The sequence below is a fragment of the Rhinoraja longicauda genome, chromosome 29 (assembly GCF_053455715.1).
Source record: "Rhinoraja longicauda isolate Sanriku21f chromosome 29, sRhiLon1.1, whole genome shotgun sequence".
In the NCBI taxonomy this organism is placed as follows: domain Eukaryota; kingdom Metazoa; phylum Chordata; class Chondrichthyes; order Rajiformes; family Arhynchobatidae; genus Rhinoraja; species Rhinoraja longicauda.
Genome location: NC_135981.1, coordinates 5,903,741 through 5,973,879, shown reverse-complemented (window position 1 = coordinate 5,973,879; position 70,139 = coordinate 5,903,741). Strand labels below are relative to the sequence as shown.

The window sequence follows — 70,139 nt, the reverse complement described above, 5'->3', positions numbered from 1 at the left end:
GGAGAGGAGAGGAGAGGATGTTGCAAATGTTTGAAATTCAAGGTAGAATCCAGCTGTGAATGCACATCAGTCTGGGTGTCTGAGATGGGAACTCGGGAAACGAGAGCGGCAAAGAACCATTTTAGCCGTCGGGTTTATTCACTGATATTTGGATGGGATGGAGGTCAGCTAAAGCCAGTTCCTGCCTTGGGCAGTCAGTATCCAAAACACAGCTAGTCGCTTCGATCCAGGATCAATCGCTGTGGATGACGTAAATTGGTCTGGAAAAATCGATATGAGACCGCCTCATATATCGCTTGGGTGGCCTTCGACCCAATGGCATGACCATCGAAGTCTCCAATTTCTAGTAAAAGTCCCCAAAGCCGCTCTCTTCACCTCTCTCCCCCCCCCCCTCTCCTCCCCACCCCACCCATCCCATCCCATCCCCATCTGTTTGCAGACAGTAAATGAAATGCTTTAACTCCCCCTCCCATTCCCACACTGACCTTCCTGTCCTGGGTCTCTTCCATTGTCAGACTGAGGCCAAATGCAAATTGGAGGAACAACACCCTGGTATTTCGCTTGGGCAGCTTACAACCCAGTGGTATGAATATTGATTTCTCCAACTTCAAGTAACCCTTACATCCCCTCTCCCTCCGTCCCTCCCCCACCCTAGCCATTCATACTAGTTTCACTTTTGAGTTTCATTGTCTGTACAGCTCGTTGTCACCTAGCCCACAGCCAACAATGGACCATTGTGGGCTCCACCTTTCCTTGATCATCGTTACTTTTTGCAGATCTGTCATTCATTTGTTCTATGTACCATCTATATCTCTCGATTCCCTTTCCCTGACTCTCAGTCTGAAGAAAGGTCTCGACCCGAAATATCACCTGTTCCTTTGCTCCAGAGATGCTGCCTGACCAGCTGAGTAGCTCCAGTGCCTATCTTGGGTTTAATCCAGCATCTGCTGTTCCTTCCTACACATTTATCCTATCAAAGTACATTAGGAGACTGCAAGGAAAATTAAAAAAACAGTGGATTTAGAGAAAGAGAGAAGAAACTGAAAAGAAATGTCAAAAAGGAACATTTTTAACTTACTGTTTACATCTTTATCATCTCCAACAATATTTAAAATCTTAAGAGATGCCGCTGAAGTGATGTAACAGATAGTTTTAATGCTTGAGGACTGACAGGCGGTATTTAAATAGATATGTAGACTGAAATAAGCCAGACTTATTTTTCTAGACATTCTAATTTCTTCCTATTCAATGAATTTTGATGTTGAGAGTTGGGATTACAAAGAGTGAGAAAGAGAAAGGAAATGTAGAAGGAAATTTGTCATATAAAATTAAAAGGGAGGCAAGGATCTGTTTATACGTGCGTGGTCGGTGTCACAGTTTGGACAGCAAATGGGCGATGCGGTGGCGTGGTGTTAGAGTTGCTGTCTCACAGCGCCAGGGACCCGGGTTCGATCCTGACCATGGGTGCTGTCTGTAAGGAGTTTGTACGTTCTCCCTGTGACCCTGGATTTCTCCGGGTGCTCCCGTTTCCTCCCAAACTCCAAAGACATACAGGTTCGATAAAAATTGTAAATTTTCCCTCATCTTGCGTAGGACAGTGCTGGTGTACGGGGTGATCGCTGGTCGGCGCGGACTCGGTGGGCCGAAGGGCCTGTTTCTGCACTGTATTGCTAATCTTATCTAAGATCTAAAGCAGTGTTTTGATCATTAAGGTTACCCGTCCATTTGTCCTCACTTGAACATGCTGTTATATTTCTACATAGGCAAGTTGTTTAGGTGGAACTACACTTCCGCTAACTCTGCCAGTGATGCCATTCTAATCTCCCAATTCCACCATGATCATCATATCTACTGTGATAGTCATCGAGTCTTACAGCTTGGAAACCCCCCTTCAGCCCAACCTGCCCACACCGGTCAACATGTTCCATCTATATTAATCCCATCTGCCTGCGTTTGGCCCATATCCCCCTAAACCTGTCTAAATGTTTCTTAAACGTTGCGCTAGTACCCACATCAACTACCTCCTCTGGCAGCTCTTTCTACATACCCACCACCCTTTGTATAAAAAAACATTACCCTTCAGGTTTATATTAATGTATAAACAACAAATGCTGGAATTTATCTATCAGCTTCTGTGGAAAGAGAAACCTGCTACCATTTTGGGTCCCGATACATTAACCCTTCACGTGAAAAAGTTACCCATCAGGTTCCTATTAAATCTTCCCCCTCACGTGAAGAGACTTAGCACATCTGTGCCTACGAGAGATCTTCCTTCTTGCTGGATCCCATGGCTTCCACTACGATAAGGGTGTTACAGAATGGAATCAAGGGATATGGGGAGAAAGCAGGAACGGAGTACTGATTTTGGATGATCAGCCATGATCATATTGAATGGCAGAGCTGGCTCGAAGGGCCGAATGGACTACTCCTGCACCTATTTTCTATTTTTCAATGTCACAGTTGTGGAGCCGTCCATGCCTCTAAAGACAGGTTCTGACCCAATACGTCACCCTTCATTTTTCTCCAGAGATGCTGCCTGACCCGCTGTGTTACTCCAGCTCTTTGTGTGTGTCTATATTTGGTATAAACCAGCATCTGTAGTTCTGACTAAGACGCCATTTCCAACATTTGTTGTTTGTAGACACAAAATGCTGGAGTAATTCAGCGGGTCAGGCAACATCTCGGGAGAGAAGAAATCGGGTCGAGACTGTTGTTTGTTTTCAGTTCATGCAACGGATTTGGCCTGAATTTCACAGCTTTTACATCACCGCTAAACCAGACTGACTCTCAATTTGCATATCACCATGGTGTCTTTTTGTGTATCAACTAGTATCAGCAGGAAAATAACTGCAGATGCTGGTACAAATCGAAGGTATCACAAAATGCTGGAGTAACTCAGCGGGTCAGGCAGCATCTCAGGAGAGAAGGGAATGGGTGACGTTTTGGGTCGAGACCCTTCTTCAGACTAGTCGGGGAAAGGGAAACGAGGGATATAGACAGTGTTGCCTATTTCCTTTATCATCGTTACTTTTTTGACATCTTTCATTCTTTTGTTCTATATTTCTCTACATCACTGTCTATATCTCTCGTTTCCTTTTCCCTTTCCCCCAACTAGTCTGAAGAAGGGTCTCGACTCGAAAAGTCACCCGTTCCTTCTCTCCTGAGATGCTGCCTGACCCGCTGAGTTACTCCAGCACTTTGTGATACCGTCCACTAGTATCTGCAGATTTTGTTTCTACATTTTGACTGCTCCACTGCAAAATCTCCGCAAGCTTTGCCTACTTTGAGGAAGTCTTCCTCTCTCTGGCGGGGGGTTTGTGAGACCCTCTCTCACTGCTCGCCCTTTGAGATTCATGCTGCCCTCTGGCTCCACATCCATGTTTTGAGTTCAGTTTACTGTCACGTGTACCGAGGTACAGTGAAAAGCTTTTGTTGCGTGCTAACCAGTCAGCGGAAAGACAACACATGATTACAATCGAGTCATTCACAGTGTACAGATACATGATAAAGGGAATTACATAAGTAACGTTTAGTGCAAAATAAAGCCAGTAACGTTTAGTCAAAGATAGTCTGGGGATCTCCAATGAGGTAGATAGTAGTTCAGGACTGCTCTCTGGTTGTGGTAGAATGGTTCAGCTGCCTGATAACAGCTGGGAAGACACTGCCCCCGAATGTGGGACACAGGTAGCTTCCACAGCCACATGTGTTTCCTCAACTCTTGCCTACGCCGCCATCTTGTGCCTCGTGGCATCCAACAAAAGAGTCTGAAGAGGGGTCCCGACCCAAAACGTCACCTATTCACGTTCTCCAGGGATGCTGCCTGACTCACTGTGTTCTTGCATATCACCATGGTGACTCTGGCCTCAGCCTGCCAGAGATGTTCCCCAAGTTCCTTTCATCCCTCCCCATCCTCTTTACAACTTTGGTCTAACTTGTTTACTCCCTAGAAGGCAGACACAAAAGGCTGGAGTAACTCAGTGGGACGCTGCCCGAAGCGTCACCTATTTCTTTTCCCTAGGAATGCTGCCTGACCCGTTGAGTTGAGTTTAGAGATACAGTGCAGAAACAAGCCCTTTTTGGCCAACTAAGTCCATGCCAATCAGCGATCCCTGCACACTAACACATCTTACACCTGGGACAATTTACAATTAAACCAAGCCAATTAACCTACAAACCTGTGTGTCGTTGGAGTGTGGGAGGAAACCAGTGCACTTGGAGAAAACCCACGCAGGTCACGGGGAGAACGTACAAACTCCGTGCAGACAGCGCCCGTAGTCAGCATTGAACCCGGGTCTCTGGCGCTCAGCCACTCTACCACTGTGCCACCGGGCAGCCCTAGAAAGAGCCTAGAGTTATTCCAGCCTTTGGTTTAAACCAGCATCTGCAGTTCCTCCAAACACATTTTCATTTCTCACTATTCACGTTCAGATGAAAGGTCTTTGGCCTGACATGATGACTGTTTCTCTGAGTGTTTCCAGTATTTCCTGTTTCGATTTCAGATTTCCAGCAGCTGTAGGTTTTGATTTTCACGGAATGGTATCTGACGTGTTTAACAACCTGCTGGCAAATTATGATCAGTAAGAATGATCTTTTTTTCTAACAAGCAGTTAATCTATAATTGAAACAATTTTAATCAGCAGATAAAGCTTCAGAAATAACTTTGATTGTTCTCACCACATTTTGTTGCTATGTGTTTCGCGGCATTGGAGATAGTTATTTTAAGTAACTTTTCTGCTGCTTTCTAGATTTGGCACAATTATTCATTGAGTCTGACAGTCAAACAGCACAGAAACAGAAAGTTAAGATCATTACCAGGTAGCAGGGTGGCACAGCGATGGAGTTGCTGCCTTACAGGGCTTACAGTGCCAGAGACCCGGGTTCGATCCTGACTCTGCTTGCTGTCTGTAAGGAGTTGGCACATTCGCCCCGAGACCACGTGGGTTTTCCCCGAGATCTTTGGTTTCGCCCCACAATCCAAAGACATACAGGTTTGTAGAAACATAGAAACATAGAAACATAGAAAATAGGTGCAGGAGTAGGCCATTCGGCCCTTCGAGCCTGCACCGCCATTCAATATGATCATGGCTGATCATCCAACTCAGTATCCCGTACCTGCCTTCTCTCCATACCCCCTGATCCCTTTAACCACAAGGGCCACATCTAACTCCCTCTTAAATATAGCCAATGAACTGGCCTCAACTACCTTCTGTGGCAGAGAATTCCACAGATTCACCACTCTCTGTGTGAAAAGAAACTTTCTCATCTCGGTCCTAAAAGACTTCCTCCTTATTCTTAAACTGTGACCCCTTGTTCTGGACTTCCCCAACATCGGGAACAATCTTCCTGCATCTAGCCTGTCCAACCCCTTAAGAATTTTGTAAGTTTCTATAAGATCCCCCCTCAATCTTCTAAATTCCAGCAAGTACAAGCCGAGTCTATCCAGTCTTTCTTCATATGAAAGTCCTATGACTTTCATATGGTTAATTGGCTTGGTATAAATGTAAATTGTCCCTAGTGTGTGTAGGATAGTGTTAATATACGGGGATTGCTGGTCGGTGCGGACTCGGTGGGCCAAATGGACCCTGTATCTTAACTAAACTAAAGTAAAATAAACCATTCGTCACAGGAGCAGAATTAGGCCATCAAGTAGCGCAGCGGTAGAGTTGCTGCTTTACAGCGAATGCAGCGCCGGAGACTCAGGTTCGATCCTGACTACTGGGTGCTGCACTGTAAGGAGTTTTGTACGTTCTCCCCGTGACCTGCGTGGGTTTTCTCCGAGATCTTCGGTTTCCTCCCACACTCCAAAGACGTACAGGTATGTAGGTTAATTGGCTGGGTAAATGTAAAAATTGTCCCTAGTGGGTGTAGGATAGTGTTAATGTACGGGGATCGCTGGGCGGCGCGGACTTGGTGGGCCGAAAAGGCCTGTTTCCGCGCTGTATATATATGATATGATATGATAAGTCTGCCCTACCATTCAATCATGGCCGATCTGTTTTTCCCTCTCAACTCCATTTTCTTGCCTTCTCCCCATAACTTTTGACACCCTTAATAACCAAGAACCTATTAATCTCCACCTTAAAAATCCCCAATAACTTGGCCTGCAAATGGCAATGAATTCCAGATTCATCAGTCATCACCTTCTGGCTAGAGAAATTCCTCATCTCCGTTCTGAAAGTACAGTATGTCCTTTTATTCTGAGGCTGTGCCCTCTGGTCCCAGGCTCTCCCACGAGTAGAAACATCCTCTCCACATCCACTCTATCTAGGCCTCTCACTCTTCGGTAGGTTTTAATGAGATTCCCCCTCATTCTTCTTAACTCCAGCGAGTACAGGCCCAGAGCCATCAAATGTTCATCGTAAGTTGATCATTTGGATGGTTCTGGGCCAACAGACCATCCCCGGGATCATTCTCGTAAACCTCCTCTGGGCCTCTCCAATGCCAGGACATCCTTCCTCAGATATAGGGCCCTGCAAGTTAAGTCCAGTAGATTTCCACTGATTACCAAGCATGGACATACTCTGATCCTGCACGTAATCCTTTTTATTCTCCCCACATTCCCATTAACCCCGTCAAATCCATCATGTAACTACACACGAGGGGCAATTTGCAACAGCCAATTAACATACAAACCTGCACATTTTGGGAGCAGCATAATCAAGGACGAGTCGCACCCAGGCCACTCCCTCGTGCCCCTCTCCCATCAGGCAAAAGGTACAGAAGTGTGAAAACGCACACCTCCAGATTTAGGGACAGTTTCTTCCCAGCTGTTATCAGGCAACTGAACCATCCCACCACAACCAGAGAGCAGTGCTGAACTACTATCTACCTCTTTGATGAACCCTCAGACTATCCTTGACCGGACTTTGCTGGCTTTACCTTGCACTAAACGCTATTCCCTTATCATGTATCTCTACACTGTAAATAGATTGATTGTAATCACGTATGGTCTTTCTGCTGGCTGGTTCGCACACAACTAAAGGCTTTTCACTGTTGTCTGTTTTAAGAACCGAACTTTAACACTAAACTGAAATGGAAACTGGAGACCCAGAGAGAATCTACTTCTCCCAGCGAGAACATGCAAAGCCCATGCAGGCAACACCGGAAGTCAGGATTGAACTTGGCTCTCTGGTGATACGAGGCTGCAGCTTAACACTGCATCACGGTGCTTCCCCCCGGAACACCTCTCGATCTGCCGCTCCGCTGTTCTACCCCTCCTCTCAGTCCGTTTTTCTTGTTCTCTGATCTATTTTTACATTTTCCTTTCTATTTAAATCCTGCCGGAACAATAAACAGGAAAATAAAATCATAAATGGAGGCAGCGGAGAGGAACACTGTGGAAAAACCAAACGCAGAAAAAATAACTTGAAAGGGCTGAGGGACCTAAACTGGTCTCAGTTGAAATAGGCAGCTCCTTGGCAACCAGTCAACAAGACAGTCGGCATTCCAGGGGTGCGTAACAAAGGATGTGTTTGTGGGCTGAAAGTATGGTTTTTAGTTTAGTTTAGAGAAACAGGCCCTCTGCCCACTGAGTCCGCACCGACCAGCGATCCCCGCTCACTAACACAAGCCAGCACACACTAGAGACAATTTACACTTATACCAAATATGCAGACCCAAGCCAATTAATCTACAGACCTGCACGTCTTTGGAGTGTGGGAGGAAACCGAAGATCTCGGAGAAAACCCACGCAGGTCACGGGGAGAACGTACAAACTCCGTACAGACAGCACCCGTGGACGGGATCGAACCCGGGTCTCCAGCACTGCATTCGCTGAAATGCAGCAACTCTACCGCTGCGCCACCGTGCTGCAACACTTCATTTTGTATTTCATATTCCCATTTGACATAGAAGAAGACCATTCAGCCCATTGAGTTTATGGCTGTTCTCAGTGTAATCCCATCATAAATTAATGTGATAGGAGCAGAATTAGGCCATTCGTCCCATCAAGTCTACTCCGCCATTCAATCATGGCTGATCTGTCTCTCCCTCTCAACCCCATTCTCCTGCCTTCTCCGCGTCACCCCTGACACACTTACTAATCAAGAATCTATCAATCTCTGCCTTAAAAATATCCATTGATGGCCTCCACAGCCTTCTGTGGGAATGAATTCCACAAATTCACCACCCTCTGATTAAAGAAATTCCTCCTCATCTCCTTTCCAAAGGAACATCCTTTTATTCTGAGGCTGTGCCCTCTGGTCCTAGGTTCTATTCTTTCACTTACGACTGCACTGACCTCCTTTTACCCCTGGTGGAGGGGTAGACCTCACAGCCCTTGACAATAGCACATTGCACTGGCTACAGCGCCTGGAGGGTGTTACATAATTTCTGCTGCCTCAAACGCAAGAAGAAGAGGAAGACTTACCTCCTGGTAATTTATTTGCAAACACTCATTAAATCAGGCAGCAACTCTACTACTGGCTGCAGTGCTGCCCCTAATTTTTAGGTTCATAATTCATAAGTTATAGGAGCAGAATAAGGCCATTCGGCCCATCAAGTCTACTCCGCCATTCAATCATGGCTGAGCTGTCTTTCCCTCTCAACCCCATTCTCCTGCCTTCTTCCCATAACCCCTGACACCCGCACTAATCAAAGTTTAGGTTTATCATTGCCACATGTACCAAGGTACATGAAAAGTTTTATTTTACACCCTGGACATCAAATCAGATAATACTACACATAAATACAATCAAGCCATACTCAAGTACGATAGGTGGAACGAAGGAGAAGGTTACAAGTGCAGAATATAGTTCTCAGCATTGTAGCGCATCAGTTCCACAGACCAAGTCCAGTGTCCACATTGGAGTAGATGTGAATGGGACAGTTACCCTAGCTTATGGAAGGACAGTTCCGAAGCCGGATAACAGTGCAGAAAAGGTTGTGTGGTGAAATAAGACTAACTGCTCCTAACCATATTGAGATTGGTTGTATCATTGATCCCAAGTGAGATGAAATAGTACAATCTTCCTCTGATAAATTCTCATTTACTTTGTATTTTCTTTTTTAACTGCACCTCTGGTTCACCATGTACGTACTTTCAGCGCCTGATTTCAGCCACGCTATTTTGGGTGAGCACCCACCCAGAAACCAAGTCTTATAACCACAGGAAAGGAAAGAGTGAGAGAGAGAGAGACAATGAGAGAGTCAACTAGGCAGTTCCCTTCATCTCAAGGCAGTCAAGCAAGTCATGCATCCAGCTATTTGACTAAAAGAGGCGCATAGCATAAGAAACAAAGGAACTCAACAGAAAAATAACCGATCAAAGTGGGTTAATAACCACTCAGTGAAAATACTTAAGTGAATAAGAAATTATTCACCACATCAAAACCCACATCCCTTTAGTAGTTTCTCAGCATAATATCCAATTAGAATTAAATGCTTTCAAATTCTCCACCCTTTCTTACTCATTTTGTTGGATAGAGTCATAGAGTGATACTGTGTGGAAACAGGCCCTTCGGCCCAACTTGCCCAAACCAACCAACAATGTCCCAGCTACACTAGTCCCACCTGCCCTTGTTTGGTCCATATCCCTCCAAACCTGTCCTATCCATGTAACTGTCTAACTGTTTCTTAAACGATGGGATAGTCCCAGCCTCAACTACCTCATCTGGCAGCTTGTTCCATTCAACCACCACCCATTGTGTGAAAATGTTACCCCTCAGATTCCTATTATTTTTGTTCCCCTTCACCTTGAACCTATGTCACCTGGTCCTCGATTCCCCTACTCTGGGCAAGAGACTCTGTGCATCTACCCGATCTATTCCTCTCATGACTTTGTACACCTCTATAAGATCACCCCTCATTCTCCTACGCTCCAAGGAATAGAGACCCAGCCTACTCAACCTCTCCCTGTAGCTCACACCCTCTAGTCCTGGCAACATCCTCGTAAATCTTTTCTGAACCCTTTCAAGCTTAATAATATCTTTCCTATAACATGGTGCCCAAAACTGAACACAATATTCTGAATGCGGACACCAACGTCTTATACAACTGCAACATGACCTCTCAACTTCTATACTCAATACTCTGACTGATGAAGGCCAATGTTCCAAAAGCCTCTTTGACCACCTTATTTACCTGCGACTCAACGTTCAAGGTACCATGCACCTGCACTCCTAGATCCCTCTGTTTGCCAAAACTCCCCAGAGGCCTATCATTCACTTTGTAGGTCCTGCCCTTGTTAGACATCGCAAAATGCAACACCTCACACTTCTCTGTATCACATTCCATGAACCATTCCTCAGCCCACCTGGCCAATCGATCCAGATCCTGCTGCAATCTTTCACAACCATCTTCGCTATATGCAAAACCACTCACATTTGATGATACCAAATATGTACTATGTTCAAGAAGGATTAAGGGATTCCTTTCAATATCTGGTTTTAATTTACTGGTCGTTGTTTGACATTTATGGTTCTGCCATCTATTATATTAATGCAATATCGAGGATTTACCGCTGGTAGCCCCCTGGCATTTTATTTACCTCAGCAATATTCCCTTTCTGGCCTGCTGAGGATGGATGTATTTTCTTTTAATCTATATACTAAAACTCTCGTTTGTTATCTTGTTTGTGACTGAACTTCAGCCAAAACGGTACACGATTGCGCAACAATTTTAGACCCACCTTACTCACTGTCATCACTTTAATGGTAAAAATTGTAGTTTTATTGAAATTGGTGTTATATTTTTTAAGTTATTCACATTTTTAAGTTTAAATATATCTCCTACGGAGGGAGGGAAGGGGAGGAGGGAGGATAATGGGGGTTGCGGGGAATGGAGTGGGGGGGAAAGGGGAGGGGGAGAGGGGAGGGGGAGAGGGGAGGGGGAGAGTGGAGGGGGGAGAGGGGAGGGGGAGAGGGGAGGGGGAGAGTGGAGGGGGGAGAGGGGAGGGGGGGAGAGGGGAGGAGAGGGGAGGGGGGAGGGGGAGGAGAGGGTGCTGCACCAATGTAGGAGAGGTTTGGGCCCAACGGGTCCACTTGGTCTAGTCCTAGCTAAATGCTCAAATACCAAAATGCTCCTCGCTAAATGCTCAAACTACCCCCCAACAATTTGGCATCACCCTTGTTGCTTATATTTAGCCATTTACCTCGTTCGACATGATTTGATATGTCAACGAATACCCTTGTGTACCGCTACAGTTCTTCTGTTGAAAGACTGGAGCGACTAGGCTTGTATACACTGGAATTTAGAAGGATGAGAGGGGATCTTATCAAAACGTATAAGATTATTAAGGGGTTGGACACGTTAGAGGCAGGAAACATGTTCCCAATGTTGGGGGAGTCCAGAACCAGGGGCCACAGTTTAAGAATAAGGGATAGGCCATTTAGAACGGAGATGAGGAAAAACTTTTTCAGTCAGAGAGTTGTGAATCTGTGGAATTCTCTGCCTCAGAAGGCAGTGGAGGCCAATTCTCTGAATGCATTCAAGAGAGAGCTAGATAGAGCTCTTAAGGATAGTGGAGTCAGGGGGTATGGGGAGAAGGCAGGAACGGGGGTACTGATTGAGAATGATCAGCCATGATCACATTGAATGGCGGTGCTGGCTTGAAGGGCCGAATGGCCTCCTCCTGCACCTATTACAGTATAGCAAAGGGGATTACAGAGGCATGAGGCAGGAGTTGGCCAAAATTGACTGGAAGGAGGCCCTAGCAGGGAAGACTGTGGAACAGCAATGGCAGGTATTCCTGGGAATAATGCAGAAGTTGCAGGATCAATTTATCCCAAAGAGGAGGAAAGATTCTAAGGGGAGTAAGAGGCACCCGTGGCTGACAAGGGAAGTCAAGGACAACATAAAAATAAAAGGGAAGAAGTATAACATAGCAAAGAAGAGTGGGAAGCCAGAGGATTGGGACTCTTTTAAAGAGCAACAGAAGATAACGAAAAAGGCAATACGGGGAGAAAAGATGAGGTACGAGGGTAAACTAGCCAATAATATAAAGGAGGATAGTAAAAGCTTTTTTAGGTATGTGAAGAGGAAAAAAACAGTCATGGCAAATGTGGGTCCCTTGAAGACAGAAGCAGGGGAATTTATTATGGGGAACAAGGAAATGGCAGACGAGTTGAACCGGTACTTTGGATCTGTCTTCACTGAGGAGGATACAAACAATCTCCCAGATGTTCTAGTGGCCAGAGATCCTAGGGTGACAGAGGAACTGGAGGAAATCCACATTAGGCAGGAAAAAGTTTTGGGTAGACTAATGGAACTCAAGGCTGATAAATCCCCAGGGCCTGATGGTCTGCATCCCAGGGTGCTTAAGGAGGTGGCTCTAGAAATTGTGGACGCATTAGTGATTATTTTCCAATGTTCTATAGATTCCGGGTCAGTTCCTGTGGATTGGAGGGTAGCTAATGTTATCCCACTTTTCAAGAAAGGAGGGAGAGAGAAAACGGGAAATTATAGACCAGTTAGTCTGACATTAGTGGTGGGGAAGATGCTGGAGTCAATTATACAAGATGAAATTGCGGAGCATTTGGATCGCAGTAACAGGATCGTTCCGAGTCAGCATGGATTTACGATGGGGAAATCGTGCTTGACTAATCTACTGGAATTTTTTGAGGATGTAACTAGGAAAATTGACAGGGGAGAGCCAGTGGATGTGGTGTACCTCGACTTTCAGAAAGCCTTCGACAAGGTCCCACATAGGAGATTGGTGGGCAAAATTAGAGCACATGGTATTGGAGGTAGGGTACTGACATGGATAGAAAGTTGGTTGACAGACAGAAAGCAAAGAGTGGGGATAAATGGGTCCCTTTCAGAATGGCAGGCAGTGACTAGTGGGGTACCGCAAGGCTCGGTGTTGGGACCGCAGCTATTTACAATATACATCAATGACTTGGATGAAGGGATTAAAAGTACCATTAGCAAATTTACCGATGATACAAAGCTAGGTGGCAGTGTGAACTGTGAGGAAGATGCTATGAGGTTGCAGGGTGACTTGGACAGGTTGTGTGAGTGGGCGGATGCATGGCAGATGCAGTTTAATGTGGATAAGTGTGAGGTTATCCACTTTGGTGGTAAGAATAGGAAGGTAGATTATTATTTGAATGGTGTCAAGTTAGGAAAAGGGGACGTACAACGTGATCTGGGTGTCTTAGTGCATCAGTCACTGAAAGGAAGCATGCAGGTACAGCAGGCAGTGAAGAAAGCCAATGGAATGTTGGCCTTCATAACAAGAGGAGTTGAGTATAGGAGCAAAGAGGTCCTTCTGCAGTTGTACAGGGCCCTAGTGAGACCGCACCTGGAGTACTGTGTGCAGTTTTGGTCTCCAAATTTGAGGAAGGATATTCTTGCCATTGAGGGCGTGCAGCGTAGGTTTACTAGGTTAATTCCCGGAATGGCGGGACTGGCATATGTTGAAAGACTGGAGCGACTAGGTTTGTATACACTGGAATTTAGAAGGATGAGAGGGGATCTTATCGAAACGTATAAGATTATTAAGAGGTTGGATATGTTAGAGGCAGGAAACATGTTCCCAATGTTGGGGGAGTCCAGAACCAGGGGCCACAGTTTAAGAATAAGGGGTAGGCCATTTAGAACAGAGATGAGGAAAAACTTTTTTAGTCAGAGAGTTGTGAATCTGTGGAATTCTCTGCCTCAGAGGGCAGTGGAGACCAATTCTCTGAATACATTCAAGAGAGAGCTAGATAGAGCTCTTAAGGATAGCGGAGTCAGGGGGTATGGGGAGAAAGCAGGAACGGGGTACTGATTGAGAATGATCAGCCATGATCACATAGAATGGCGGTGCTGGCTCGAAGGGCCGAATGGCCTACTCCTGCACCTATTGTCTATTGTCTATTGTCTATTGTCTACTGTCTACAGGTGTACGGTAGAGAGCACATTGACCACTTGTAGCATGGACTGGTTGTCAACTTGAATGTCCAGAATTCAAGGAGATTACAGAGAGAGGTAGACACTACCTGGTCCCTCATGGATACTGACCTTCCCACCATCAAAGGGATCGACAGGAGGTGCTACCTCAAAAAGGCAGCCAGCATCAGAAACCCACGCCACCCTGCCCACGCACTTATTTCACTCCTGCCATCAAGCAGAAATTACAGGAGTCTGAAAACAGTGACCACCAGTTCAAGAAGAGCTTCCACCCAACAACAACCATTCTCCCTCTCTTCGCTGTGCAGCACCTGGATTCACACCCATTTCTCCCCCTTCTCCCTCTGCTTCCACCTATGTTTCTTTACCTGGCTTCACGATTCATGCCTCTTCTATCCTTGTCTTTTCACCTCTGCCTTTGTCGGCCTTCTGCCTATCACAAACTTCCCTCACCTGTCTCCGCCCATCACCCCGCAGGTTTGTCCTGCTGCTTCTCCTCTCTTCCAGCTATCTGCCCCTTACGACAATCAGTCTGAACAAAAGGTCCCGACCCTGAAATGTCACCTATCCATGTTCTCAAGAGATGCTGTCTGAAACACTGAGTTTATCCAGCACTTTGTATCTTTTTGTAAACCAGGGTCTACAATTCCGTGTATCTGCTCTTGAACACTATGCAACATTAACCTCACCTATGAACAATGGACTTCTTGGTTTCAACTAAGGACTTTGGGCTCTTTTCTGTGAGCATAGAAACATAGAAAATAGGTGCAGGAGTAGGCCATTCGGCCCTTCGAGCCTGCACCGCCATTCAATATGATCATTGCTGATCATCCAGCTCAGTAACCTGTACCTGCCTTCTCATAATGAATTTTTATTAAATATTATCATATCATATCATATATATACAGCCGGAAACAGGCCTTTTCGGCCCACCAAGTCCGTGCCGCCCAGCGATCCCCGTACATTAACACTATCCTACACCCACTAGGGACAATTTTTACATTTACCCAGCCAATTAACCTACATACCTGTACGTCTTTGGAGTACAGGTATCTACGTGTATTATGTTTACAGGGCTGTTAGGCTGCGAGAAGTAAGAGTTTCATTATTCAGTGTATATGACAATTAAAAGCATTTGCACTTCGCACATGTGGCAATAATATACGGTATGGTGGCACGGCGGTAGAGTTGCTGCTTACAACGCTAGAAACCTGGGTTCAATCCTGGCTACGACTGCTGTCTTTACGGAGTTTGTACGTTTGCCCCATGACCTGCGTGGGATTTTTCCGGGTAGTCCAGTTTCTTCCCACACGCCAAAGATGTACAGGTTTGTAGGCCATCTGGCTTGGTATAATTGTAAAATGTCCCTCGTGTGTGCATGATAGTGTTAGTGTGCGGGGATCGCTGGTCGGTGCGGACTCGGTGGGCCGAAGGGCCTGTTTCCACGCTGTATCTCTAAACTAAACTAAACTAAACTAAACTAAAATAAAAGCACAATTGAACCATTGAACCATGAGAAGCAGTTAAATGCAACTAGTGGGAAAGAATCAAGCAAGCCTTCAGGTGCAGGGAACTGCGGATGTTCTGAAACTAGAATGGAACCGCAAAGGCTGGTTCTGTCCCACAAAACCCACAACTCTAGAAATCAACCGATACATCCTTTTAGTTTAGGAAAAGCATAGGGTATGCTTCAAACTACCATCTTTTTTAGTTTAGGTATACAGCGCGGAAACAGGCCCTTCAGCCCACCGAGCCCACTATCCTACACACCAGGGACAATTTACAATTTTACCGAAGCCAATTAACTTACAAACCTGTATGCTTTTGGAGTGTGAGGGGAATCCAAAGATCTTGGAGAAAACCCACGCAGGTCACAGGGAGAACGTACAAACTCCGTACAGACAGCACCCGTAGCCAGGATCGAACGTGGGTCTCTGGGTACTCTACTGCTACAACACCATGGTAGAGGCAACAACTGGTCTTGGTCACATGGTCAACCGCCCACATGGTCTTGTGAGACTCTATTATGAAGACATTTTTTATTTAATAAAATAAAACTTTAATAAACCTGCTTTGAATCCGTAATGCCACGCAGCAAATATTTTGAGGAAAAAATGCTCTTCACAGAAAGGTGATCTAAGACTCACATTTATATAACAATAACTTGCAGCAGAGGCTGCTTACATCAGCTTGCAGGATGATTTCTTAACATTGCTATTTCTGAAAGAATTGTTCATGGCTTTGCTGTGAATCGTGACCAAGAGAGGTGTTTTTTTTCTCTCCTCCATCATTATGTAACAGTCAGCAGGTTGCCATTCCTTCAGTTGGCAGACGCTGGATCACTGCCTGTGTCCGACAGTAACGAGGAGGATTGGAAAAAAAAAGAAGAGGGGATTGAACAAGAGAGTTTGGGTTTTAACAAGCTGCAGACTAACAGGAGTCAAACAGGTAAGAAATCCTAATTAGATGTCCGTAAGCAAGAAAGAGTGTGTGTAGGATATTGTTAATGTGCGGGGATCGCTGGGCGGTGCAGACTCGGTGGGCCGAAGGGCCTGTTTCCGTGCTGTATCTCTAAATCTAAATCTAAAGTCTCTTGCCTTGGTCTCTGGTATCACAAAATGCTGGAGTAACTCAGCAGGTCAGGCAGCATCTCAGGAGAGAAGGAATGGGTGATGTTTCGGGTCGAGACCCTTCTTCAGACTTCAGACTTGCCTTGGTCTCTCGTCTCTAAAGTCTCTACCTTGAAGGAAATGAGAATTGAGTGATTTAAAGATTCTGGGTCAAATGGCATCAAGCTTAGACTTTCAGTGCGTGCAGATTGTAGAAATTGAGCGGAGATTGAAGAGGCAATACTCGGTTTCCGTCCTCACGAGTTGTCATTTGGAGGGAAAAGCCGGAGGAGGCAAAGAATTGGGATTTGATGGCCCCAACTATGGATACTTAAATCCTCAGAATGGAAAGGGCGACTGATGGAATTATGGTTTGGAGGTTCGGATAAACAATGTACACAAGTGTGAGACAAGAGGTCACAATTACAATATCTGGCTACAAACACGATGATATGGTTTGGCGTAAGGCATTATTTATAAATTAGAGCAATTAGGCAGTGATCAATCCAATATTTCTGATGTGGCATGTGTGATGTAGACTCTTTGCGATTCTTATTTGGACGATAACTGAGCTTCAGAGCCTGGGTTATAGCTGTTTGTGTAGGAGGGAACCGCAGATGCTGGTTTACACCAAAGATTGACACAAAATGCTGGAGTAACTCAGCGGCATCTCTGGAGAGAAGGAATGGGTGATGTTTTTGTGTCGAGACCTTCTCCAGTTTGCTTGCAATAAATAAGATCAACAAATTAAGATGCCCACCGCAGTGAGAGGTTGGGTAGGCTCGGACCCCACTTCTTGGAGCACAGGAGGTTGAGGGGCAATGTCACAGACGCGTATAAAAGCACGAGGGGAATAGATAGGATGAATGCACAGTCTTTTTCCCAGGGTAGGGAAATCAAGAACTAACAGGTATAGGTTTAAGATGGGGGGGGGTGGGGTTTAAGAGGTACCAAAGGAGCAACATTTTCACAGTGACGTTGGTGGTTATATGGAACAAGTTGCCCGAGGAAGTCGTTGAGGCTGGTACAATAACATCATTTACAAGACATGGATGGAAATGGTTTTGAGAGATTTGGGCCAAACATTGGTAAATGGGATAACTTAATTAAAAGGAACTGCAAATGTGGATTTATTCCACAGATAGACACAAAGTGCTGGAGTAACTCAGTAGATCAGGCAGCATCTCTGGAGAAAAGGAATAGGTCTCGTTTCGTGTTGGGACCCTTCTTCAGACTGAAGAAGGGTTCCGATTTGAAATGTCTCCAGAGATGCTGCCTGATGTATTGAGTTGGTAATTGGGACTCACTTAGATAGTGTATCAAGGTCAGCATGGATGAGTTGGGCCGAAGGGCCTGCTTCCTTGCAGCATGACACTATGATTCTAACAACCTGCATTGACAGAGTAACTTTAATGTACTTTGTCCTGAGATGCTTTAAACAGAATCTAACAATAAAATGCAAATTAAATTATATAATACATCAGGTGAACAATAGTTTATTCTAAACTCATGTTCCTTGAGTGAGATATTAAACCTGCAAAGGGGAATATTAAAGATTTTATGGCACCATTCACAGAGGTGACCGGAGATTGGCACATTACATTCTTCTCTTAATCATCATTAAAATCAGATATAAATGTTCATTGTTACATAAATGGTATGTAGACTGTTTGCTGCATCGAGCAAAGAGGCGAAATAATTTGGGGATGTTTCTGAGAGATCACAATACATTTATATAAATGCAAATTATTTCTACAAATTGAGCTTCATCTCAACAAATATCAGGCGCTTGAACACTCCAAACACCAACTAAACTATGAAATATGAACTGTCTTGGTTGCACTTGGAACTTTGGGCTTTCGTTTTGCACTAATATTGTTTAAAAAAAAATTATATAACAATTGTTTGTTTACCATGTTATGCATGTACAGACCTGTTATGCTGTTACGAGTGAGAAGTTCATTATACTGTTTTTGATGCATATGACAATTGAACATTCTTGACTTTTGACAGTGAGATCACAGTCCATCTAATTCCTCATCCTACTCTCACTCTGACCTCTCGGTTTTTTGGCCTCTGGTGCAGTCACAGTAACACCCCATACCAGCTTGAAGAACAGCACCTCACCTCCCACCTGGGCACCTGCAGCCTTTTGGACTCTGTATAGAATTCTACAATGAAAGGCACAAAGTGCTGGGCCAACTCAGAGGGTCAGGCAACATCCCTGGAAAACATGGATAGGTGACGTTTCAGGTCGGGAGCCTTCTTCAGATTGGAGAAGTTGTCCCAATCCGAAATGTCACCTATCCATGTTCTCCAGGGATGCTGCTTGACCCACTGAGTTACTCCAGCATTTTATACCTTTCCTTGGTAAGCCAGCACCTGCGTTTCCTTGGTTCCACATTAACTTCTACCATTTCAGATAGCTTGATTTCTGTTCCGGTACCAGTCAAACATTTACATTATTATTCCAGCTTGTTCTTTTTTTCTTTAATTCACTCTAAGAGTAGAAGACATACCCAGCCTGACCTACTGGTCTTGTCTTTAAACTTTAGAGTTTGGACTTCACTTCAGACTTCAAAGATACAGCATGTAAACAGGCCCTTCAGCCAACCGAGTCTGCCCGTAGTCAGGATCGAACCCGGGTCTCCGGCGCTGTAAGGGAGAAACTCTACCGCTGCGCCACCCTGCCGCCACTTGTCCTCCTGCACTGCATTCGCAACTCCCACTTTTATTTTGTCTCGGTTCTTAAGTCTATATTCTTATTCTCTGACTGCTCCCGTTCACTCAATGGGCAGCTAATGTTGTTTGCAGCTTATTCCCATGGTCACCTATCAAATACGTCCCAGAATCCTCCCTGCAATGTTGTAAGAGTCTTTTGTTTCCTTTTCTGACCTGAAAGATTAACTCTATTGCTCATCCCACTGAGCATTTTACCATTCTCTGTTTTAGGTTTAGATTTTTTTTTTGATTTTCACTCACCTGTTCCTTTGGTATACCTGGCACCCTCAATCATATGTTAATAAATCAACAATGCTACTATATGTCATAGATAAACATAAAGTGCTGGCGCAACTCAGTGGGTCAGGCAGCATCTCTGGAGGAAAAGAATGGGTGACATCACCAATCCTTTTCCTCCAAAGATGCTGCCTGACCCGTTGGTAGACCCACTTTGCGTCTATCTTTGTTTAGTTGTCGTTTAGTTTAGAGACATAGCACGGAAACAGGCCCTTCGGCCCACCGAGTCCACACCGACCAGCGATCCCCGCACATTAACACTATCCTACACGAGGGGCAATTTACATTTATACCAAGCCAATTAACCTACAAGCCTGCACGTCTTTGGAGTGTGGGAGGAAACCAAAGATCTCGGAGAAAACCCACTCGGTCACGGGGAGAACGTACAAACTCCGTACAGACAGCACCCGTAGTCAGGATAGAACCCGGGTCTCTGGCACAGCAAGTGCTGTAAGGCAGCAACTCGTCCGCTGCCCCACCATGTCACCCATTTGGTATAAACCAGCATCTGCAGTTCCTTGTTTCTACTCTATCTCATGTTACATTGTGCTGTTCAACTATATTGGATACTCTACACATGCAAGGAGAAGGGGAGGCGGGCGTGCTTATTAATTGGCATCTTGGTCTGCAGGAAGAATATGAGGTATGCGTGAAGCAAGGCAACAGCAGCGATCATGGAAGAAGAGGAACAGGCTTTTGAGGTGGGATTCGTATTTCTGATATTGCATTCCTCCTCAGGGTCTCTAACAACATACCCATGTGCTTGCATTCTTTTCTCTCGGTCCCTGAGGCATCAGAAACCTGCACAATGGCTACCTCCACCCTTCAATGAAACTAGCTGCAACACCACGAAAATTGCACCAAAAGGCATTTTGCACGGAATCAGGTGAATTTGTCCCTGCTGATCAAAGTGCCTACCTGAACTAGTCCCACCTGTCAGCATTCAGCCCATATCGAAGATAGACACACAATACTGGAGTAACTCAGCTGGTCAGGCAGCATCTCCGGAGAAAAGACATAAGTAATGTTTCAGGTCGAGTCCCTTCTTCAGACAGGTCTAAAGAAGGGTTTCGTCCCGAAACGTCACCTATTCTTTTTCTCCAAAGATGCTGCCTGACCCGCTGAGTTACTCCAGCATTTTGAATCTATCTTTGGTGTAAACCAGCATCTGCTGTTCCTTGTTTCAACGTAAACTTTAGTTGCAAGATGTAACATTGAAGTCCAATAGAGTCCGATTGAGGATAGTTCATAGGTCTCCATTGAGGTAGATGGGAGATCAGGACTGCACTCCAGGTGATGAGAAGATGGTTCAGTTGTTGATAACAGCTGGGAAGAAATTCTCCCTGAATCTGGATGTATGTGTTTTCAAACTTCTGTGCCAATTGGCCGATGGGAAAACGGAGAAGAGGGAGTGACTGGGGTGAGACTGGTCCTTGATAATACTGAATTTGTATAGCACATTTAAAAACAACCACTTTGTACCATTTCATACCTCGAGCTTCTCTCTTCCCTGGCCCTCTGAGGGGGCGCTGTGAACTGTTTATGTATGTGCTGTTATGTTTGTGTGCCATTGCATGTTCGTTCTTAGTACCTGAACTGATGTACAGCACTTTGGTCAACGTGGGTTGTTTTTAAATGTGCTATACAAATAAAATTGACTTGACTTGTATAAGAAAATAACTGCGAGACCCGAAACGTCACCCATTCCTTCTCTCCTGAGATGCTGCCTGACTTGACTTGACTCTGTCTGAAGAAGGGTCTCGACCCTAAAATTCCCCAGAGATGCTGCCTGACCCGCTGAGTTACTCCAGCATCTTGTGTCTTTCCTTGGTAAACCAGCATCTGCAGTTCCTTGTTTCCCCCCCCCCCCCACCTGTAGTCACCCTAATGCAGGAGAGGTTTGAGCCCAACTTGGTCTAGTTTTCTGTTTCTGTGGTGGTGGTGGTGCTGAGGCGGAGCGGCAGCGCTTTCCTCCGGCCACTGGGGTGCGGTGTCGAGCGGTGTTTGCTGCCGCGCTCCCCCACACCACACCAACCGCCGTGCGCGTGCACGAGGGCGGGCCGCGGGAGCGCGCAGCCGCCGCCGCCGCCGCCGCCATTTTGTCGGCGGCTTTGCGAGGAGGGAGGGAGGGAGTGAGCGTGTGTGAGGGAGAGAGAGAGAGAGAGAGAGTGAGTGAGTGAAAGAAAATATAATTTCCGGGTTGTTGGATGAGGAAAAAGTTGGAAGCGGCCTCGGAGAAGGAGAAGCGGCGGCTGGGATCGAGGAGTTAGAGGGAAGGCGGGCGAGGTAACCTGCTGGTGGGTCCGGGGGCCGCGGTATCGAACCCCCGCCCACCCACCTCCCGGCCCCCTTACCTCCCCCGGGGCTGGAGTATGTGACCAGGGCAGCAAGGTAAGGAGCCGCAGTCTGAGGCAGGGCCTCGGCCCCGAGAGAGGAGGAAGGGGAGGGGAGAGAATGATATGGTGGAGAGAGAGAGAGGGGGAAGAGATGGGAGATGAGGAGGGAAGGGGTAGGGGGTTGAGAGGAGGCAGGAAGTAGGGAGGGAGGAAGGAGGGAGGGGAAGAGGAGGGAGGTGGAAAGGAGGAAGGAAGGTGGTGGAGAGGAGGAAGGAAGGTGGTGGAGAGGAGGAAGGAAGGAGGGAGGGGAAGAGGAGGGAGGTGGAAAGGAGGAAGGAAGGTGGTGGAGAGGAGGAAGGAAGGTGGTGGAGAGGAGGAAGGAAGGAGGGGGAGGTGGAGAGGATGAAGGAAGGAGGGGGAGGTGGAGAGGAGGAAGGAAGGAGGGAGGTGGAGAGGAGGGAGGTGGAGAGGAGGAAGGAAGGAGGGAGGTGGAGAGGAGGAAGGAGGGAGGTGGAGAGGAGGAAGGAAGGAGGGGGGTGGAGAGGAGGAGGAGGGAGGGAGGTGGAGAGGAGGAAGGAGGGGGGTGGAGAGGAGGAGGGAGGGAGGTGGAGAGGAGGGAGGTGGAGAGGAGGGAGGTGGAGAGGAGGGAGGTGGAGAGGAGGAAGGAAGGAGGGAGGTGGAGAGGAGGAAGGGAGGAGGGGGGTGGAGAGGAGGAGGAGGGAGGGAGGTGGAGAGGAGGAGGATAGGGAAGGGGGGGTGGACAGGAGGAGGAGGGCGGGAAGGGGGGTGAGGAGGATGGGGAGTAGGAGCAAGGGACGAAGCAGAGGGGAGTGAGGAGGGATATATACAACGGTTTCCCGAATTTAGAGAAATCAATATTTATACCTCTGTTGTAAGCTGTCCGAGTGAAATGTGAGGTGTTATTCCTCCAATTTGCATTTGGCCTCACTCTGACAGTGGAGGAGGCCCAGGACAGAAAGGTCAGTGTGGGAACTCGAAAGGGAATTAAAGTATTTGGCAACTGGTAGATCAGGTCGCACAGGTGGACTGAGCAAAGATGTTCAGAGAAACCATAGCCCAGTCAATATATAGGGGTCTGCACCTGGAACAGCGGATACACACAGTAAGATGAGGTTGGAGGAGGTGCAAGGGAGCCTCGCCTGAAAGGACTGTCGGGGTCTCTTGAGTTACTCCAACATTTTGTGTCTATTTTTGGTATAAACCAACACCTGCAGTTTCTTCCTTCACAAAGACCAGGCGATTGTGACTAACCCAAGTGCTGACAGTTCTCCGGGGAGGGTAACACGGAGAGCAAATCCTCCTGGATTCCAGGTGGATTAATCAAGAGGAGGTGGTGCTGTGTACCTGACTGTTCGGGACCCAGCTCCAAGCAAGGCAGTCAGGCATTTTGACACGGGTCAGGGATGGACCAGGAACTGGTGAGAGAGGGGGAAGATTATCTATAGATACAGGTGGACAACCTTTGAAACTAAACCCGCAGTCAATTCCCCATTCAGTTGCTGGCAAGGAGGAAGAATTGCCCAATTTTATTTTCTTGGATGCTGCTTGTCTCGCTGAATTACTCCAGCATTTTGTGCCTTATATCTTCTGTGTAAACCAGCAGCTGCAGTTCCTTCCTAAACATCCTGCCCATTTTTAAATATCTGATCTTTGCAGTTTTTAGTTTGATGGTGTTTTTTAAAGGCAATCTAGGATGAAGGGATGAGGAGGAAGAAATGCAGAATCTAAAATCTCAAACAGTCACTGAATGCCTTTATTTGGACTGACATACTTTCTTGTTTTCTAATTGGTTTGAAATGTTGTTTATGTTTGCCTGATTGGAATTTGATAGATGATGGTGACATTGTTGGGGAGGTGGGAGGAGGTGTTGGAGGCTGGAACTGCATTTTATTGGAAAAGAAAGAAAAAGGTTTTTTTTTGTGCTTAATAATAACTTTTTAGCTTTGACAATACTGGATATTTATCTCTGTTCATTAGTTATGTCATTCTAAACGTGCTTTGTCATTGATGGTCTAGTCACTGCCTCAGAAGGCAGTGGAGGCCAGTTCGTTGGATGCTTTCAAGAGAGAGCTGGATAGAGCTCTTAAGGATAGCGGAGTGAGGGGGTATGGGGAGAAGGCAGGAACGGGGTACTGATTGAGAGTGATCAGCCATGATCATCGCGCTGGCTCGAAGGGCTGAATGGCCTACTCCTGCACCCATTGTCTATTGTCTAGACTTCGCTGAAATCTGAATGATACTCATAAACTGTACAAAACTTATGTGATACTTTTTGTTGAATTTTGAGTGTGAATGGAGACTTGCTTTCCTCTTCTTTTTGCTTTGAATATTAAAAAGTACCGATACTGACTTGAAATATTCTAATCATAATTTTGTCTTTGATTAAGATGTTAATTAATTGATATGAACATCAAAAGAACTGCAGTGCTGGAAATATGAAATAAAACCAACATACTGCAAGTCAGTCAGATGTAGTTTAAAACAGAGGTTCTCATTTAAAAAAAAAGAAACAATGGAGATGTCTCTACCTTGAATTGATGGAAGAAATCTTAAGTAATCCTGGAAAAATTACTTGTAAAAATGTGTGCTAAGTTAGGGGAAAGACTTGTGCTGCATATTCTTGTTTTATGTGAAACATTTGCAAACAAAATCTAAAGTCTTTCTGGAATTATATAATACACCGATTAAACCAGTTATCCTTTTGGGAAAAAAATAATTGAAAACTTGAGTCTGGGGTGTAAGGCACAATTCTCAATATAGCAATCTAGGTGACCAATTGGTTAATAGATTTTAATATCTATTACAGTAATTACATGTACTCTGATAGTAAGTTTTAATTGCTTATGGACTTGAATTAATAACTAGAAGCGAGAGGGATTTGCTTTGCAGTAATAAGGCAAAGCAAACACTTGAAATTTGTTTGAAATATTGATTGAATGTGAAAATGCCCCAAGGAATATTAGGAGGATAAACTTGAACTAAGAAAAAAATGAACCAGGTAGTGTTTCTATTTGACAACCATGCCAATTCTCTGCCAATTGGGGCACATTGGACCTACTCAAACCAGAGAGTTCTGCTGTAGACTGGAATCATCTTAGTGCTGATCCCAGGAAAGTGTAGTAATAGTTTTCATGAATTTAGTCTGCAATTAGTCTACTTTCGCTTAGTCAGTGGAACAAGCAAACCCGAGAAGCGTTAAGTTGCAAGTTTATCTGGAGCTGAAAGGGTGGATTCTCCATTTGTGTTTGCAGCCCCCCCATTCCATTACTTACAGAGGCTCACTGCTTAAATATCAGTAGCATTTTAGAGTACTGCAGCACAGCTTGGCTCAGGTGTTTGATGAGTGTCTGTCGGTGAGAATTGACTTATTTCCAATCTTACATCAAACATTCACATTTTTGGTCCAAAAGAAATCTTGTTCCCCGTGCTTCCAGCTCTTGCTTACAGATGGATAGAAATTAGAAATAATTAGTAAACAGCAAAGTGCAGATTTGAGCATTTGCAGGCAGTCGACCAATATCAGAAGACCTTAGTCACCATCAATGTGAGCACATTGTTCTCATAATTCTTACCAGAATCATCACTAATTGGAGACATTGATCTTCAGGAGCATCTGCTTTCCATTGTCTTGTGCCCACTGGATCTTGGATATTTCTCAAAACCGGTTTTAAATGTAATTTGTTTTGTCAGGCTGGAGGTCTGGTCATGTCAGCTATGTCATTTCCCCAGAGTCGCTCTTGTATTTCAAATATTTTGCATACCAGTCTTGTGTGCGATGGGAAGACGTGCACCCCTTTTCAGTTTCCATCCTGAACTCAAATTTACTTGGACCATCTCCGACATCTCCGTCGCCTTTCTTGATCTCAGTATCCATCGCAGGAAATAGACTATGGACTGACGTCTATTACAGACCCACTGACTCCCACAACTATCTCGACTACACTTCTTCCCACCCAGCTTCCAGCAAAGACTCTATCCCCTACTCCCAATTCCTCCATCTATGTCGCATCTGCGCTGAAGATGAGGTGTCCCATACCAGGACATCCACGATTTCCTCATTTATTTTGGGAACGGGGGTTCATCTCTCCCATCATAGATGAGGCCCTCGCTCATGTCTCCTCGATACCCCATGGCTCTGCCCTTGCTCCCCCTCCCCATAGTCGCAACAGAGACAGAGTCCCTCTAGTCCTTACCTTTCACCCCATCAGCCGTCACATTCAATACATCATCCTCAAATTTTCACCACCTCCAACGGGATCCCAACACTAGTCACATCTACCCATCTCCACCCCTTTCCGCCTTCCGCAGAGACTGTTTCCTCCGCAACTCCCTGGTTAAATCATCCCTTCCCGCCCGTACCACCCCCATCCCAGGTACCTTCCCTAGCAACCGCAGAAGATGCAATACCAGTCCCTATACCTCCTCCCTCGATTCTGCCATCTCCAGAGATGCTGCCTGTCCTGCTGCGTTACTTCAGCTTTTTGTGTCTATCTTCGGTTTAAACCAGCATCTGCAGTTCCTTCCTACACATGCCCCTGTTCAGTTTGTCAGCTGCTTTGATCTCGACTTGCATGCACACCAAACTCATCAACAGTTAAATCCATACTCTTGCATTGAACTTGGGTTTCAAAAGACCTGATGAAGGCAACTGATTGTGGTCCTTGCACTCAGTTTCAGTTTTTCCTTTCTGTCACCGCTCCTTTAAAGCTGGATCACAGAGCTAAGAACAGATGCTTGATTTTTCCAATTACTTGAGCAAGATACAGTGAAACAAAGACTAAAAAAAACAGTTTTGATTGTTAGTCTGTGATTAAAGCACACTTGTTTTGAGAAGCTAATAAGAATATTGCACTCAGGCTAGTAACAGAAAATTTAAACAGAGTTCCTACCCCTGATATCACTTAAGTGCTCTCTATGGGGATTTTAATGGCTTGACTCCCACGTGAAATATAGCCATTAAAGTGAAGCACCAAGACGACAAATGGCATCTGTGGGCAATGAATTAGAGCTTTCAGGAGATGGGGAGAGAGAATTAACATGACCAGAAGTAGGAGAGCAGTAAATAATGACCGAATCAGAGGAACCATGTGAAATAATGATTGAGAACTGAAGGCAAATAAATAATCTCTCGGATTTTTGAAGCAGAAAGAACCGAACGTGATATCACGTGTCGCATTGCATGCAGCAGTGGGAGAGCAAAGGACAGGGGAAACAGAATTGCACAATATCCCTGCCCTGTCAATGCAGTATTGATTCAGTCCAGTGTTTACATTCTGTTGGATAGAATAATTTTAATGCACTGTTGATTCACTTTGTTGTGGTAGTCTTCTGCAGTGAGTTTGGCATTGCAGCACCATTCCATCACTTTGAATTCTGGGAATTCGAGCTGATTTTAAAAAAAATGGCTATATAAAAAACGACTGGAACAGTCAGTGTATATATATATATATATATATAAGAAAATAACTGCAGATGCTGGTACAAATTGATTTATTCACAAAATGCTGGAGTAACTCAGCAGGTCAGGCAGCATCTCGGGAGAGAAGGAATGGGTGACGTTTCGGGTCGAGACCCTTCTTCAGAAGGGTCATATATATATATATATATATATATATATATGTGTGTGTGTAGGAACGAACTGCAGGTGTTGCTTTACACTGAAGGTAGACACAAAATGCCGGAGTAACTCAGTGGGACAGACAGCATCTCTGAAGAGAAGGAATGGGTCGAGACCCTTCTTCAGACTGAGGGGAGAGGGAAACAAGAGATATGGAAGAGTAAGGCATGAAAGCAACAGATCAAAGCAGGCGATGATCAAGGAAATGTGGAATGGTTTAATGTTGGCTGAGGGGAAGGTGACAACGAGACATACAAACAGTGAAATTAATCTGGAGCACAGTGAAACTAGTTGGAGATCTAGGGGGGGATGGGGACGGTGAAAGAGGGAAAGTAAGGGTTACTTGAAGTTGGAGAAATCAAATTTCATATTTCTCTACCTACCTCGACTCCATCCTATCCCCCCTGGTTAAGTCCCTCCCCACCTACGTCCAAGACACCTCACACGCTCTCCATCTCCTTGATAACTTCCGGTTCCCAGGCCCCCACTCCCTCATCTTCACCATGGATGTCCAGTCATTCTACACTTCCATCCCCCACAAGGATGGTCTCGAAGCCCTCTGTTTTTTCCTCGACCGTAGAACCAGCCAATCCCCATCGACCAACACTCTCCTCCGCCTAGCAGAGCTGGTTCTTACCCTCAACAACTTCTCCTTTGACTCCTCCCACTTCCTCCAAACCAGAGGCGTAGCTATGGGCACTCGCATGGGCCCTAGCTACGCCTGCCTCTTTGTCGGGTACGCCGAACAATCCCTGTTCCAGACGTACACTGGCCCCATCCCCGAACTCTACCTCCGCTACATCGACGACTGCATTGGTGTTACCTCTTGCACCCATGCAGAACTCACTGACTTCATACACTTCACCTCCAATTTCCATCCTGCCCTTAAATATACCTGGACTATCTCTGACATCTCCCTCCCGTTTCTGGACCTCACCATCTCCATCACAGGAGACAGACTAGTGACGGACATTTACTATAAACCCACTGACTCGCACAGCTATCTGGACTACACTTCTTCCCACCCGGTCCCCTGCAAAAAGTTTATCCCCTACTCCCAATTCCTCTGTCTACGCCGCATCTGCGCCCGGGATGAGGTGTTTCACACTAGGGCTTCCGAGATGTCCTCGTTCTTCAGAAAACGGGGCTTCCCCTCCTCCATTATAGATGAGGCTCTCACTAGGGTCTCTTCTACATCCCGCAGCTCCGCTCTTGCTCCCCCTCCCCCCACTCGCAACAAGGACAGAATCCCCCTCGTTCTCACCTTCCACCCCACCAGCCAGCGGATCCAACATATCATCCACCAACATTTCCTTCACCTACAACGGGACCCCACCACTGGCCATATCTTCCCATCCCCTCCCCTCTCTGCGTTCCGCAGAGACCGTTCCCTCCGTAACTCCCTGGTTCACTCGTCCCTTCCTACCCAAACCACCCCAACCCCGGGCACTTTCCCCTGCAACCGCACGAGATGCAACACCTGTCCCTTTACCTCCCCCCTCAACTCCATCCAAGGACCCAAACAGTCTTTCCAGGTGAGACAAAGGTTCACCTGCACCTCCTCCAACCTCATCTATTGCATCCTCTGCTCTAGATGCCAACTTATTTACATCGGCGAAACCAAGCGCTGGCTCGGCGATCGCTTCGCTGAACACCTGCGCTCGGTCCGCATTAACAAAACTGATCTCCCGGTGGCCGAGCACTTTAACTCCCCCTCCCATTCCCAGTCTGACCTTTCTGTCATGAGCCTCCTCCAGTGCCATAGTGAGGCCCACCGGAAATTGGAGGAACAGCACCTCATATTTCGCCTGGGCAGTTTGCAGCCCGGTGGTATGAACGTCGACTTCTCCAACTTTAGATAGCTACTCTGTCCCTCCCTTCACCACCTCCTTCCCAGATCTCCCTCTATCTTCCTGTCTCCACCTATATCCTTCCTTTGTCCCGCCCCCCTGACATAAGTCTGAAGAAGGGTCTCGACCCGAAACGTCACCCATTCCTTCTCTCCCGAGATGCTGCCTGACCTGCTGAGTTACTCCAGCATTTTGTGAATAAATCAAATTTCATATTGCTGGATTTTAAACTGCCCAAGTGAAATGAGGTGCTGTTCCTCCAATTTGCGTTTGGCCTCACTCTGTCAGTGGGGGAGGCTCAGGACAGAAAGGTTAGTATGGTATTTTCTTAATATTCCAAATACTATTTGAGAAACCATTCTCATTATTTGTTGAATGGGCTAAAGATCAGAGCATTACTGGGATATACATGACAGTACATATATGGTTCATTGCCCAAATGGACATATTCTTCACCGAACCTTCTTAGTGAATATTAGTAGTATTTTTACATTGCAGAGCATATTGACTAAGACCAATCTTATTCTTTGGAATTTGTACATGCTGGTTTCAATGAGTTTCATCGATAATTGACAGGTGTTAAAATCTCACCCTCCTTCAGCCTGGGGTACCAAGTAAGATATCAACATCAGTCAGTGACTGCCTATTGCAGGCTAGGAATTGCATCTGGAGGTGGTTGGTCTGCATTAATTCACTATATTTTCTCGCAAGTGACGGATAGTGAAACATTCTATTTCTTTTTGATTTTTTTGAAAAAAGTTTCAAAAATGGAACATTTAGTAAAGTCTCTCTTTGTTTTGTCAAGCTGAACTTGTATAATTGTACTTTGAGGTTTTGCTTTCGCAAGTGACAATTTTGTATCCCAACTAAGGTTATGGAGCTTTTAATCCTGGAGTGTTTGTGCACATTGTAGCAATTACTGCTCTTATGAAATTTAGGAAATGAGTCCAGATTACGAAGTTTCTGTCGAAGAAAGTTGTGGATTTCGATGCAAAATGCTGCGCTTCTCCATGTATTACCATGTAAGTTCATTTTGTCAGTGAAAGTTTATTACGTTGAATTGGACAGTTGTCACAGGGTATTGGATTGAATATGTCTGCATTTGGGGACGCCTAGCTGGATAAAATGGATTTATCTTGTTTAACAGTCACCATGTTGGTATGCTCAGCTTTAACCAGGTAGCAGCCTGGCAATCATTAATTAACTACCTAGATCCAGCCTGACCACTCCATGGTTTTGGTTGCTTGGATTGCATTGAACATAATTAGTCATATTGGACATGGAGTATTTTAATAGTAAGGTCACTGCTGCTCAAGAACTTCAGGAAACTTGATTGAATGCAACATTATTGCAGGTAATATAAGTTACAAGTACTTTTAATTTAAATATATTAAATCCCAGTGCAAATAAATATGTCATTGGTACCCTGAGCTGTCTTGGGGAAATAGCTGCAAAATGTTTTAAACTGTTGTATAAAATAGAAATGGATCAATTCTCAGGTTGGACTTCTGGTCAGTTTTGGGAAGGAAATTCTATGGAAGGCAAGGTTTTGGTGTAAAACTGTAGATTGGGAGAGATGATTTTTTTACAAATTTCACCTTTTCACAGTCCAGAGTTTTCCTCAATGTGCACCTTGTGTGCAGGATTGACCATGACTATAATGACACCTGTAGATGAATAACACACTCTTAATCAGTGTGCAAGTCTGCCCATATAAAAATGGCAATTCTCATTAGATTCACACCCCATGCCATTCCAGAAATGTTGAAATAAAATGGGTCAATAAAGGGCACAAAGAGAAAGGCTAATGTCCTTGGTTTGTACCCTTTCCAAATCTGGGGTAATGAGAAGTCAATTCCTCATGTTTCAAAGTTAGCCATATGGATTTTTAATATTTTGTTTGCTTCCATATTACCATGTTTTTTTCACTCCATGTTAAAAAAACAGCATCTGTTAAAATATTTACACTGGCCACTGCTTTCATGCATGAACCCAGGAATACGTATAATCTGTGGCGAGCACCCACAGGATGTACACAAACCAAATACAAATTCTTATGGTTTGTGTGCATAACTTAATGATTGTTGCAGTAGCACTACGCGTGAAACCACACAGATGGATCCTTAGACTATTATTTAACACTTTCTATGTAGCTACTTTTCTATTAGCTCCACTAATAAAATCAATTAATCACTGGACCCAGGCAGGTTCATGACATTCGTTTGCTACTTTTTCCTTTACGAGACGCGTGGTAAAAATATTTTGTAGACGAGAGTCTCCAGGCAGCCTGGACTCGGTGTCAAATTGCTTTTCTTTGTTGGTCAGGCTAACTAAAAAATGCTTCTACATCTGCTCGATGGATTAGTTGATGATTTGTTGAGCCAAAGAAACTGGAAGGGTTCTCTGGTAGAATTACTGCACCATGGTAACTTTTTCATCCTGGGAAGAGTCAGCTTCAACAATAAGGTCCTTGCTGATAGCTTCGAGTCCAGTAACTTGCACCGGCAGAAATAAATGTGCAATAATTTTGACCAAAGGAAGCTTATTCTGGGTTGCTATGCCTCTTCTGTCAAATAAATCGGCAACACACATTACCTAAATTTGTGTGTGTGGGTATCTTAGCATGGTTTTAAAGATTGCACGTACCTTTGGGAATGAATTAAAAAATAATACTATGAAGAATATAAGGTGGAGTAAAATATAGCATTTTTTTAATATTGTCGCAATATCTAGTTTACCAGAGTTTGATACCTTTGATAATGTTTCTTTGTAAACTGGTTAGACGATATGGTTACATTTGGGGAAATTTTAAGTTTCACTTTGACTATAAAAGTTAGAATTTTGAAAATTCTCATTGGACATAGATGCAGAAACTAATCTTAAAACATTTGTCTGTTATTTTATACTTGTACGTCATTGTACTTTATATTCTAAAATAATTCTCAGATGTGCTAATAAAATACTCGTGTCAACACAGATTTGCATTTGTTTTGAATAGTATAGATTCATTGTCACTAGTGTAAGGAATTGATAGATATATCTATAATGCGATAGGCACACTCCTAAGAAACCTTGCATTGTGGAAAATCGCTTTAAAAAACTGTAAATGGAGAAAGGGGGGGTCAGGTCCTCGATTTTTTTCCTGTGGTCTTTTCAATGGCATTGTTTTTTTTTACGCTGCAAGTTAATTATCCTAAAGGCTGTATATTACATTAATAATCATTGCACAGGTGTCAATAGAAGCGATTGCTTATCAATTTCATTAGCGACTTGCAAGTTAAACTAACAGTCTGTTCTTAAGAGACAATGAGATATGATTGAATCATGTATTGTCTTTTCATTGACTGGTTAGCACGCAATAAAAGCTTTTCACTGTATTTAGGTACACGTGAAAAATAAACTAAAACTGAAACTGATTTTCATGCTGTTTTTATAATGCAAGCATGAGTCAACAAATTTAGAAACTATAGAGATTGCAGGAATATAGAATGATATCCTCTGATATATAATCTTAATATGAAGATTGTTCTTCAAAGTTCGTGAATCAACTTTCATATTAAGCTTTGCATCTCCGAGTTCATTGAATGTAGCTTTCACCAAATCTCCATTTACGAGTTTAACATCATACACAGTATTTACACATTGATTTTCTCCTTCCATTAATTTATTGATTATTGATATATTGGTTCTTCACAGAAACAAAACACTGCTGGCTGAATGATACCAAGGTCAATGATAACACCAGCATTGATTAGAAACAGAAGTTGGACTGTGTAGAAATAAAGCTTGAACCATTTAGTCAATGTTTCAAATACGCCACTTCGTGCATGTATCCAATAAGCCACTCAGCTCCATTAAACCGTAATGCTGCACCATTTTTTTTAATGTCGACCTTGGTTTTTATGAGGAGTTTCAGCTTTTAAAGTTTGAAAAAAACCCATCTGAACAAAACATACATTAGCAATTTATTGGGAATGTTCCCAATATGGGTTTTGGAAATCATAATAGGATGCAAGTTCGATAAATGTATTAAATTTCTTACTGATGTGCATATTTGGCCTCAGTCTTATACGTCATGTGAGGATGGTTTCTCTTCCTTTCAAATTTTCTGTAATGGAAGTAGTCATTCATTCTTCATCTGGCTTCACGGGTAACACAAACATTGAGTTATTTCAAAGTAGCAATAAGAGTTGATATATTGATAAACAACAGCTTTGAACTTAATATCCTGTCTGTTTCACAAGTATTTATTGAAATATGTTCCCCATGTGTGCTTTGGATAAGGATGTAGTAGCATTTTACCAAGTTGTTTTCCTTCACAAGATGCTGGTTCATGTTGGATGTAATTTTAAGGTATTGGGTAGTTTCTGTTGGCAGTCATCTGGAGGTATATTTGAGTAAAGCTTCTATGCTAATTTTACCTGCAGTGTTACAAAGAGCTCTGTTTCATTGGGTAATGTAGTGTTCAATGGGAACCTTGTCAAGAGACATCAGATGGACATCCTTCACATTGCTTGAAGACTTTGACTTTCCAATCATCTCCCTCTTCTATCAGATCCTAACACTGCTTAACAAGAAAAAGATTCTATAAAATCATCAGCTAATCACAGCTCATATCATGACTTTAATATTGCTTGCTTACTTACTACGTAGGAGGCAGCCATTTAGTATAGGAGGCAGCCAAAAGGTCTATTTGTCCCGTATCTGCTCTTATTTGCCTGTAGACCTGTAACATATTCTCTCTCTCATGTGTGGTTATTGACTTTACTGCTAGTTGTCAACAATGGACAATTAACAACACCTTATCTTTGGGATGTGGAAAGAGCCAATATAGTCACAGGGTTAACATGTAAACTCCACTTGTAGCACTCAAGGTCAGGATCAAATGTGGTCCCTGGGGTACTGGAGGCACAAGTCTACAGTTGCTGGGATGTGGAGCATAAAACAAACTGTTGGATGAACTCAACATGTGCGCAGAGAAGTGAATAATCAACATTTCAGCTCAAGACTCTTCATCTGAACTGAAAGAGTAAGGGGGAAATAGGCAGTATAAAGAGGTGAGGGGGAATGGACAAGAGCCAGCAAGCAATAGGCAAATCCAGATGAGATGGAGTTGATTGGCAGAGGCTGTCACATGGAGGGAAGGGTGGAGAAAGCAACAAAGAATGTGGAGACAAAAAAGGGCTACAGATTTATTTAATCTGATAAGAAAGGAAGAGTGGAATAAAATAAGGGAGGGACAATGGGCTGATGGAAACAGTAGAAGTAGGGGGTGGGGGACTCAGTGGGGGTGAAGTGTGGGTATTGGACCACCACCTTATGGATAGAGGATCACGTTTTCATGAATACAGAAACATTACAATCTTGGGCAACACTGCTGTCAGGATGATGGAACAACACCATCTTCTAATATAGAATTAACAAATGCATGAGTTAAATATACACAGGAAGCTATCAACAATATAAAGAGAACCCAAACCTGATTTTTTTTTCCACTTAAATACTTTCAATATTTATTTATTGTGCAGAATGCTGGCGAATAATGGAGTGTGACTTGCCCAAATGATCTCCAATTCACACAGTTGACTTCGGAGAGACCTTCTATATCATTTTGCCAAGAACAATCAAACCTTGTACAATGCAGCCAAGAAGAGATATGAGCACATTACCAGGAGATGTATGAGTTGGGGATTGACTATGCTTTGGATGTAAGCCAATTCTATCTTAGAATAGCAGTAAGATGGACATTTGCGGCATCCTTTTCATGCTTTCATGAATACAAATGAAGGGTTGCGGAAAATGAATTGGAAATTTGGGGCACAGATGGAGGACTATTGCGAAACTGATTGAGGTGGAGAGCATCACCTAACTAAACACAGGTGCAATGGAAATTAAGTTGAAAATTTGGATTCAAGAATACTAAATAAGAACATTATATTATACTTTCTCTGTTGGAAAAATACAATTTTGCTTTCTTTTTCGAACAATTGCCAAATTCATGTGATTTTAGAATTATGTATCATAAGTGTGTATTACTTATAGACCATGTAATGCACCCGTTGAACAATCGAACAAGAAAACCTGTATCGTTCCATTTTGGTTAGTTTATGTCAGAAACAGCTCAAGAAATGCCAAATAGGTATTCTGAATATTTCCTTAAATGCCTTTATATATCTGCACCATACAATAATTAAATATGCACAATGATTTAAGATTTAATCTGCTCAGAGTACTAACTATGCCTTACAGGAAATCCCAAATTTGATTCCCTGGCCCCCAGTAAATTGACTAGTTATAGGTGTGCCACAAGAAGTAAGTACAACATACCCATTTTATGCAGTAGCTGAGGGACGATCAACATAAAATTCACGTTAACATTCCATTTTTGACGAATTGAAGTTCTCCATGGCTACCTTCTACAAATTGTACTACTTAACCGTTAAGCTGCTTTGGGGTGCTTTTTGCAAAACCTAGTGGTCATATAAACGGATATCTGTGTAAACTTAGTTGTATTATTCAGATATGTACTGCATACTTCATGGTAGTATCATATCATATCATATACATACAGCCGGAAACAGGCCTTTTCGGCCCTCCAAGTCCGTGCCGCCCAGTGATCCCCGCACACTAACACTATCCTACACCCACTAGGGACAATTTTTACATTTACCCAGCCAATTAACCTACATATGATGGTTTGTTGTTTATTTCCATTTGAATTTATTTTTATTTTCATTAAATTTATTGAATTTGAATCATTAGCATTTAGGCCTAGCCGCATGCATATCATTCGGCAAATTATCTCAGTTCCAGGATATTGTAGGCATTTAAGGTGGCGCCCTATATGTTTGCTTATGATTTGTGTAGTGTTCAGTCTCGTGTGCAGACTGAAAAGTGGCATGTAACGTATATGCCAATTTTTTTTAAATGCTAACGCTAGACATTTTGAAATTAAACGACAGAAAAATGTTGAAAATACTCAGCAGGTCTGGCAGCTACTGTGCAAAGGTAAAGAGTTAGTGCTTCAGGTCCAAGACGCTGGAAAATAACTGGATGTTTCTTCTCATGAAAAGTCTTCATTTATCACCCACCAGCCTGTATATCACCCCCACCTTGTACTGCTACACACTGGCTATCATTCCTGTACCCTCTCTGTCCTCATGTACGATTCTGACCCGAGCATTCACTTGCATCTTTTTGCCTCCACAGTTGCTGCTTCAGCATCTGCTGCTTCATTTTGTCTTTATACAAATAGTTGATTTACTGTTTAGCATTCGGGGTCCACTTCAATATCTCGAAGATTGTATACAATTACCCAAATAACAATTGGGTTATTGTGAATACATTTTAATTGCGCAGAGATAAAACTTTCATTGCATTTTGAATTCAGGTTTGGTATTATTTTCTCTGATTTGCTGGAATTGTGACATCAGAATCTATAAGTGATTATGATGAATCAGTTTAAGAGCAGTCCCAAGTCCGCTTTGCAAGCTGTGTGTGCTTTGAATTTCATTTACACTTTATTAGTCAGCCTGATCTTAAAATATTTGTGGAGCAAGGCAGTCATTTCTTGTAGTTTATATGTGTGTCTGTGTGAGGGGGGGAAATTATGTACTCTGCTGTCTTACATCTGCCATCAGCCAAAGGAAAAATAGCTGCCATTTGTAGTTTGCTTCATTAGGGCGATGAACAAACCTCTTGTGACATTTAGATTGAAATAAAGCTGTGGGACACATCAAAACTCACAGTCAAGGTGTCAGACTACCCATGGATCACACAGCTGGAGATGACCTAGGTTATTACATTATTTTTTTCTAACAGTTGGGATTTAATGGAAGTGCAGATGAATTCCTCTTAAATATGACAATGATTTGTCACTACCGCTGAAATGTACTCGCTTAAAAGAATTTTAACAGCAAAGAGAAATCCTCATGCAAGTACTCAATTTATTGTGCATTGTGGATACATTTGGAGGTTTAGATTAGAGACGTAGGCAACCCCTACGTTATGGCCATTTGCGTAATAGAAACCCACTTTTCTGAACTCATAAATCTATACCAAAAACTGGAGATTCAAAATAAAATCTGCACTCTCAGAATTTGTGTGGGAGGAAAAATAAGTAGAAAGTGACAATGTTTTTCAACTCAATTCTTGGTGCATGTGCAGATTGCATTCATGTCGTGGAAAATCGCCATATGGACCTTTCGTGGGAATGCAACCCCCCCCCCCCCCCCCCACCGAGAAATGCAGGGTTGCCTCTACTGAAATAATCCATTTCAGAATATTATTCGGTTTCGTAACAGTTGCATTGTTTAAGCTTAAAGTGGATTCTAGCACCAGAACTGTGATATACTGGATTGACCCGTCATGTGAATGGTGGGTCTGTTAGATATTAAGGAAATAGGAAAAAGTAATGGTCTTTGTCCTTATTATTGGCCATTCAACTGCACCTCTTCACATTCAAAGGAATTTCAACAGGGATTTTTAAACAAAATTTTAATTTTAATCCTGGCCTTTTTATTCACCTCTATCACTCCTCTCCTAGAGACGCTGTTGTTAAGATTTAATGGTGCTTTGTGTGCGAGCCTTGACAGTGAGTATTAGTAGACTAATTTGCCATGGGAGATAAGCAATTATAACCAGGTGTAGATTTATTTTATCACCTGGGATTCATACCAGAATTTTCCATCAGGCAAGTGGTCAGACGTGGAACCATGGTTGGTCTTGTTTTCATGATATGATCTGAATAGGCTCCGGATAAATGTCGATTATCAGTTGATAGCAAACTGAAACATGCTATCTTTAATGTAAAAAATGTAAAATTGTAGTATTGTGTCTGGGCATTTCACGTGAGTATTACCAACCAATATGTAATATTGAGCCACCCAAGATATTGGGAAAATGGGAACAGGAATCAACCATATAGCACATTTAGTTCTGTTCTGCTAATCGGTGGCATAATGGCTGCACTGTACCTAACTATTCCTGCTTCCACAGCTACCTTGTCAAAAATGTAATCACAAATTAAAACATTGAAACTTTGCAATTGATCTTGTGTCATTTTTATTTTAAAAATTCTGCCACCCCCCCCCCCCCCCCCGGGGCTGTGTTCTTGAAAAGGTCTTTTTTGGTTCTGCCCGATGGACCAGAATACTCCAATTAAGCAGAAGTCTCTATCTACCCAATTATTTCTCCTGATATTTTTAAATCTTTAATTAACTCACTTCTGTAGTGTTTTTAATACCAATCTCAGAGTTCTGATATTTTGGTAAATGAATGCTGTTCTTGCTCCTTCCCAAGATGTGAAGGTCAAAACTGCTCATGACCTCAGGTAGTTTAACCTGGGCTTTATCAAAACTACAGACTAACCTCCATTCACTTGCATTCTAATTTACCAATGATTATAAAAACAGCATTTTGTTAATCTTACAATTATTTTAGTTCCCAGTGCTTGTACATGGACTGTTTCGATATCAGCTACATCTAATTTTCTACCTTTTTAAAAGGGTGAAATTAAATATTTTCTAGTTTAAACTGGATGCCTTCACATGTTCAAATCTATGTGAAATATTATTGCTCATTTTCTCACTCCATTAATATTTTGTTGAAATTTAATGCATCTGTTTGCACTGCTTAAAAACGAATCTTTCTTTGTGTCACTGGAAAATTCAGATTTTTGACTTCCTGGACCATGATTGCACATAATTTATAAATACTGGGATTTGCTGTCATCGCTGAATGCTTGTAGTCACATCCTGCCAATTTATGTATCTGTCCCTTATCCCTAATCTCCATCTCTTGCCATTTTGCTTGCCATCGTGCAGCAAGTTTTCTGGCCAAGTCAATAAATTTGTCATCAATTCCTTGAGCTTTAAATTAAGTCCCTTTATGATGGACTTCATGAAATGTCCCAGGAAGTCTGCATAAATACCATCCATGGTCATTTATGTGAATAGCAGTTTAGCTATCTTTGCAAAAAAAAGTAAATTTTGCCAGGCAATTGATATTCACTCAACAGGATTTCATACCTGCAAGAACAGCAATGGCATATTATCCCTCCTGCTACAGTATCTTCTTGAGCCTTTTGAAGTTTCTATAAATTCTCTTAGCCACTTGGGTTCTCCTTAATCCATGATGTGTTCAGTCACCATCCAAAAGCTATCCAGATAACGCTTGCCTTTTCTCTTATATGGTAATGCATTGTTAATTTGTACTTTGGTACAATGATCGAACTGCGTGGATTTGAGACTGAATGACCATCTAATGCAGCAACATTTGCTTGAGACGGTCTTGCTATTGCCAACTCTTCTGCACATCTCAAATTCAAACATCACTTCCTCTGCACTGACCTTAATTCATGTAATTTGTGTTTTTATTTTTTAGTTAAAGAAGTTTCTTAAACGCACCAGTTTGATTAAGCCTTAAAACATTGGATAAAACATTTGGATTTTTTTCAAGTTTGTGAATAAATTGCAGTAGCTTGCTTTGCCGACTTTAAGAGTCAAGAGTGCTTTATTGTCATATGTCCCAAAATGGAACAATTATTTTTTTACTTGCAGCAGCACAACTGATATGCGCACACAGTACTCTGTAAACACCATAATAAGCACAAAAAAAGTTCAGCATCTATATATTTAATAAACAAACAAGCGAATAAACAAACAAACAATAATAGTGCAGCCTTTGCACTAATACTTCAATAATACTACTTTGTGAAGGAAAGAACTGCAGTTGCTGGTTTAAATCGAAGATAGACACAAAATGCTGGAGTAACTCAGCGGGATAGGCAGAGAAGGGATGGGTGACATTTTGGGTCGAGACCCTTCATGTTTCTTGCTTTGCAGTGAATTCCCACTTACACTATTTGATTTCAGTTGTTGAGAAGTATTTTGTGTCGATCGTTGACCTATTGGTGTAGATATTAATGCACATTTGCAAGTGATTAATATGAAAAAGAGGCATCATGGTGTACGATTGCCACAGGTGGAGTGATTAAAGGTAAGGGCTGTTTACAATGCTAGAGGTGAAGGAGCACTGGTATCTTGGAGTATTGTGGAGCTGGATGAGACTTAAACAAGGTAATAATTAAAAAATCTCTGGCATCTTAACCCTAATGTATGTCCTCTAGTTTTATTTACCTCTATGGGAAAAGGTTTCTTGCAGTCCAACCTATCTTTACCACTCATAATTTTACATATCTCCATCACGTTCCCTCCAGGGAAAATAGACCTAGCCTGTCCAGTCTCCTTATAGCTAAAGCGATCCATCCCAGGCAACGTTAGGAAATCATTCTTGCTGAACTAGCGGTTCTGGAAGGGCATTGAAAGAAAAAGCAGTGCAAAATTTATTTTCAGAAAGTTTAGGCAGAATTGAAAATATATTAAGCAGGCACAGTTCTCAAGAGACTGCAGTAATGGCATTCTTCAGTCAGAACCGCTTATCACATCTTTCTTTTCAGTTTGTGCATTTAACATGGTTACTCCTTTATGAATCACATTCAAAGGTAGCTGATTGTCCAGGTTTGTTTCAAGTTATTGTTTTGGAGATTCTGTTGTGCATTTTGTGCAGCGAATAAGGTTTGCCCAAACAAATGGAAGGAATTTAACATGGCCAGTGTCTTCAAGACATGATGGCACCGCTGCATAAATTGATTTTGTAAGAACCAGGGATAAATCATGGAAAATTAATCATTTATCAGTCTTCGATTAGACTCGCAAAAATGTGATTTTGCTGACAAAGATACAATCAAACTTTGTACGCAACTTGCTTACTTTGATTTGTAAGAGTTGCTGGTACTCTGGAATCATTTCTAATATTTTGTTGGATCACATACCATGCAGCGTAATAGAAGTGGACATGCTTATTATGGGCATGCATACTCAACGGCTATTCATAAAGCGAAAGAATGGCCTGAAGGAGAGAAATGCCCTGGCCCTGAGCTGCTACGCTCAGGACTGTCATTTATTCCAGCTATTTCCTGTGCTGTCTGCAAACGAGCTCACTTGCAGACAAACTCCATTGAGGATTTCAGCATTCCAAGTCCAGCTTCAGACATATTTTTGAGTTTAACAAATCCCCCTTCAATATCCGAGCCACAAATGACTAATTTTAACCCCTACTCTTTCTCTGTTGCACCTTTTAATGGTGTGAGAGTTAAAATTGTGCTCTTTTGTAATAAACCAGCCCAACTGAGTTTGAAACCTACCCCAGGGCACAACATGTTGTGAAAGTACCAGACTGAGTAGCATTCCACAACTCTGTGACTGATGAGCACTAGCATTTTTAATTCGATAGAATGGGTGGGGAGGTAGGGGTGAGAGGAAAAGAAAGGTGTATACTCTAATCAGCCTTGTGAATATGTGATGCTGGTTACTGACAAGATTTAACTTGTGGAAAAGAGCTGTTAAGCACAACTGAAATTCTGCAAGGAAACTTGCATAGAAAATAAAGCTATCTTGCAGAAGACTAATTTGTAAAGAGAAATACTTTTTTAATCTCCGAGCAGAAAAATTACATGGATACATGAGACAGCAGGTGCTAAAATCTGCCTCGTCCACATGTACCTACACTACACCACCTCCCACCCTGTCTCTTGTAAGGAATCCACCCCGCCCCACCTCGCTCCATCTGCCAATTAACTCCTCTCACCTGCCACTTGTAAAGTTGGCCTGAAAAGTTGACTGTCCACTTCTCTCCACAGATGCTGCCTAGCCTGCTGAGTTCCTCCCAACATTTTTTTGCTAAAAGTACAAGCATATTTGGCAGGACTGTTTATATAATTATTCCCTTTTCCTCTCTGTTAATATTTTTATTTCAAATATTATTCAGGATATTTAAAAATCCATTGTATTATGCTTGAATTGTGATCTTGGAACATTCCATGTCCTGGGGCATATGATCTTTCTTTCTCCCTGTGAATTTATACCCTTGAGCTATTCACTAACAAGTGGAAATAACCCACCATTTATTGTATGCAATCCGAGTCACTTACAATACTTCGATTAGAGTCTTTTAAATTAATTGTTTTAACAGTTAGTTCCTTCAATCTCAGTGTCCTGAAATCTACATAGAATTTGCACGATCTTAAGAGTGATATTCCATGTAGGCAACAGCATTCTTTCGGAATCAAAGATCTTAGCCCTCATTGGGGTAGAAGCTGCTTGGCTAGAAAAAAGAAAACGTTGAACAGCATTGACATGAGAATACTTTGGACAGAACACAGTTTTTTGGGGGAAGGGGGAGGAATGCGAGTAGGTATAACAGCACTGTAGATGTTAATAAAGGAGGAAATAAGGACATTGGGAATTGTTCCAAGAACTTCAGGAAGGATTATGGAGCAGCATGTAAACACATATGGGAAATTGCTGACTTGGAACAGGATTAAGAATCCTGATTTTTTTTCTTCTAACTTGTGAATGTGAAAAATTGTAGCAACCCAGTTAGTTGGATTGTTGGCTGAACCTGGTAACTACCAGTGATTCTGGTATTGTTGGCAACCAATTATTGAATTTGGAAGCAGTCCTGGACTCCAGTACATGCAGCTTGTTGGTAAACACCCTCTGGGATCTTACACCAAGTTGGATCGTATCCAGAACTTTTTTCAAAATAATGTAGATTGTCGTGCAGAACAATAGGAGGCACGAAGCGCTTAAATTATTCTCCAATTTTTCAAAAAATATTTATGCTTTAGTAATTGTAATGTTTTTTAAAATTTACTTCACATTTAATTGATTTTAAATGTCTAAATGTCAGGCATTTAAACTATTGAAATCAATTGCACCTTTTATATTTAGCATGACTCTGTTCCAAGATTTGGTGGCTGCCACTTACATGTTGAGGGCAGTTTCTACTTGCAGCACAGCCTGAAGTCCTGTTGCAGTCCTGACTGTGCCACTGGACTCCTTCCGGGTTGCGAAGGACTGCAAGATGGTAAACCTTCTGCATGTTGTCGAGGCAAATGTAGGCCTGAGAACAGTCGATTGTAATTCTAAGAAGAACTGGACTGATTTGATCTGGCCCAATCTCAAAGAAATGGCCAGGTTGACATCTTAGAACTTGCAACCCCACATGCCAGATTTGCTTATCATCATCATCATCATCATCATATATATACAGCCGGAAACAGGCCTTTTTCGGCCCACCAAGTCCGTGCCGCCCAGTGATCCCCGCACATTAACACTATCCTACACCCACTAGGGACAATTTTTACATTTACCCAGCCAATTAACCTACATACCTGTACGTCTTTGGAGTCTTATGTTTCAGGAAACTTCCAGATTTTATTTAGATTGTTAATTTTAATCTCTGAAGTAATTTTGCAAATGGTAAATGCAATGAACTAAAGTGTTTAAGTGCAGTTGGGATGAGATCAGGCTTTGAATTCTCTCCCTGATTATTTTGTGGAGAAGGCAGTAATTATTGAAATTGATAGATCTCACTATTTGGTGTAAGATCTGTGTTATATCCCATTAGGAGCTATTTTGTGGCTATTGTAGCACTTTTCCTTACAAATTATACCGTTTTAATAATAGATTTTTAAAAATTCTGTCTGGTTAGTGGTGACATGTTCAGTTTATGTCCTGTTCTTTGTTGCCCTTGAATTACACCAATTCACGTAGGTGAAGTCACGTGGTGAAGTCATTCTCAGAACATTGTCGGATCGTATTCTAACCCAACCAAGATGAAGGAATGGTGATTTATGGGCAGATTGGGTGGCATGCATTTTGGGGAGACATTATTTCTATGGTGGACACTGTATAAAATGTGCCAGTGGAGAGACCTTTTAAGGCTTGTGGATGGAGTGCTATTTTGCATAGTTTGTTTTGGCAATATTAGTTTTGCCTACTTCTCATGTTTTGCCCAGTCTTTTCTTTATTCCTTGTTAATATGCCACTGCAATAAGGTGTAAGTCAAGGTCCTGCATTATGTAATTGAGATTGGCCTAAAAATCGATCTTCCTTTTATTTAAGCAGGTTATTCTGTTCCAACTGCAGCATAAAGGTAATGGATGTTGACATATTGATATTGTAATTTGATGCTATATTTACTTCTATAATTTGAAGTTGTGGTTGTGTGGATTGAATTTGTTGCTTAATCCAGTGCACGACACCCTGTGTCAACCAGGAAAAGTTTGCATCAGGGAATAGGTTGGTGGTGTTAGCATAATTATATTGTGTGACAGTGCCACAGAGTTAGTTGGAAGAGTATTTTATCATGAAATAAAGAATCTACAAAATCTAGTGAATATATATATTCCCCCGCAAATATATATTTGACAATTACTTTTACTTGAGCAGTTGCTTAAGGCTGCATGTTATTTTGTTTTTCATTTCCTGTTTTGCTTATAAAGTCAGATCATATAGAATGGAAACAGGCCCTTCAGCCCAAATTGTCCATGCTGACAAAGATGCCTATCTACGCTGGTTCTATTTGCCCATGTTTAACCCATAATCCTCTCAACCATTCTGTTTATGTTGCTAGTACGACATTTTAGTTGGACAAGTATACAAATAATTAAATATTACTGATTATTACAATTTCTCAAATTGGTCAGCCTTCGTTTGGGCAGTTAAAAGGAATTTACTGCTGTTGAATAAATGGAATTTACTGCCACTAAATCAATAAACATTTGAAATTTAGCATCAAATGCAAAGACCATAATACTTGCTTCTCAGGTTAAATTATCACATTTTTGAATGCAAACAATTTAAAAGTAAAAGTTCAACTTTAAAATGTCTGCAGTTTCTACATACTAAAACTTGTTTGTTTGTTCCTAAAGTTCAGCCAAAACGGTACACGATAGCACGACAATTTTAGGCCCACCTTACTCACCTTCGTCCCTTTGGTGCTAATGGAAGAAGTTTCATTGAAATCAGTGTTTATATTTTTAGTTATTCACATTTTAAAGTTTAAATCTATCTCTGAGGGATGGAGATGGAGGAGGAGGGGGGAGGGTGCTGTGCCAATGCAGGAGAGGTTTGGGCCCAATGGGTCCACTTGGTCTAGTATATTCTAAAACCAGAATAAGAAAGTTAAATGTTTTAAGTAGCTGCTTCAAACTCTATCACATCCTAATTGTAATATCCAGGGACCTGGCAGTAATACAAACAGGGTATTAAGAATTAATGCGTCTGCAAGGGAAACAAAAATTAATATTCACTATTACTCAGCCATAGACTTGTTAAACCGGAAAGACGAGTATTTAAGACATGATTCAAATCATGACCTGCATCAAGTTACCTGATGTTAATCTGAATAACAGCAGGAATGTTAGTTGTATCCAGTGCATATTTTAAAGAATTGAAGACTGTGTTAGAATTCTTGCTCTATTTTCCTAATGAGCTGGATCTTGCTAGGATGTGGTATGCTGAGGATGGTTAGAGAGAGCTGTGGTGCTCGGGGCTGAATGATCATTCATTGTTGTGTCATTCATACTGGCATAAAAGCTGATGTGAAGTCTTATTGTAGGTAAAGCAAATTAGTGCTGTAATGTAGAAGTCATAAAACAGCATTCTAAAAATACACATTGAAAATTTACAGATGTCAAGACAGTATGTAAAAAAAATCCAGGCTGGTATATTATTCCTTCTGTAATGTGAAGTTTTACTTGGATTTTTTTTGTTTCAAAGCCGCTTATTAATCCTGTGTGGTTAAAACATTTGGAAAACTCGGATCTCAGAGAAAGACCATCTGTAACTGCTGATTGGGGCTGTAAAAGCGACGCCAGTGTAGAAAATAAAATGTTTTTGCTGGTGTCTTAAAGCATGCCCTGACATCAGAAACACGTCACTAGTTTCATCACTGATCTTGACGTTGTTTGTGTTTAAGCTTGTAATTGCTTTAAAACAACATTTGCCGGCAGGTTGGCCAAATTCCAGACCAACTAATGAAAGGACCGTTTCTCTCTAAAATCTTTCTGCATAAATATCCACGAAGATGATGATTTTATGGATATTTCACACTGGCAAAAGAACAGTGGGTGAGGTCAGTGTCGCCAAAAAATGAATACTAATTCCATTCGGTGGCTGTGTCAAACTCACAATGTGCAAGGAGATAAAGACTGCATGAAATCTCAAGGGTTTGATTGGCATGGTGTAAAAAAACAGATTCAGTTTTCTGAATAGTTCAAATCCAGTTTAATGATAGAATATTATTATGCAATGATTCGACAGCAATGTCTTGGAATTGATTTTACAAGTGGGGAATTATTTGAAAAATATAACTTTTAAAGTCATTGGTATCATTGCAGATTTTTATTTGGGAACAGTCGTTTCCTGATCAAGACTAAGAAATATAAATCAATTTGTTTGCTTTGGTTCAATGCTATCTCTTTTGCCTCCGATGCAGTAAGATTATGAGCTGAATTCCCAGACTAGAGACATAATTGTCAGCTAAATTATGTTTATTTTATATTTGAGATACAGCATACTGACCATCGGCCCACCGAGTCCATGCCAACCATCGATTACCCATTCACACTAGTTCTGTTATCCCACTTTCACATCCACACCCTATATGCCAGGGGTAATTTAAAAAGGCCAATTAACCTACAAAGCCGCATGTCTTTGAGATGTGGGAGGAAACCAGAACACCCGGAGGAAACCACAGGGACAACATGCAAACTCCACACGGACAGCAGCCAAGGTCAGGATGGCACTAGAGCGCTGTGAGACAGCAGCAGTGCCACTGTGCCTCACAAAATGACAGATTAAGTTCATTTCTAGAAAATGTTATTTTTAATACAATGGTGGGTTGAAAATCAGTATGTCTCTGAAATAAAGTTAAAATATCACAATGCTTTTATTAAATTCAGTTTTGTTGATCCATGAATCAGGTTAAATTCAGACATAAAGAAACCAAGCACAGGGTAGTAACCTAAAATGTGGTTCATATGATCAGGTCATGACAAGTCCCTTGTGAAATTAAAATGTCTTTCGGGTTCTGAATGACCAGCCTTTAAAGCATGTATCCAGGCATTTACAACCCATTTGAAATTTAATCTGAATGACAGGTCTGCTGCTGCAAGAAGTAATCGACCATTAATAATAATAATAATGTATTTTATTTATATAGCGCTTTTCATATACTCAAAGACGCTTTACAGAGATTTAGAGAACATAGGGAAATGAATAAATAGATAAATAAGTAAATAAATAAACGAACAGAGAAAGGAGACAGAAGGTGAGGTGACCTTCAGTGGTTGAAGGCAGTACTGAACAGGTACCATTGGTCTATTGATTCACCGTCAGCATTTTCTGTCGGTCATCTTTGTACAGATTAGACTTCAAAGTATTAAAATGTGTCTGCATGAGGACATTGGTATAGCTTCTTGAGTTAAATTCTAGTTTTCCAAACATCTAGAAAGACTGCAACACTGAAGATTTAATCTAAGCGGTAAATTTTGCTTCAGAGACATTGATCCAAACTAAGATTGATACCTTTGTACTTTCAGAGCTTTGAGTTGGTAAGATTCTCGTGTCTTATTTTAAGGTTTATGTAGCTCATTGTAGTACTATTAGTGGCGAGTTGTTGCAGAGGCTGCCTTTTGAATACAAATGTTCCATGACACCATTTTACACAGTATCCTGGCCAACCTTTTCTCCTTTAGTCAGCGGCGTTAAGGTTTGTTGTTTCTCTGGCTTGGGTGTTAGAGGGGGAACATGGAAAAGTAATTCCTAGCATGTGAACAACTTTGAGGATATTATGAATCAAATTCTTTCCAAATTAATGTTGGTTCCTAATTATAGCTGAAAACGTACATCCCACTGTTAGGCTAATTCAAGGTCATTGCTCATTTGGTAAACTAGATCAGTGCTTCTTAAACTGATGAATGGTTCACCCAAGGGTGAATGAAACTAGAGGGGTGCATGAAGGGGGAATGACTTAACATATATAAAATTATACATAAGGGAGAATAAAATGAAAATTACAAAAAAACATAAGAATATTTAGTCGAGGGTGAATGAAATTTTGTGATAAAGACTCGAAGGTGAATTAGTTTAAGAAGTACTGAACTAGATTATTCGGCCATGTATAAATTTATTTGGTTTTGTAATGGGGAACTCTTTGTGGCGTTGATGCATCTGTTCTTGTGTGAAGATTGAAAAATATATGGAAAACACTTCAATCGTATCCTTATGTCAGTTTATTTGCATTTCTTTTGTGTGTTGTTACGTGCACAACTGATCAAAATACTAGTTTGAATTATAGAAAAATTAAGCTTAACAAGGTAGGAAGTGGGCATAACCATATTGATGTGGATGCATTTTTTAACCATGGTAAATTATTGTAATAGTTGGCACGGTTGGATTGAAGTTGAGAGGAAGAGCATTTGACAGCTCTGGGCCTGTACTCGCTGGAGTTTAGAAGGATAAGGGGGGGAATCTCATTGAAACTTACCGAATAATGAAAGGTCTAGGTAGTGGATGTGGCGAGGATGTTTCCACTTGTGAGAGAGTCTAGGACGAGAGTTGGTTATATGGTTATATTAGATGAGACTAGGTCAGAGAAAGTGGTCGGCATGGACTGGTAGGGCCGAACGGGCCTGTTTCCGTGCTGTAATTGTTATATGGAGAGGGCAAAGCCACAGGATAAAAAGACCTACCTTTAAAAAGGAGCTGAGCAGAAATGTCTTTAACCAGAAGGTGTGAATCCATGGAATTCATTGCTACAGACGGCTGCAGAGGCCACGTCTTTGGGTATTTTTAAAGCGGAAATTGTTTGGTTCTTGATTGGTATGGGTGTCTTAGGTTACAGGGGGAAGGCAAGAGAATGGGGTTGAGAGGGAAAGATAGATCATTCATGATTGTATGGCGGAGCAGACTTGATGGGTTGAATGGCCTAATTCTGCGCTTGTCTTATGAACTTAAGAACTTTAGAAATATATGTAATGGGATTGCAGTTATCCATGATGGAATATTTCTTACAAGTAGGAATATAGCACATTCACATCTAGCTCTACTTTTTTTGATTTTTTTAATCTCTGTATCAATTGGACCTTTTACCACATAGATCAGCCTTCATCCTTTTCTGAATTAATGTCTTTAATATTGCCAAACTGAGTTTTGTGTGCTACACCCAGCTCCTTTAATGTAGGAACTTTTCTCATTAATAAACATTTCATCCAACAAACCCAATCTCATGACAAATGTCTAAAAGGCACTTGAAGTGCAAAGCTACAGACCAAGAGCTAGAAATTGAGATTAAAATGGAAAGTGTTTTTTTGTGTTCAATTGGTCTTAAAGCCTGAACTGATTCCTGATTTCTAGCTGTGACCATACTAGAAATTGGAGTTTATGATTGTTGGGTGAAGATACAATGGCTTTGCCATTTACTCCCCCAGAGCTGAACTTTTTCCTGATGCTCACTGCCTTAGTTCATGCCTTTTTAGAATGGTCATGAATAATACATGCTTGTGTTTCCTGGGGAAGATGGAGAAATTTGAGAGGATGAACAAGGAATTCTCATGTTATATCATAGATGAAAATTAATTTTAAAAGCTTGTTTAAAAAGAATTTGTTCTGAATGTTTGAATATTTTTTTCAGGTTTATGAATGACCAAGAGCACTGTGTGAAATACAGCAGAGACTGAACCACCAGGCAGTGGGAAAATATGCCAATACCTCCGCCACCCCCACCCCCACCTGCTGCTCCTCCACCCCCAGCGTTTAATCAGGTAAGGAAATGCCGTTATCTGTGATAGTTCAGGGGATCATCTGTGTTGTTGAATAATGTGAGCAAAGAGAGAAGTCATTCAGCCCGCTGTAACAATGTTTACCCTTTATTTGAGCCTTCTATCTCTATTACCGAGATAAGCTTCAATTTTACCATTGCTAGATGGCTGTCATAAATTGATGATAGTTAGTATTCAGTTTTGCTCGGCACCACAGGCGGAGAAATAAAAGTCTCATAAATTGAATTCCACCCCTCTCCCATACCCGTATTAAGCCTTTTATGAACTTGAGCAAACATAGAAAATAGGTGCAGGAGGAGGCCATTCGGCCCTTCGAGCCAGCACCGTAAGAAAACAAGGATTCAATGTCTCGTGGGTATACCAATATTTCTGCCACCGGCATTGTCAATTATTTCTGCATCCACCCCTGAACAGCTATTTAATTGTCATGGTACAGGAGCAATAATTGTATACAATTATGACTCAAAATGTTTTAGTATAACTAAAATGCTATTTATGTACTCTACAAGCATTTTATTTTCATAAGAATTATATATTCATGCAAAATTGCCTGGCTTTCATTGGCTTTATTAATCTGCTTTAAGCAAATTGGAAATTTGGCATCTGAAAATATTTTTTCTCTTCCATTATATTGTTGTTTTACAAATAATATGCAACTCTATTGTAATTTACCAATTTTTGGACTTATTCTGCACATTTATTAATATTGTGACTTTTTGCCGACTTTTCTGGGTTGATTAATGTGCATGGACACAGATACACGCACTGTTCCAAAGTGTAATTGCAGGTAGCTCTGCAGTAATAGGTGTTTTAATATTGTAAATTGAATTAGGGACCACTGCAGGTAGTTCTGCTGTAATGTGTTAGCTATGTTCCGAAGAAACCTTAAGTTATATAATCTCATAATAAAGACAATTTGTCGGTAGGTGAAACGAGTTTAGGGGCTGAGTGTTCCAGACTTGCAATTATAGTTATTTTTTCTTGCAGGAGTTTCAAAATTGTCTATTTTGTGTTTAGAGATGCAGCATGGAAACAGGTCCTTTGGCCCACTGATTCCATGTCAGCCATCAGTTACCAGTTTAGACTAGTTCTATGTTATCCCAGTTTCTTCTACATTCCTTGCACACCAGAGGCAATTTACGGAGGCCAATTAACCTACAAATCCGCACATCTTTGGGATGTGGGAGAAAACCCGGGTCTCTGGCACTGAGGCAGCAGCTTTACCAGTTTAATGGCAATGTTATATTTGCAATTCACATTAGTTAAAAGTGAAAACATGGGGTGAGGAGACTTTGGAGTTTCAGATGCTGTCTGGATTATTTACAGGAAAATAAAATTTCATGTGTCAGAATAGGCCAGTTTAAGCAAAGAATTACAAAATAGTCCATTGTAACTTTCTATCGAGAGTAAAGCAACAAAATGTAATACTTTTAATATTTTTAAACAGGCAAATACAGTTACAACAAAATTGAGCCGAGAAGATCACCGCAATCGAGGGGCACTCTTATCTGATATCACAAAGGGAGCCAGACTCCGAAAAGTGACCAATGTAAATGACAGAAGTGCTCCAATTCTTGAAAGTAAGTAGCAAATGTAAATAGCTGTGATGTTACAAGGAATTTTGTTGAGTTTGTGAACTTGTTGCTCTATACAGTGAAAACTCTATCAATGCAGCTGTGTTTTCAAATGTAAGACCTGCTATGAGGTAGCACATTTAGCATATAATGACAATCTGAGTTAACAAGTTAAAAACACCTGCTATAAGTGTCTCATACGACGGCCAAGTGTGTTGACTTGGTGAAGATTTTGATTGCAATGTGTCATGACACTGAGACTTTGAATAAGTCCCTTGTTTTAAATTGTTGATTTAATTGTTGGTTTTCACTACTTGTCGCACTGGAAGGGTGAATTTCTATTCTGTTTACTTAATAGTATTTTTATTTTCTGGAGCTGTTAAGGGAGGAGGCGGAGGAGGAGGAGGAGGAGGAGGAGGTGGTGGAGGTGGTGGAGGTGGAGGCAGCTCAGGATCTGCATCTGGCGGCCCAGTTCCTATGGGTGGTTTGTTTCAAGGTGGAGTCCCTAAACTTCGCCCAGTGGGGCACAGAGACAATTCAGGTACTTTGTGCAAACTCTTTTTAGTTGAGATTTTCAGTTGGGTGTTAGTTACACTTGTGTGTGAATGTTAATATCCCATAAGTAATCGATGGTCTCCATCTGGAGCCACTAACTAAATTGGTCAGGTTTTACCTGTGCACAAACAGAATTAATATTTTAGGACAGTGTTTCTCGATCGCTAACAATTGGGGAATTGGAAAATAACAACTTTCTGCTGCTTACTGACATCACGTGGAACAGAAGTGAACCATAAATATAAATACTGGGATTAAGTCACAGACCACCTATTTGGAAAGAGTGTCCTCAGTATTGAAGGATTGTAACGCTGTTGAAGATGTTTATAAATATCTCCTTTTCCTTTTTGAGTGGATTTAAGAATATCATAGAGTCATAGAATGATACAGTGTGCAAACAGCCCCTTTGGCCCAACTTGCCCACATCGGCCAACATATCCCAGCTACACTAGTCTCACCTGCCTGCATTTGGTCCATATCCCTCCAAACCTGTCCTATCCATGTACCTTTCTCAATGTTTCTTAAATGTTGGGATAGTCCCTGCCTCAACTACCTCCTCTGGCAGCTTGTTCCATACACCCACCACCCTTTGTGTGAATGACACTATTTGAGTAAGAAGCTCTTGTTGGCTTTTGCTTGGTGCATTGGGTAATAGGGTCATGGAAAGAGCCACCACAGAAACAGGCCCTTCAGACTATTGACAGCACTGACCATCAACTACCTGTTTTACATTAATTCTTCATTCCTTTGTTATTCTCCCCAATTCTCTTCAACTCCAAGATTCCACAACTCACCTACACTTGAGGCAATTTACAGTGACAAATTAATCTACCAACCTGCACACCTTTGTGATGTGTAAGGAAACACCATCACAGAGAGAAAGTGCAAATGCCACATAACACGAGGTTTGGAATGAACTAGAGCTCTGATGATGCGTGCCAGCGGAACTACCAGTGGCAACACTGTGTCATCCAATATTTATCATTTATTTATTTTTAAATATAATTCCTAAAGGTTATTAATATTTTTACTGTTCATATGCTTTTGGTTTGTAGAATTAGCTGTGTTTTTTCTCTAGTTATATATTGGAAAGGAAACCCCTTAATTTGGGAAGACCAATTTGGGTATTGCTTGTTTGGGATATGCCCCATTTTACAGATATCGGGTTGCAACAATACAAAATGTTACAAACAATGAATAGCTGAAATAAATGAAAACGTTGGAAATTCTTCTGCACATAAAACAGTATCTTTGAAGAGTGAAACAGCATTCATAAATTTCAACCTTGAGATCATCGAGTCTCTTTGATTAGGTATTGATTTACCTGTGTAGTAAGTTTTCTATGATCGTCATACTGTTGCGCAAGGATTCGTGGGCTTGATCAGTTGGATTTAAATCGCTTCCCAACTGAGGCTATTTAGGGCTATTTTTTAACTAATCAGATCTTTAATGAGGTTTTCACTTTCAGTGAGATTTTTCGCAGTGTGCTTTAATATCAAAGATGTTCAACAGTTCTCATTCTGTTTCATTATCACCTTGCATTAAAGCTGCAGTGCCCACAGTGATGCTGTTAACGACATCACTAGGGTGCAGTAGGTGGGAGATATAGCTGCCATTTAATGAAGCAATAGAGCTTCTTTCATTGGCCCTCTTCAACGAGTTAATTACTTTTGCGATTCTTGGCTGGGATTGTGCATGCTAGCAACTGACATGATTCCAGATGTTCTGACAATCCCAACATGCGCAGGGTGTAGGTCAGCTGCATGATGACGTAAATGAAGTACTTGCAAAAATAATTATCAACACATTTAAAATAAAGGCATTATTTTAATTGAATTGCTTTTCGTTTTTCTCTGTTTTATATTTTGTATGGCTTCCTATATAAATGTGGTGGGGGCATGAAATTTTCACACAATCATTTTGTAATGTGGTAGATGTAAAACTTTTTGCATTAAATGCAATAGCTTTTTCAATGAGGCATTAATTGTGAAATCCAAATCCAACACCAGAAATTTTAGGCTCGCTTACTAGTCCACTACCTTGGAAAAACTGCTGTTAGAGCTGCTGTCTCTTAATTGAGGCTCCATTGGGCCAGTCAGATAGACATGAAAGATACCTGGGTATCATTTTGAAATAGGGAAGAGTTGACCATGTTGTTTCATGTACAGTATTTTATCATGTACAACTTTATCATGTGCAACTAATGTATATTTCTCAGGCAGTTATGAAAACAGGTGATCACATTGGTTACATCTGACTTTTTGCTGTGCACACTGCTGTAGCATTTTGTTTTACTTTACAACAGTGACTACTTCAAAAGTACACAATTGCCAGTCAACATCATGTTTAGAAATGCATGGGCCTTTATTTATTTGACTTGATGAAGCTTGCCAGTGACTGTTAATAGGCTTTTGATTACATGTATGTCGCAGGCCATTTCTGTCCGCAGTTGAGCTCGAGTGCATGCACTTTCAGTCAGAAGTCAACTGATAGCAGTTTGGGACCTGAGCAGTCTGCACTTTACAATTGAATTATTTATCTCCTGTTTTCAGATTCTTCATCTGGTAAAACCGCACTAAATCCACCTAGCTCAAGATCAGCTGCTCCTCGACCTCCTCCGAGCAGCAACCGCTACAGTGATGATACTGATTCACAAAGCAAGACCTCTCCACCGGCGCTGCCAAGAGTTCACCGGCCTTCATTACCAGATCTTTCCAGCTCATCCCGCCCCAGTAGTGTAGGAGGCGTGAGGCACAGTGCATCAGCACCGCCACCTCCTCCTCCCATCGGAAGACGTACGAATCTGCCTCCGCCACCTATGCACAGCAGCCGAACTCATTCCAGTGGCCCGTACAACAGGGAAAAGCCTTTGCCTCCTACACCAGGACAAAAGGCGCTTGGCTCTCGAGATGGACCTCCTGCCCCTCCTCCTGTCAAGCATCCTCCATCACCAATTAATCCCAGGCTCAGCAGTGTTCAGAACCAACCTTTGCCACCCCCTCCTCCACCTTACAGGCAACCTCCCCATGTGCATAATGGCCCTTCTACTCCTGGGAGCGAGGCCGCCCCAGAATTGCCGCAGAGACACAATTCATTATCGCGGAAGTCAGCCGGACCAATGCGGGGAGCTGCTCCTCCCCCTCCATCTCCTTCACCTTCCCAGAACCGACCACCACCACCTGCCAGGGACCCGCCAAATCGAGGAGCAGGTAAGAACCTGGTGTGTGAGTAATACAGATCAAATGATTAAACTTCAGAATGAAACACATTTTATTGGTGATTTATAAAATTGTTGTTTTGAAAGTAAAAGGATCATGTATTCATGTGTGTGCTCATGAGTAATAAGGAATCAGATTGGAATATTTTATCTTTCATTACCAGCTCTTCATGTGAGTAAGCTTTTTGGTTTGTAGATAGTCATTGCCAGCCTGTGAATGCCTTGAATTGAGAGATAATGTTATTACTTACCCATAGTTGAAGATCTGGGCATTGTTGAAAATACTGCAATTATTTCCATCCTTAAATACATCTAAAGGTGATAATGAACTGCTACCTTGATCTATTCCAGTCGGTCTGGGGAAGTTACATCAATAACGTTGTTCCACATTTACATCCACCGATGATGAAGGAACCGTGAAATATTTCTACATTGGGTTCACTTAAGACTAAAAGGGTAATCTTCAGGCGATCCTGTTCTCATGGTAGTAGAGGTTGAGGGTTTGAAAAGTGCCGATGGTGGCAGGGTTGAATGTTTAGATATGTGGATGGCGCATCAAGTGGGCAGCATTATCCAAGATGGTGTCATGCTGCTCAAGAGTTGTTGAATCTGCATTAATTCGGGCAAGTGTAATTTTCCACTTAGTTTATGGTTTGTGCCGTGTAAATTTCTGAAAGGCTCTGAGGTGTCAGGGTACCACTGCAAGGCCCCAGTCTCTATGTTTGATGGCCATAATATTTTTATGGTCGGTCACTGTTAATCCCCCAGGATTTTGAAGGTGGAGGACATTATGGTCATGTCAAGAATGGGCGTTTAGTTGCTCTTTGAAGAATCTTTGAATATTTAAACGTCAGAGGCAAGTAAATTTGTGTCTATCTTTGGTGTAAACTGCAGTTCCCTTCCAACACCTCTAGTGTTGGAAGGAACTGCAGTTTACACCAAAGATAGACACAAATGCTGGAGTAACTCAGCGGGACAGGCAGCATCTCTGGATAGAAGGAATGGGTGACGTTTCGGGTCGAAAAAGGGTCCTTCAGTCTTGAAGAAAGGTCTTGACCCGAAACATCACCCATTCCTTCTATTCAGAGATGCTGCCTGCCCTGCTGAGTTACTCCAGCATTTTGTGTCTAAATTCTAGAGGAGCAAGGTAATCACCGGGCACATTTATAGCATGAGAGCTGCTTGTCACATCAGTCCCTATCTGAACGTTATCTAGGTCTTGCAGTATGCATTTGTAGACTCTCATTTCCTGAGAGGTTGTAAGTAGCATTAAGGCAATGGCAGGTAGATTCTTCATAAACAAGATCCCGGGTGAGGGAATGAACGCTCACTGGGCAGGAATGTAGAGTTGGGGTTATTAACTTGTTAAATGGTGAAGCAGATATCAAGTCACAGTTAAAGCCTGTGGCAATAGAGAAAAAAATTGCCAATCACAACTGCGAAGTAGTTTATTCTTAGAGTTGAAACATGCTGCCTTGCTGAGCATCAGATTGTTGCTCCTGATGGTTGTTTGTGGGGAACCTTCTAATCCGCTTTGGGATTTGTCCAAGAAGAATGGAACAGCAATCTTCCTGCAAGTTTTTTGGGTTACCCTGCAAGCGTAAGGAACTTCACTTGTTTTATTTGTGTATACGTATGTACATATACACACATGCATAAATATAGCCGCACATACATTAATCTACACATGTGTGCATAATATATAAATATATATAGTATATATAAAAATGTAAATATATTTATAATGTAAGTACACAAATATAAGTGTATGCGTATATATATATATATATATATATATATATATATATATATATAGTATAAGAAAATAACCAGATGCTGGTACAAATCGAAGATATTTATTCACAAAATGCTGGAGTAACTCAGCAGGTCAGGCAGCATCTCGGGAGAGAAGGAATGGGTGACGTTTCGGGTCGAGACCCTTCTTCAGACTGGTCACCCATTCCTTCTCTCGCGAGATGCTGCCTGACCTGCTGAGTTACTCCAGCATTTTGAGTATAAACGTCAATAAACTGCAAGTAATATTGAGTCTAAATGCTTTAATTATGCTATTAGTGACAATGAAGTACTAATAGTGAATGGAGAGCAAGTGAGAGAAACCTTTGAGTTGGTGAATTAATGTGCTGACCAGGAACAACGTTCACTTGATGGGCTCTGTGACCTGTTTCTCATATTATTTCATGATTCACCACTTTCAGAATTAGGTTTGCAGTTTGCATCTAGCACCAACCTGTTAACATGTAAACGGTCTTCACAGGAGGTGATAGTGCAGGAATTATTTAGCAGGGAAACCAGTACTGTGTCAATGAGATAGTTAACTTCATTCTCAAAGGCTTGAGTTAAAATGAGGACTGGTTGCATAAAATGCTAATGGGATAGATGCAAGCATCTAAATATAAAGCAACCGTTTTCTTCTAGCAGGGAAATTTACATGAAGCATCATCGAGTTAAAGCTGGGTCAATCATGACTAAAATTAAGAACATATTTTTGATAGAAAATGTTGTGGAATTTTTTCCCCCAAAAGCCTGTGGTCTCTGGGCCAATTGGGACTGAAATTGTTACTTTTACTGTTAACTATGAACGGCAAGGGACATAGCAAAGAGAAAAGGTAAATGGAATTTAACTCTTGTCAGGTTTTCTTTCTCTAGAGTTTTAGAGCTGAGGTAAGACCTGATAGAAGTATATAAAATTATGACAGGCATAGATAGATAGGGTAGACAATCAGAACCTTTTTTCCAGGGTGGAAATGTCAAAGGCTAGGGGGCGTAGCTTTATGGTGAAAGGGGCGAAGTTCAAAGAAGATGTGTTAGGCAATTGTTCTTTTTTTGCACAGAGTGGCAGGTGCCTGGAATGCACTGTCCACTGTGGTGGAGGCAGATATGATGGTGACATTTAAAAGGCTTTTGGATAGGCACATGAATTTGCAGAGAATGGAGAGATATGGAAAACATGCTGGCATACGAAGTTCGTTTAACCTGGCATGGGCATTGTGGGCAAAGAGACTGTTCCTGTTCTATACTGTTCTATGTTCTAAGATATTGATCATCCATGATCTCATTAAATGGCACAACAGCTTGAGTGGTCCAATTTTCCAATCTTACCAATTTTTTTGAACTGTCCAATTTTTAGTGTTGTTGGATTTGTTTTATAGCCTCTGTTCCTGTTCACATTGAGAATATATTCTGATATATCTGTCTCGCATCCAAACTGGATTACTGTACCAATTTACCATGTTGAACCCAGCTTCCAGCACCAGTTGCTGTATGTCTAAATTTGCATTATTTACAAACTTAGACATTGATTTCCTGGTGGCATACTAGGTGAAAAGCTGAAATCCCATTTTCAGTCCCTGAGGATTTGTAAATCCATTTGTCGGCTACATCGTATCAATAATCTTTTATCACCTACCTTTCAAGCATGAATAGAATGTTACCTCTAATTAGCTCCACGATTGCTAATAATCTTTTGTGTAAAACCTCCTCAAATACCCCCTGAGTCCGTGTAAATAAAATCCGTGGGCGCTCCAAGAATCGATACAGTGATACTGATGGCGCTAGAAAGAGTTCAACGGATCTGAGAGATCATTTTTATTACGCTTGTTTGTCATCAGCCCTTACTTAAGCCCCCGAGTCAGCATTGTTTTGTCACTTAGCACTTCTTCACAAAAGCAACCAACGTGTATGGAGTATGCTGCTTTTTCTCCCCATTTTCTTTCAGCAGAACAAAGATGTAACAGAATGTTTCAATCACTTCCTCGTCCAATTATTAAGCAAGTTTTGAAAAAAGATCATGCTTCCAAAATTAGATTGCCTGTTTTGAAATTGGGAAGCAGCTTTCAAATTAAGAATATAATTTCTATAATTTTAAATTCCATCCTCTACAGTCTCTTAAATTTAGATTTGAGTGACTTGGGTTGTTTGTGACATGAAAGTGGCTTGGAGATGCACGCTAGTTAAATGATTGATTTAGTAATTATTGGTGTAGCATGGTGGCACAGCAGTAGAGTTGCTGCCTTACAGCGCCAGAGACCCGGGCTTGATCTTGACTACAGGTGCTGTCTGTGCGGAGTTTGTATGTTCTCCCCGTGACCTGCGTGGGTTTTCTCTAAGAACTCCGGTTTCCTCCCACACTCCAAAGACGTGCATGTTTGTAGGTTAATTGGCTTAGTGTAAATGTAAAATTGTCCCAGGGTGTGTAGGGTAGTGCCACTGTGCGTGGATCGCTGGTAGGTGCGGACTCGGTGGGCCGAAGGGCTTGTTTCTGCAGTACATATCTCTAAACTAATCCAGAGGAGTGGACTAAACTAATCCAGATACCCAACTTCCAATCCCACCATGGCAGTCGTGGAATTTATATACATTAATAACCTCAAATTTGGGGGAGAAAAGCATCATCCGACCTACAAGTGACTCTAGACCTACCTCATCATTGGATGCCCTCAAGTGACCCAGCAAACCCCTCTGGGTGGGCAATATATGCCTGCTATCTCTGTCTATCCTCTGGCCTGGCAAGTAAGGCCCTAATCTCAACTGAATGGTTTAAAAAAGGAAAGTGCATCTTTGACAAAAGATTTTCAAGAATGGAAAACCATCGTCAGTCTAATCTATTGAATAGCAAAATTGAAAACCTTAAACTACACTGTGCTTAGAATGGGATTGCTATCGATGTTGTTTGTCTGACATATTGAAGGTTCAAGATTTGCATCACGAGTCTCTATGAACAGCGAGTCTGTAAATAACGCAGACAACAGAGTGAACAAGTGTAACTTTGTTTCTGCGACTTAACAAGCTTTGAGCTCTTATCTAAGTAAAACCAATTTGAATCTCCCAATTGACGCTGCAATTATCTTGCTTTTATTTGCAGTTTTTTTTAAACATCCCTGTCAGTTGGAAAGTGTCATCTGATGCCAAGTAATTCAGATTTTTAGGACAAATCTCATTATAGCTTTAATAAAATATCATGTCCCACACACACAATGTGACAGCTGCCATCCCCATCCCCATCCCAGATACAATTCAGTTTTGTCAGAACATTTTTCTGTAATTTCCAGAAACATTTCACTTTTATATTCTGGTCCTGGATTGAAATTATAGTTAAGATAATGTTTACGATTGTAGTTTAATTGTAATGTGTCTATAGAGTCCTACAGAAGTGTAGTGGACCTCCAATAGCATTCCGTATTTGTGGGGAGTCCTTGAACCTGATCCTATTTTCACTTAACATCTATTCTGGCTTATTTTCAGTGGACATCCTGGATGATTATCAGAAGTGGGAGCCCCCCTTTCTACATTTCTATTTTAATATTCGAGAAGGGACTGGAACTTTACAGTTTGTGTCATTTGTCCGACTCTGCACATTACAAGCGTTGGGAGGAGGGAGAATGGGAGGACATTATGGCTTGCAAGCAAAGTGAATAGATCTCAGCAATTCTCAAATAGGATTGCTGTTTCACTGTTATCTTTGTGCCTTGTAGGCCAATGGATCAAGGGCTGGTTAACTCTATAGACATTCAAGCATTTTTTAAATCGTATTTGAGTAAATAGTATATTTATATGATACCATTTTATCTGCAATGTATACTCTGCAGTAACTAGATTGTTGCAAGAGTTTATTGCTTGTAATTTTTATTCAGCTGCTCTTGACCTAAGCATTTGGCTAACATTCTGGTGCCACATGGAGATGGTGCAGTTTTGAGAGCGATGCCATTTTTCCAATAAGAGCCCGAGGCATTATCCCCTCTGTGCCGTGGATTTCAAAGACCCAAAGGAAAGCAGAACAGATCTCCCGGCTGCCCTGGCCAATGCTTTTCTTTCAGTCCAAATCACTAAAAGCAAATTATCTGGAGACTATGGTGTATGGGAACTTGAGGTGCTCGAATGAACTATAGGATCTCTGACATTGCAACACTTTATAAATACCTTGTTAGCTGTAAAGAACTTTAGGATGCATTGAAATGGGCATACAAGTTACAACAGAAATACAAGTTTTTCATTTTCTTTCCAAGGTCTCCATATTTCATGTTTTTTAATCTTATGTTTTGGACATAGAGATCCTTCAGTGGTCAGCATTGGATTTAGCATAGAATAACATCCAAACTGCAAGGCAACTGAATCCAACTACATAATTGTTGTGGATTTTCAGTGAGAAATGATAACTATCCTGCCAATGTTGCCCCCTTGTGATAATTCAACACCACGCATTCTTCTTAATATCTTTGCAGGTGGCCTTCCTGGAAGCTTTTTTCCAAAGTACTGTAGAGAAAAAGCAGTTGATCAGAAGCTTTTTGCACACTGTTCAGAAAGCAAGTCCATCTCAAACTATTCACCCTATGCAGGTCAATGATCTTCAGATGATACGAGGAGAATGGACTTGGGGGTCACAAGGCATCTTGTAAAGATAAGCGGGTCCTCAAAGCTTCTAACTATCGCAACTCTCTCTCTCCCACTACCCAACATTACCCAAGGCAGGCCGATCTCTCAGCTCAAATCCAAAAATAGACACTTTCTAGAACAAACCTAGGTGTGTTGTATTCAACTTCAGTTTATTGATTACATTATTTTTGTTGTTTTTGTTCACAAACATTGATTACAGGTTATCTGAGAAAAAAGGGAAGCACAAATGGAGCAGCATTTTTCTCGCATAGATTTTAAAAGAACATTTTGATGCATCTGACCAAGTTTTTATTCTAATTTTAATCCTTCTCTTGATTTTGGCCACAGTGACCACCATCAAAACTAGCAGAGCTCATTATTTCTCAGAAGAGAGGCACAAAATGCTGGAGTAACTCAGTGGGACAGGCAGCATCACTGGAGAGAAGGAATGGATGATGTTTTGGGTCGAGACCCTTCTTCAGACTGAAGAAGGGTCTCGACCAGAAACGTTACCTATTCCTTCTCTCCAGAGATGCTGCCTGTCCCACTGAGTAACTCCAGCAATTTGTGTATATCTTTGGTTTAAACCATCATCTGCAGTTCCTTCCTACACACTTAATTCTTTCTCACTTCTTTTCCTTTGTTTTTTATATAGTTGCCAAGCTGTTTGAATTTAATCATAAGTGTGTTTCCTTATCTGGCACTTGACAAAACTGCTCAAACATTTGACTCTGTTCCACAGCTCCGCCACCACCTCCGCCTGCAATGCGGAACGGGGGCCGCGACGCCGCTCCCCCGCTGCCGCCATATAGGGCGCCTGCGTCTGACCCTTCACATCGAGGCAAGCCGCCGCCACCTCCAATGAGGACCCCTGCACCTCCACCGCCACCTCTGAGAAATGGACACCACCGGGACCCTGTTGGATCATCTTCCAAATCGTTCCTAGGTAACGGACTAAGAATGCAATCCAGCGGTCACAACGGAATGCAACAGCAGATTATTGCCGTCCTTTCCAACCAGGCAGCCTCTCCCAGTTCCTCACTGCATTCCCCCATCAAAGCTGTTGACAGCTTCACTCTTTGTTTCACTTTCCTGTTTTAACCTCTTTTTTCCATCCTATCATTGTCCTCCCCTTCTCCAATTGAAATGGTGGCTTATTAAGCAGTTTCTCCCACTTGTTTATATTTTCAGTTCCCATCCGAAATGTGAAAATTGGCTCAGGGTGAACTTTCCATTTATTTATGACAATATCTTGAAATGTTTTTGAGACAACAATTCCTGGTAATATAACACCACTTCCTTGATCATTTATATACACAGGATATATCTTGTATTGAGAAAAATGCCATTCGCAATGTTACAATTGTTCGGAAAGAGACTGATCGTACAAGGAGAAATATTTGGCATTCTTTTACATGTCAGACGCCATGTTAAAGCCTGTGCTGCCCTTTGTGGATTCATTTTATTTTAATGTCTCTTTAGATGACTTTGAATCAAAATACTGCTTTCATCCGATTGAAGACTTTCCCGCACCGGAGGAGTATCGGTATTTCCAAAAAATATACCCGAGTAAGATTAACAGAGGTGAGTTGCTCCAGTTTGTGTTGCATTAATATGCACTTTAAATGAGTACTAAACACTCCCTCATTGAATGGAAATCTTGAAATAGAACACAAAATTATTAACTGTCAGGCAACATCTGTTGAGAAAAACAGTTAATGTACCAGATCAATCATTGTCAGAATTAGGAAAAAGTATGAAAAAAAAATTAAGCTACGGATAAACAGAAGAGAGGCAGTGAGAACAAAAAGCAAGGACTGTGATAAGATGAATGGGTTCAATGAGTTGAGGAACTTGGGGCCGCGACCAGACATTCTGTTAATGGACTTCATCTTTACTGTTTTTTCTCAAAAATTGTAGATGCCAAAACTAGAAATGTTCTCACAATGTATAGTGCAGGACATTTTGTATTTCATAAAATTACTTTGAGGCTGTAGTGAATTTGGTTCAAATGGATAACGTTGGTTTATCCTCTACACCAGCCTCCTCTATATGCATTTTATTTAACACGATCGGTAAACTCTCTTCCCTTGCCTCTTGTATTTAATGAGCTTTCTTTCGCTTGCATCTTGCGAAGCTAGTGATTGGTGGCTGTAACCTAGCCAAATAAATGATAATGTGTGGTTAATTGGACATATGGCAGAAGCCTGCTTACTGATCCGTGCTTTTTTTTTCTCAGTGGCAATTGATAATATTTTTTGAGAGCTTAAATTGTGAAGTGCTATAATAAAGTGCACCACTCCGATTTATTAGAAATAAAACAGTATGGGAGTGCAGATGCTATTCTGAGCTTGCGCATGAGACCCAGAGTGTGGCTGCCTCCATCATCTCTGTCGCTACCCTACCATCAGGAGGAGGAAAAGTAAATTATGCATCTTATTGTCAAGCTTCAACAAAACTTTATAGCTAACCAACCGTGTGAGGTTTTAAATGCTCTTTAATGTTTGTTCATAAAATGTACAGACCCTTTTTTTTTTGTTTCCTTTTCTTGCAGTTGTTCGTGGGGCACCACCTCTGCCGCCTGTTGCAAGATGATCTGTCACCGTGTGGGTTTGGTTATTTCCTGCGGTTCCTGTTGGAAGACTGTTGCTTTAGCTTCCTTCCTTTCCCTGGTGTACAGCGCAAGATCCTTATCCACTTCACTACATTGAGGCAAAACCTCCAGATCTGCTTAGAGCATGCATTCTAATCTGAGATTTCCGAGGTTCATCCTTGACCGTCACATCTTTCAGCTCCAGCAGTTCTCCTCGCAGTTGGGCTGAGCTAATGGAAAGTTGACTGGAATGAGATGATTATTTTTTAAGTCGATGGGTTACTAGATGTTTACAACTATCAGCAATCCAAGAATGACACGTCCGAGTTACACTACAAATCAAATTGAAACACGTGGAATAAATTGTTTTGGTTTTCGAGGTTAAACAGAATCCTTAACATATATATAATTATACCCTTGGACTTCTGGTAGAATGGTAGAATCATGGAACACTTGGGGAAATATAGACCAGTTGATTAAGACTAAAATTCCCGCACGTTTCTTTGAATTTTTACTTTAATATCTAGCTGGTCCTTGCCTTATACACTATGTCATGCCGTTGGTACCAGATTTATTATTATGTATTTACGCTTCACATACAGGAGCCATAGTAATCATTGTTTATAAACCTTGTAAGTTGTACAAAATCTTGTGCATTAGACACGATGGGGTTAATGGAAAACACTATTTGTCGGATAACTGACTGGCTTGTTTTGGTTGGGTAATCTATCCAGAGCAAATGTTCCATCTGTAGTGGAGAGCAGTAGTGCTCATGTTGTAGGGTGTTGCCCGAGTGAGCCATATGCTGGGCGTGGGGAAGGTGCCGATGTGGGCCCGGGTCATGCTTCTGATTGTGTGCTGGGTACAAGCACTGTGAAATGCACTGCGCATTTTGTTTTTAAAAGTTGTAACTTCTGGCCAAAGCACTTTGAATTTGGTGGGTCGTTTATGTATTTGTAATGTGGCTCTTTCGCGCTGTTCCCGGGAACTCTGTACACTGTTCTCTCCATCGCCTTCATTCCTAGTGCCCCAGTGCCAGCGAGTCTAAATCTCTAATGATAGGAACAATTATTTCCACCATAAACATTCCCTCTCTCAGTCCTGCCACTGCCACCACCACCATCACCCACCCCTCTCTCTCTCTCTCTCTCTCTCTCTCTCTCTCTCTGCGTTCCATGGAAGTGGCATTTGAATTTAAAGGTAAAAACGTCAAGAGGTATTGAGCGATATATGGAACAATCTCTTTGGTGTTCTTTCAAGATTATAGCATATATAAAGGACGGATAGAATATATAAAGCTCTACCACTTAATCAATTGATCATATGTTGATTTATTTTAATTTTAAATATTTTAATCTTTTTTTGAGCCGGTCGATATTGATATGGTATATTATATTCCCACTTGACTGACTGAACTTGACAGCTCCTATTTTACAGAACACTGACAAGATTGCTGTAATAATTCTATGCTGAAATGCACAATGTTTAGCCTTGTGCTTGATCTACAAATGGTGCCCGGTTCATCATTTATCATAGCAGTGGTGACAGGCACACCCCCCTCCAACTAAAATAAAAACCTACAAAAATTCCTGATAAAAAATCACATTTTTTATATTATGACATATGCTTAACATTTTGTTAAATTTGAAATTGTACGTTGCCTAACATTGTTTTTGAAATTGTTAATTGGCGCAACCTAAAAGCAACGCCTTGTATCACAAAATTCATAGAAATAATTGAAAAAATAAAAAGAATCTGCAATGCCAGGTTCATTTGATGAATGTGAAAACACCTATTTTCATAATTGTCGCTGCATATGACAATGATTTCAAGGTCTTTCTCTTGAATAAAACCCCGAGCAATGTATTTCAACATTAGACTGATGTGTGTGCAGCAATACTGAATGAATGTGCAATAAAACAATAATTTGGCTGCCATTTTAAACTAACGTGGAACACATAGAACCAGTGACTCCCTCTGCTGTGCAGTTTTCGTGACGTCATTTATATGTTTGGACTGTGTGTGGATTGAAAGCATCTGCTTCAATGAGCCAGGTATTGTGATTCCTACATGTAATGCCTTTTCAACTTCACAATGGTGAGGTATCATTGGCAGGTAATATGAAAATAAATGTGTGTGTGTAAATAATGCACTAAATATTGTTTCATTGTGCATGGGATGGCTTGTAAGATTTTGACTCGCTGGTTCATGCAGTTGATGTACTCAAATATACTCGTGCTTATCCTCCAACGTAAGCATAACAGCAGGATGATCTTCTGTACTGTACAAATGCATGCAATTTAATCTGATCCTTCATGCCATTTCTGTCTTGGTATCAATGGACACAATGTGTTAGCGTTTGCTTTTGGCTGCAATTTCAAAAGTGTAGTTAAAGTAAAAATGACCATGTTTTTGTCTAGTAATCATATAAAACATTAACTCTAGTGACCATTCCACAGAACAGTCTGGCCCAACACTGTTAATGTTGTTTGTTTCTTGTTTAAAAATCTGCTATCTGTATTCTTAATCACCCAGCACACAACGGTGAAGGGAGACGATGAGTGAGTGTATCGTGCAGTAGTTGACAGATTGACAAACAAGCATGGAGAAGGTTTTGGTAGGTTTTAAAAATGACTTTGTTTTGTGGCAAGTATCACGGGTTATCACAGCAGTTTTGTCAGCGGTCCCTGGTACAAGGCTACCAGACTGGCACCTGGGATTTGTAAGACAGACTTGAAACGTGCAATATTGGCACTGGTGTGTGCATGTACGCTGATGACAATGTTGGTACATGTAATGCCATGCCAGTACCCTGTACATAATATGCCAGCTTCATGGTTGGTGCACCTGGCAGCAGTCGCATTAGTGTGGTGTATGTAATATGCCAGTCCAGTACAGGTCCAGTATTTTTATGACTTTTGTGTTTTTTTTTTCCTTTTGCTCACTTTGCAGTTGCCATGAACATTGTGCCTTACAGAATGCGCTGGCATTCTGTGTTGCTTAGTTTTGCTCTTTTAAATGGGTGCGTGTGCGTGCGCACACACAAAATAAAAGGACAGGAAGACTTTCCATTTCATGAATGTTGCCTGTTTGGAGTCCTGTGAATATTATCATGTATGTGTAATCTGATGCCGCCTGTGGTGGGTTTCTTAACTCCAGTAGCTTTTCCGTCAGACATGGTGGGTACTCTGCAGTCTAATTTTTTTTTTAAACAAAATTAACCTCATTATTATTAAAATTCTGTTTAGCTGGATTAATTTATTGTCTTGATTTGTTTCTTTTTGTGGTAACGTACTAGATTGCCGGTCCCACTCCTATGGTTAATCTGTGCAGGGTATTGAGGTAGTCTCTAACTATGGGTCTGGGGTGTGCTGTAGTTCCCCTGCTATGCAATTCTTGATTATGGAAACAAAACTTTGTAATCACAATTCTTTAAATGGTACAGCAGCCTCTTCTGTGGGATAGAAGCAAAAAAAATGGACTCGAAATATGAAGATTGCAATAACTAGAGCATTGAATTCCCTTGTGTATTGCTGTATCATGCAGGCCAGCTGGACTTGGTTCTCTGTTAATTATTAAGAAAATTGAAATAAAAATAATCACTTTAATTTTCTTATCCGAGTGTTGAAGAGTGATTTATTCTCGACCCACTTTGCTTTTCTGAATTGGATCATTTTCTTTGTGATGCTCAAAATGAGTGTGTCATGCGCGCTTATTTTTGTACACTTTGGAATGAACAGGATTAATCACCGATTAATCAGCAGCCACACCATTCACCAAAAACATAAGGTGGCAGATAAAAGACAGAATCTTTTAACTTTCACACTAACATCCTTGCCAAATCAGACTACTCAAGCTGTGCACATGAAAAGTCTCTCTGAAGTGTCTTCCCATACTTCAATTAAAAAAAAATTTTAAAACATGTTTCCTTTTGAGTTATATTTTCTCTGTGAAATGGGTGGAAACAAACTGGATATCTGCTTCTCATATCTGCTTGAGGGATGTCAAAATATATAGTCTGTTCCAATTTCGTCTAATGGAGAATAGAATTTTGCTATTCAATGGTGCAGAGTGACGGATTAGTGCATTTTGAAATGACACCAGTCTCCATCTATTTGTATTTGTGGTTTCCAAAATGAAAATCTTGTGCTTTGGAAAAAGACGACAATGCTCCACGATGTCACATCGCTTGGAAAATTTCAGCTGTTGCCGCAGCAACAACTGAGCAGTTGACTTGTCTACTCGGTCTTAATTAACAAAAAACGTAATATTTTGAATGGGATTTAAAGGAACTATCAAAATTACTTAGCACACTTTCAAAATAATTAATTGCAATTTCACGAGTGCAAAGACTAATTAAATATTCATCCAAAATAAGAGGTGATACAGTCAAACTGAAGTTGTTTAATTAAATTGTCGCTACACACACAAACATGAGCATACAGATAATAAACAGTTATAAATCTCATTGCAATCAATGTATCAATTATTAGCCTTTGAGTTTTCAATTAATTGAATTTACAAGTAACACGAGCCACTTTATGTAAAATGGGATAATGTTTGAGATTGAAGGAATAATGAAAATGGAGAGAGCTTTATAATTCTATGGGTGGTACAATTGGTAGAACCTGTTGCCTTAGAGCTGGAGACCCAGGTTTAATCCTGACCTTGGGTGCTATCTGTGTGGAGTTTGCACCTTCTCCCTGTGACTGCGTGGGTTTCCTCCGGGTGCTCTGGTTTCCTTGAGTTTGTAGATTAATTGGCCTCTGTAAATTTCCCTAAGTGTGCAGGGAGTGGATGCGACAGTGCGATTACATGGAACAAGTATGAATGGGTGGTCAAAGTTTGGTATGGAAGCTGTGTGCCGAAGGGACTGTTTCCAAACTGTATCAGACTGCAATTGTGAAACCCAGTAGAAATAAATAGCACAATTTACAGCGGCATTTGAATTTGGATCTTAAGATTCAAAATCCAGTCTAGAAACATGTTGGTGTCCTTGTTTGTTGGTTTAAAAATATATATTACTGGAAAGTGGCACTAATGAATAAATAACAGTCTTATAAGAAAATAACTGCAGATGTTGGTACAATAGACAATAGACAATAGGTGCAGGAGTAGGCCATTCAGCCCTTCGGACCAGCACCGCCATTCAATGTGATCATGGCTGATCACTCTCAATCAGTACCCCGTTCCTGCCTTCTCCCCATACCCCCTCACTCCGCTATCCTTAAGAGCTCTATCCAGCTCTCTCTTGAAAGCATCCAACGAACTGGCCTCCACTGCCTTCTGAGGCAGAGAATTCCACACCTTCACCACTCTCTGACTGAAAAAGTTCTTCCTCATCTCCGTTCTAAATGGCCTACCCCTTATTCTTAAACTGTGGCCCCTTGTTCTGGACTCCCCCAACATTGGGAACATGTTTCCTGCCTCTAATGTGTCCAATCCCCTAATTATCTTATGTTTCAATAAGATCCCCCCCCTTCATCCTTCTAAATCGAAGGTATTTATTCACAAAGTGCTGGAGTAACTCAGCAGGCCCCGAGATGCTGCCCGACCTGCTGAGTTACTCCAGCACTTTGTGAATAACAGTCTTGGATCCATTGGGATCACATACCGTGGATTTCAGGGTAAGAGATGGCAGTTCCCTTGAGAATGTTAGTGGATGAACTGTGATTTTTTGGAGTTTAATTTTAGTTTAAGAGATACAGCGCAGAAATGGGCCCTTTGGCCCGCCGAGTCGGTGCTGACCAGCAATCACTGTTCATTAACACTACCCTACGCACATGAGGAGTAATTTTACATTTACACCAAGCCAATTAACCTACTAACCTGTACGT

The 70,139-nt window shown here is 41.7% G+C and overlaps 1 protein-coding gene across 4 annotated transcripts; it reads left to right on the top strand.

The window, feature by feature from the left end:
- Positions 1–16,148: 16,148 nt before the first annotated feature.
- On the top strand, positions 16,149–67,910 carry wipf2b (WAS/WASL interacting protein family, member 2b). Of its 4 annotated transcripts, XM_078424342.1 has the most exons (9): positions 16,149–16,278; positions 20,089–20,158; positions 49,826–49,955; positions 51,421–51,553; positions 51,924–52,088; positions 54,655–55,311; positions 62,452–62,655; positions 63,192–63,293; positions 64,264–67,910. In XM_078424342.1, exons 3-9 carry the CDS (start codon positions 49,893–49,895, stop codon positions 64,302–64,304), a joined length of 1,365 nt encoding a protein of 454 aa, XP_078280468.1. In that variant the 5' UTR covers positions 16,149–16,278; positions 20,089–20,158; positions 49,826–49,892; the 3' UTR covers positions 64,305–67,910. The 4 variants fall into 4 exon arrangements, with proteins under 4 accessions (XP_078280468.1, XP_078280469.1, XP_078280467.1 ...); XM_078424343.1 differs by lacking the exon at positions 20,089–20,158 and having other exon boundaries at positions 16,160–16,278; XM_078424341.1 differs by lacking the exons at positions 16,149–16,278; positions 20,089–20,158 and adding an exon at positions 21,557–21,848.
- Positions 67,911–70,139: the final 2,229 nt, after the last annotated feature.

Coding starts and splice junctions, on each gene's coding strand:
- wipf2b (XM_078424342.1), top strand. CDS start 49,893: ATGCCAATACCTCCGCCACCCCCACCCCCACCTGCTGCTCCTCCACCC. Junction 55,312..62,451: donor CCCGCCAAATCGAGGAGCAG/GTAAGAACCTGG, acceptor TCTGTTCCACAG/CTCCGCCACCACCTCCGCCT. Junction 62,656..63,191: donor ATCTTCCAAATCGTTCCTAG/GTAACGGACTAA, acceptor ATGTCTCTTTAG/ATGACTTTGAATCAAAATAC.